The sequence below is a fragment of the Camellia sinensis genome, chromosome 5 (genome assembly GCF_055761805.1).
Source record: "Camellia sinensis isolate YWXY chromosome 5, ASM5576180v1, whole genome shotgun sequence".
NCBI lineage: Eukaryota > Viridiplantae > Streptophyta > Magnoliopsida > Ericales > Theaceae > Camellia > Camellia sinensis.
The window spans coordinates 72,227,192-72,299,280 of NC_138965.1; the positions used below are offsets into that span (position 1 = coordinate 72,227,192).

Sequence of the window (72,089 nt, forward strand, 5' to 3'; positions counted from 1 at the left end):
CGGGAACACACCTCGGCAAGGAGGTGTGGAACCTCGGCCTAGACCTGGTTGGTGCCCAGCATGTTTTCCGAAAACATTTGTGTACATGAGAGACTTGTTTGAAAGCGCATTCAATAGGCTTTGCCATGTGTTGTAGGACTTGGGCTTGTCTCGACCCCGACGTGTGAAGAAACGATGTGAGTGGTATTTCTAATAAAGCTATGTTACACTTGTTTTGATAAATCTTGTTTTGCCTTGTCTTGAAAAGTATTTGATTTAGCATGAATGACTATCCCTACTTGAATATTAAACACTATCTTGCTTTGATGACATGTCTTGACAGTCCTTAGTGCTAGAGGACTCTAAACTTTCGCAGCACAGCTTGTCTTGACAGTCCTTAGTGCTAGAGGACTCTAAACTTTCGCAGCACAGCTTGTCTTGACAGTCCTTAGTGCTAGAGGACTCTAAACTTTCGCAGCACAGCTTGTCTTGACAGTCCTTAGTGCTAGAGGACTATAAACTTTCGCAGCACAGCTTGTCTTGAAAGTCCTTAGTTGCAGGGGACTATAATGCAACTGCACTCTTGTCTTGGGAATGTCATCACCCTCTTGTATTAAGTAGATGTAATGACATCCAAAGAACTTGAAAGGCCGGCAATGAACTTGATTTCCCTCTTGATTGTAAAGTATGCTATGTATTGTTTTGAAAGAAATCTTGGATATCAATCATGCAAAACCTTTATTTCTAATATCATTCACTGAGTATCCAAGCTCACCCTCTCTATATATATGTAGGTGATGAACAAGAAGGCATTGAGGCCTAGACGTGATTGCCGATGTGTTTTGGGCGCATAGCCGACATGTTTTGGATTTGTGTTTTGCATCGTCTTGAAGATTATGCTTCTCGGCTTATGTTTTCTTTGTTTGTTTTGGCATATGTCGGCTTGAGAAGCCTTTTGGTCAAGATGTGTTTTGTATTTCATTTCATTCTTGTATCTAAGTTGTGAGACTTGTAAAGATGTTTGATGTATGACATTCTACTGGACTTACGCACGGCTCTCATGGACTATTTAGATTTTGTATATGTATATATATTGCTTCCGCACTTGTAAGCCCCATATTTTATACTCTGATTGTGTGTGATTTTTGTAAGACGGCCTTCGGTAACCTCGGGTTACTGGCCATCACGGCACCAAACTACTAGGGGCGGTTTGGGGGCGTGACATTGGCAATTTCAAGGCATTTACTTTTTCTTGAATTGCATTTTGAAGTCCACCCTCAAACTTTCTCGCCTTTATATAATTAGTGTCAACCATATACAGTGCAAACCATGCTAACTCAATGAATCGTGCCTTATATTCAACTACCTTTTGATTGCCTTGCTTCAATCCTTTAAATTCAGATACTTTTCGGTCTCTAATGCATCGAGGAAAGTACTTCTCGTAAAATATTTCGAGAAATTTTGCCCAACTAACCCCTTGATTTTCATCTCTCACCAATATCACCATCTACGAGCCTCGCTTTCCAGAGTAAATGCCGCCAACTAAACTTTTTGTGCATCAGTGCACGGGAATACTTCAAACAACTTCTCTACACCAAGGACCCACGCCTTGGCTTTCAGAGGATCTACTCCACCCCAGAACAATGTGGCTTCATCTTCTTAAATTCTTTAGTCAAAACGATTGTACAATCGTCTGCTTAATACTTTTGCATAAGCGATACTAGCATTGGTAAAGGTGGGGGTGGTTGTTGTTATTGTTGCCTTAATACTTCAGATATATCATGGATCATTCTTTCCATTCTATCCAGTCAGGCCGTATTCGACTCTTATAGCTCATCAGCCCTTGTTCTCATCATTATCTATATAAACTTGAATTATGATATACATAGAAATTGCACATATACACGTATACACATATAGGCACAACAGTTCATATTCCATATATTCACATATTCTCAATGCACACGAACAAATACTTATCAGATAAATGCATCTTAAGTCTTTTCTAGACACCTTATTGCTCAATTGGACCAGTGTGCGAGTCATTAACTTGTACTTTGATACCACTCTATCATGACCCAAACCCATCCCTAGAGGTTAGGATCATAACCGACCAATAATCATGAGATTACCTATAGCCTTAGATAGAATACAAACATATTTAATAATAAGGGGGCCAGATACTGAAGCAGCCTAACAAATTTCGTCCAATGAGCTGTGCATATATGGCATATCAAAGACATTTCATCTATATAAATAACTCACACTCACTCATACTTAAGAAATTTCATATAACCAAGATCATAAATATGTCATTAACACACAAATACCAAACTTATATATAGATACAGTCAAGCATGACCAATAAAAGAAAAGAAAAAATCAAAAGTCAAAATTCTTATGCATGAGGTATTCTTAGCTAACTCGACAAAAACATGGTATTCCGTCACAGGTTCACTAAGGTTGGGGCTGGACATCCCGTTGCTTACCTACATACATATACATAAATGGAGTGAGCGAAAACCTAGTGAATAACATCAAAGTAAAGAGGTTATATGAATGAGTTCTAATACTTGAATAAAATCATTCACACATTAATTTCGTATCGTAGCGCAACGACCTTGGGTCCAATACGTGACAGAACGACCTTGGGTCCAACATAAATAGAGATTCAAAACATAAAGACATCTTACTTATCGGAACGACCACGGGTCCAATCAATTACAGTTGTATAATGACCATTGGGTGAACAGATAATAGATATTTACACTTATTAGATAATCAGAATGACCTTGGGCCCATCTTGTCAAATATAAAGAACGACCTTGGGTCAATTTCAGATGCATAGAACGACCTTGGGTCCATCATACATATTCGTGTCGCATCAATCACCTTTATAAGTGTCATCTTGATCAGATAGATAGAAACTCATTCATACTTGCAAAATCATAAGTTTGGAAAACTTACCACATTGGGATATTCAGAAAATAAAGTAAATGAAAAAATATCCTTACTAAGATATTGCTCATAGTGATTCGGTTGTTGAATCGTTCTCGTGGATGATCTTCCACAATTCATAAACATACACACATTGAATTACATTACTTAACCTGATTGTTCTTTAACTTATTCAATTCTCTTTAGGCTCATTTTAGCTCTTTAATTCGTTTAGGATGTTTAATTCATGCTTAAGAATGCTCAGAAAGGAATGAGAATGCCAAAAAGTAAAACATGGCTTTCCAAAATATGCTGAAACAAGACAGTTCGCTCGAGCGCAACATTGGTCACTTGAAAGGTCCACATGGTCTGCAAAAGTATTAGATGGTCCAAATCTAGGCTCAATGTTCGCTCGAGCTAAGGTGCAAAATAAAAAAGTGATCACTCGAGCGGTGACTTGGTCGCTCAAGACAACTGCAAATGTCTGCAAAAATACTGGATGCGTGAAATATGTGCTCGAGTGACAACTTGTTCGCTCGAGCAAAGAGGCAGAATTATGGAATTTCCAGAAGATAGTTGAACTTGGACTCATAATTTCAAATCATAGTTTTGTATGGCTCATTCACAACTTCTCAAACACAAAACTATTCTATAAACATGGATTCAAGACCAATTCTCAAGCCTCACGCCCAATCTTCATGAATTCAACTCAAATGATCATACATGTATGATTAAACTTCAAATTCCTTTCCAAAGTTTACAAAAACATAAAATCTAACTTCAAACTCTTATGAATCATGAGTGCATGTACAAGATAGCTATAAAACTCAACATAAATGACATGAATCATGCCCAAACTTATGAAACTCTACCAAATTATACATGCATGTATGAATTAACTCCAATTCTTCATCCTAAGCTTAATTCCTACATTTAATCACATTTATCTCCCTGAATTCACATATTTGATGGCTTAAACTCTTGAATTATTGTTCAAACTCTTACCTAAGGCCTTCAAATATACCAATTCTAGCAAAACTTGAGTTGTCTTCCTTAATTCTTCAATTCCTAAGCAAAATTCTTCAAGTTTGAGCCTCTTGCTCTCTAAATGAACTCTCTCTCTCTCTCTAGAATGTATCTCGGCAAAGTTTAAGCTTAAAAGATGAGTTAAGCTCATCACTTATCATACATATACTTGTGATTAGCTTAGCCTAATTAAGCAATCTTAAGATTAACTAATCCTATTTAATTCTAATTAATTTAATCTAAATCAAATTTTAATTCTACTTTCTAATAGGCTTTAAACATTATGTCATTTACAACAAACTATTCCATTTTGGTTTTTGACGCCATTAAGGCCCAAGTTTTTCAGATTATAACGAAAATCATAACAAATATTCCTACGATTAATAGATAAGAAGTCAAAAACCACATTAATCACATAATTAACATTCAAATTCACACCTAGCACATAAGCACATGTATAATTAAAGAATTAAAAGCATAATACGTGATGGGGTTGTCACAAATCTCACACAAATTAAATAAATGTAACTATGTTACGAGGTGGGGTTATCACAGTGGCAACAAGTTTTTCATCACTTTTGTTGATGATTGCACTAAATTTTGTTGTGTATTTGCCTAAAAGCAAAGATGAGGTGATTGATAAATTTATTCTTTTTAAGAATGAAGTTGAGAATCAAGTAAGCCGAATGATCAAGGCGTTGCGAAGTGATTATGGTGGAGAATATGAATCACCATTTATTGAGATTTGTGCTCAATCTAGAATTATTTACCAAACTACAGAGCTCTATTCCCCTCAGTCAAATGGTGTTGTTGAAAGGAAAAATTAGACATTAAAAGAAATGATGAATGCAATGTTGATTAGTTCTGGGTTGTCACAGAACTTGTGTGGGGAATCAATTCTCTCTGCGAATTACATTCTAAATAGAATACCTCGGAAGAAAGTAGACAAGACTTCGTATGAATTATGGAAAGGTTACAAGCCTTCTTATAATTTCTTACGCATGTAGGGGTATCTTGTAAAAGTGGTGGAACCTACACCCATGGGGGTTATGATAGGCCCAAAAATAATGAATCGCATATTCATTGGTTATGCATAGAATAGTAGTGCATATAGATTTGCATAAGTCTGACATTTTAGATATACACAAGAATACCATTACGAAGTTGAGGAATGCGTCTTTCTTTGAGGACGTGTTTCCTTGCCGAACTTGAGGAGGTGATCAAAATTCTAAGAAGGAATTTGAAGATGATGCTAGTGATAGTGATCAAGATGAGGAGGTAGATGAGCCAAGAAGGAGTAAGAGGACTAGGACTTCCAAGTCTTTTTTGTCTAGACTTCTTGACTTATATGGTAGAGGAAGAGCCTCAAACTTTCTATGAAGTTGTGACTTCACCAGAAAGTTCTTCATGGAAAGAAGCAATTAAAAGTGAAATTGACTCCATCTTACAGAACCACACCTAGAAGTTGATTGATTTACCCTTAGGCATAAAGGCTTTGGCGAGTAAGTAGATCTTTAGAAGAAAGATGAAAGTTGATAGATCAATTGATAAGTATAAAGCTAGGCTAGTTATCAAAGGATACATGCAGCGAGAATGCTTGGATTATTTTAATACGTATTCACCTATGACAAGGATTACATCCATTCGCATGGTAATTGCGATAGCAGCTTTACTTGGGCTAAAGATACATCAAATGGATATAAAGACAACTTTTTTAAATGGAGATTTAGATGAAGAAATCTATAGAGGAACCCAAGGGATTTTCAGCTCCAAGGCAAGGTAAGAAAGTCAATAAGTTTGTTAAATCGTTGTATGGTTTGAAGCAAGCCTCTAAGCAATAGAATGAGAAGTTTGACAATGCTATGTTGTCAAATGGAATCAATAAGTGTTACAAATGTGCATATGTCAAAGATACTGACAGAGGTTATGTCATTTTGTGTCTATACGTTGATGACATACTCATTGTTGGTAGTAATGATGAGATGACTAAAACTACCAAGAAGTTGTTAAACTCTAAGTTTGATATGAAAGATATGAGGCTTACAGATGTAATTCTAGGTATTAAGATTACCAGAATATCTGGTGGTATTGTACTTTTTCAGTCTCATTATGTTAAAAAAATACTTGAGAAATTTGGTAAATCAGATGCAAGTGTATCAAGAACACCAGTAGACTTGAGTCTACTTTTGACCAAGAATAATGGTGAGAGTGTCTCTCAACTAGAATATTCTCAGGTAATTGGGAGTTTGATGTATTTGATAAGTTGTACAAGGCCGGATATAGCCTACTCAGTTAATAGGCTTAGTAGATACACAAATAATCCTAATGCTACTTATTAGAAAGGCATTATGCGAGTGTTAGGTTATCTACGCTACACCCGAGCTTATGGGCTACATTACACCAGATATCCAGCGATACTAGAAGGGTATAGTGACGTGAATTGGATATCTGATATAAAATACTTCAAATCCACTAGTGGTTATGTTTTTACCCTTAGAGGGGTAACCGTGTCTTGGAAATCTTCTAAGTAGACGTGTATATCGAGATCAATGATATAATCTAAGTTTATTGTTTTGGATAAAGCAACAAAAAAAGTTGAATCGCTACACCAATTCGTTGAGGATATTCCACGTTGGCCGAATCATGTGCCTGCTATCTATATTCATTGTGATAGCCAGTCGGCGATCAGACGGGCACGAAGTAATATGTATAATAGAAAGTCTAGATATATCCATCGTAGGCGTAATTCCATATAACAACTACTCTCTAATAGAGTTGTCTCTCCAGAATATGTAAAGTTGAAAGACAACATTGTGGATCCACTAACCAAAGGGTTAAATTGAGAGTTATTGGAAACGTCGTCTAAAGGAATAGGGTTAAGGCCTTTAGCAAGTGTTACTGAAATGGAGAACCCAACCTAGTTGACTAGAGATCTCGAGATCTAGGTTCAAAGGGACAACATAACTGCGTGTAACAGGTGAGTCACTGAAGAGGTAAACCCCTTTTCCTATTCGTTTATACAGTGACATCCAGTGGGGTGAAAGGTTAAGTTGATATTTTTAATGACCTAAGTGATATGGATAATCAACTGTGGTATATAGTGAGATACCTTATTTAGGTCACCTATGTGAGTGTGATGTGGGGCCATTTCTTTAAGAATTGACAAGGTCGAATTCTTTAAAAATACTCACTGAAGTAAGCAAGTGTTCTAGGGCCAAATCGGACACACCAGTGAGAACTAGAACATTGGATGGAGCAACTCTTGTGTGAGGTCTATTGTCTCAGTTTACACAAACGACAGAATAGTTTAAGACATCACGTTCACCGATCAACCAATAAATCCGATAGACTATCAGTACGAAAGGTTCAAGGCCAACAACTGCATTTTTTAATGCAAGGTTAGTCTATGTGCTCTCTCTCTCTCTGAGTCTTTGTTGTTAAATGTTGTCCATTTTTATTTATTTGGTCAATTTTTATTCATGTGAGAGATTGTTGGAAAAAATAATTTTATGGTGACTTTGATGTGAAATTAAATGGGTCCCAACCACCGATTGAGGTGGGATCAAGTGGGTCTAGATTCTTTGTAATAAGATCTTTACACCACCAAAAAAAAAAATTTAAAATGGAATGAGAAATTGTCTTATAAAATTGGCCTCATGAATGAGGTATTGAGAATGGTGTGTAATTACCTATCCCATATTGATTGTAGAGGAAAACATTGATGGGTATTTAAATTCCAAGTTTTTGATAAGGATGTGAGCCATTTGGGCATCTAAATTTTTCGAAGGAAGGGAGTTATGGATAATGCTTCAAGGATGGACTTCAGCCAACTTGGTTATGCAAAAAATGCCACATGCGTGCGTGTCACCCACTCGCCTGGACCGAACCAGGCCAGGCTAAGTCCAGGTCGGTAGTTCGTGGTCTGTGATCCATGGATCTTGGATCTTAGGCTTGGGCTTGAGGCTTGCTGGACTGGATAAGATTTGGGTTAGGCCAGGTTAGTGGCCCACCAACCTAATCCTTTTTTGGACTAGGTCAGATTGGTGGCTACTGATATAGATATACACACATGTGTATATAGGGTGTAACCTCTACACTTAAGATGGGTTTTATTCCATTAGTTTGGCAGGAGTTATTTCTGCATTGGTTGAGTAGTTTTGAGTGCATTTGCTTTTCTCTTTGTGTATATATAGAGACTACTCTCTTTGGTTTGGATCACAAAATTTTTTACTTCTTTACTATACTCAAATAGTTTGCATATAATGTATTCTTCCTGTGTGAGAGAATGCTGTCATTGTCAGTTCGTCGAAACTATACAGAACGTGCTTTTGACTTAGCTGGTTCCGATCGTCGTATTTTGGCAGAAAGATGCCAACATATCTCTAGCACCTATGGTGAAGTGACAAATTTGTTTTAAGAAAACTGTAGTTTCACAGGCTTTGGTTTGTTTTCTATTTCTTATTTTTGTTTGATGTGTTTAGAATATATTTGTTTTATTTTTCTGTATGTCAAGTTGTAATCTCCTGTTTAAATTAGTTCTATCATTTCTTATTTGAATTTGTTTAAATATGAATCTGTCTATTTTTATTTAAATATACATTTTGTACAACAAAGATCACACTGTTGAACAAAAAATACGTATCTAATAACCTAAACTGAACAAAAAACATTTGTTCAGTAACCTACTGCCGAACAAAAAATATATGTCCGGTAACTCACTGCTAAACATTTTTAGTTTCATTTTTCTAACATTTTTGTTTTTAATTTTTATTTTTATTTTTTGCTTTGAATGATTATGCTTCTATTCATTATAAGAAGGCTAGTAGTGTATTGTTAATAAAGTACAATCATGAATTCATTACAGACAAGGTTTGTTAGATTTATTTGCTTCTTTGTCATCCAGTACCTCCAAAAGCAAGTAATTGGATTTGTTTCCATCACCTGTGTGGTAATGGATGGGAGAAAGCATATATTACTCATATTGATCAATTTTGTACGCTTGTCAGCCTTGATATAGTAATTACTAAAACTATCAATATAGATGGATTGCGATAATTAGTGTGTTTTTATAGATATTTGTATTGATAAATTTAAAGATATTTGGATTGATAAATTTTATGAATGTTTTATGGATGTTTGTACACTTCATTTTTTATGGATGGTTGATATTTTAAGGAAAGTGAATCTATCAACGTACGACAATAGATGGCTGGACAAATTTAATTTATTCGATAACATGATACTAGCATAATTCAAATTGTTGAATAATGTATAAACTTAACGGTCCATCATAAATTTTGAAAAAAAAAAAATAAGGAGAGGAAAGTGAATGTGTAAACATATGGCAAAAGATAGTTGGATATATATAATGTATTCAGTAACATATTACCGGAGTAATTTAAAAGAAATAGGTGTAATGAGAAAATTTATAAAAGTTTGAAAAACGTTTAATTTAGGATTAATTTTGGCATTATAAAGGGCGTAATGAGAATTTCAATTATTTTTTAAAAATGTAATGAGAAAATAGGTATAAAGACGTAAGATTGTGGTGTAAGTAGAATTTTCCATTTAATAGTTAAATGGTGTGTACTATGAGTATTCAGAGTGTAAATAGAATCTCCCATTTCTTAATGGTAAAATGAGAAAATAGGTGTAAAGAGATAAATTTGTGTAAGTTTTCCTAAAAAAAAAGGGAGAGTTATCAATAAATCTTATATATTAGAATTATATTTCAGTTAGTTCCATAATTTTTTTTTGTGATTCATTTAGTTCTTTTGAATATGTAATAACTTATTTGCCATTATAATATCTTTAATTGTTGCTATTTGTTAGAGATATTTGGAAAAAGTACACAAAATAGTTTTTTTATGTTATATTGAAGTGTTACATAATATTTAGAAAAAATACATTAACAAGTTTTTTTCAAATTTTACGTTTGACTGTTAAATAAAATTGTATTATATTTGAGTATTATATTAGAATGTTATATTTAAATATTATATTAGATTGACAAAAACGAGATTAAAAAATTAGATCAAACTTTTCTAATATGGCGTCTCCCTATGTAAAAGGATAAAAATATCTACCAAATTATACTGAAATTTAAAATAAAATATCACAATAAAATTATCAAAACAAATATAAACTATGAGTGTATTCGCAAATTCATAAGCCTGATTAGAACTTTCACATAATTTTTTCAAAGGAAGTTTTTTAAAATATTTTTTGCACATTATTTTATGAAAAATCATAAGCCTGATTAGAACTTTCACATAATAAAAAATCATAAGCCTGATTAGAACTTTCACATAATTTTTTCAAAAGAAGTTTTGTAAAATATTTTTTGCACATTATTTTATGAAAAATGAAAAAAAACACAAGAAAAAAAAAGAAAGAAAATATAGGTGTTTTGAGAAATTAGTACTTTTTTATATTAAAAATATTGACTTTTTTTTGTGACCTTTTTATGTAAAAAAAAAAGCTAAGTCCGGATTTGACTATCATTTTGGAATTAAAAAAGCAAAAAATAACAAAATAAACTAAGACCTCGTTTGAGAACAGATTTTTTAAATAATTTTTGATTTTTTTACTAAAATATGATGTAAAAAAATTAGTATGTTTGGAATGACTTTTTTATTTTTTACAAAAATATCTGCAAAAAATAGAGAGAAAATGAAATCTTTGACTTTTTAGTATAGATTGTTATTTTTTGGTTTTTTATTGACTTTTTAGTTAAAATTACCACTTGCTAAACGAGACTTAAATAAATTAATAAGACAAAATATCACATCTAATTTATGATTATTATACATTTTCTCTTACAAAAATAAAAAAATAAAAAAATCCAAACCAAATGAAACTAAAAAAGTCAGGCTAAAAGAATTTTAATATAAAAGAAATAACTATATTAATCAATGCCAAACAAAACTTAGCCTCCGTTTGGGAAGTGGGTTGGCTTTTTGATTTTTTTGGCTATTTTAACCTGGGTTAAAAAGCTTGTTTTGTGAAGGGCTTTTGGATTTTTTGGTTTTTTTGACTTTTTTGTGAGAGAAGAGTGTAATGATTATGGGTTAGATGTGATATTTTGTTTGTTATGGGTAAAATAGTCTATTTTGTCTTTTATGACTATTTTAGCCACAAACCAACTTGCCAAACAAAACCTAGGCGGTGTTTGTGAAAGATTTTTTTTTGATTTTTTCACTAAAAGACAAATTAGTTACAAAGCTAAAAATAATAAATCTAAACAAAATATCACATCAAACCTCATAATCATTTCATTTTTTTCTCTCACAAACGTCATATTCAATCACAAAAAAATCTAACTATCTTTTAAAACACAAAAAAAAATTTCTCCAATAATATTTTACAACCAAATTTTTTTAAAAAAAATCTCCTTTTCAAGTCCCCACTTAACTTTTTGGCTTTTTAGCTTTTTTGGCTATTTTAGCCTGGGCTAAAAAGCTTGGTTTGGGAAAGGCTTTTTGGTTTTTTGACTTTTTTTGTGAGAGAAGAGTGTAATGATTATGGGTTGAATGTGATGTTTTGTTTGTTATGGCTAAAATAATCTATTTTGTTTTTTGTGGCTAAAATAGCCAAAAAAGCCCAACCAATTTCTTCCCAAACGGTGCCTTAAAAAGCTAAAAATCCCAAATTGCCCGCAGAGAACCATCAGCGGTTGCAAGTTGCAACCTCGCCCTGCCACCTTTTGGCGGGAAAGGAGAGGCGTATGAAGGAAGCTTCTCTCCCATTTCCCAAAACACACAGCCCCAAACCAAACCCAACCCAACCCAACCCAACCCAACCCAACCCATTCGCCGCCCATTGCAGTGAACTTCTCTCTCTCTCTCTCTCCCCGCATATATATATATATATATATAGTAGTATAGATATATACATCGCCGACAGACTGAGACAGCCGGTTGTGTATAACAATCAGAGCGTGGAGCAATGACGGTGTTGAGGTCTCGAGAGATAGTCCCGATGGTCAAATCTCAAAGTCCACTGAAAACCCTAAAAAGAGGAGGAACGATTGAATCGTCGAAAACCCTAGAGCCCTCAAACCTGGCCGCTTCTACCCCTACGGCGCTAGGGTTTTGTTCCGATTCGCCGGTCTCTCTTTCTGGGAATGTTCGTAGACGTAGCCTCCGTCTCGCTTCTATTCAAAGCGGCGTTCATGAAATCACCACCCCAACCCCTGCTGTTACTGTTACTAGTATTATCAATCAGGATGCAGAGAAGGGGACAGGGAAGCGCAAATTGGCTTCCGAAGGATCGCTCAGTTTGCGATCTGGAAAGAAAATTTGTAAGAGGACATCTTCGATTGAAGGAAGCACTTGTGATGATGATGATAAGTCGGTTCATCATGTGAACAACCAAAGGGGAGTAGAGATGTCAGTTGTTTCAAATACTGTCAATTTGCTGGAACATGTAGTGGGGTTGAATGAATTGGACAAAGACCCAACCAGTGATGAAGCTTGTACTGCTGGTATTAAGGCTACAAGGCGACTCAGCAGGGTAGAGAAAGGGAAGGGCAAAGCTGTTAATGATGATTTGTTATCAAATGATAACACTGTTTTAGATACTGCTGCTCATTTGCCCGAAAATGTAGGTCTGAAAGAATTGGAGAAAGACCCAATTGCTGATGGAAATTGTAATGGTAAGCCTAGAAAGAGGCTTACTAGGGAAGGAAAGGGGAAGAGGAAAGTGGTTGAGGAGGGTTTGTTGTCAAATGGTATTGAGGCTTTGGAATTGAACCTGGAAACTCAAGCCGGAGATTCAGAAAAAAATGCAGTTTCTGGTACGCGCTCTTTGGCTGATGGTCAAGATGGAAGTCCGGTTGTGGAGACTAATATGGTTAATTTTCCAAGAGCTAGGGATTACAAGGAACGGTTCCGAGATATAGCCAGACAAAATGCGTCACGATTTGCTCATTTCTCTTCCGAAGAGGTAGAGGAAAACCGTGTCACTAATGAGGCTGAAGGGGAAATGCCAGGAAGGGAGGGGGACGGGGAAATTGAAGACTGGCCTGGTCCTTTTTCGACCGCTATGAAGATTATTAAGGACCGAGAAATGAATGCGAATGTGTCGCAACAGAATTCCTGTTTGGATAAAAGTAAACCTGCACCAATAATGTGGGCTCCCAAAAAGGATCAGCACAGTGACCGCTCAAAGCTGTTGATCCCCCCACTTCAAGACTTATGTATAGCAATTCTTGCCAAAAATGCAGATGCAATCACTTCACTTGAAAGTGTGCCTGATGTACTGAAGCACAAGCTCAGTCAGTTGCTTTGCGATTCTCGGCGAATGAACAGTCATTTCCTTGATCTCCTTGTACGTGGATCTCCTACAGAAATACGCATACGTGATTGTTCATGGTTAACTGAGGAACAATTATCGAGTGCTTTCGAAGGGTGTGAAATCAATAACTTGACGGTATAATTTCTTATCGAACCAATTGTCGCGGCTTTAAATATGATGCTTGGACCCTTTTTAAATAATAAATATTTGTTATATTTTGACCTTTGTGAATCATCTGCTGTGATGACCTTTCTGATCATTACAATAGAAATTGGTCTCACTAAATCTTTAACAATTTGCTGTAATATTGTAATAATTGTCTCCTGCTTGACTTGAAGGTGCAATAAAGCATACAACTAACCGATTATTAGCATGTATTTGGAAATATTTTGCTTGATTGGTGCTTGTAGTGTCATGCTGGTGTTTTGGCATCTTAATGGAAATGCTAAATGATTTATGGAGCTTGGAAACTATAATGGTGGTATGGCTTTGCATGATTTTTGCAATTTTTTGGGGTGATTTGATTGGAAAGAAATGCAAGGATCTTTGAAGATAAATTTGGGTATTTTGGATCACTTGTGGGATAAAGTCTGTCTCTCGACATCTTTTTGGGTTTCAGTTGCTTCGCCCTTTAAAGGTGTTCCGCTTTTTTTGATTTCTAGGTAGTGGAGGTCAGCATATGATGTATAGTTTTTTGTTTTCTTTTGAGGACTCCTTAACCTCGTTTGTAATGTATTTGTTTTACAATAAAATTTGTTTTGTTGCTCCTCCCTCCCCACCCCCAAAAAAAAAAAAAAAAAAAATGTATTGAAAAACTGTCAGAATATCTTGCCGGTCTATGCAAGCCCTTCATTAGTTTGAAGCATTATTCTCTTGCTCAAGGCGAAGATCACTGTTCTTGAACTAATTGTGAATTTCTTTTATTTGCATGGGAGTAATAGCTTCTTATTTGTTGGTAATTTTGATAATTAATTTAAGCTGAATATTTTGGTTTTATGGAAGTAGGTGCTGCAGCTTGATCAATGTGGACGCTGTATGCCAGATTATGTTCTAGTTGCTATCTTAGCTCGCATGTCAAACATCCTTCCTGCATTAACTACTATATCCTTGAAGGGTGCATGCCGTCTTTCAGATGTTGGGTTAAGTGCACTAGTCGGTTCTGCGCCTGCTTTAAGATCTATAAATCTCAGCCAGTGCTCTCTGCTCACCTCTGATGGAATCAATACTTTAGCTGATTCATTGGGATATGTTCTGAGAGAATTGTATATAGATGATTGCCAAAACATAGATACAATGCTTATTCTGCCTGCGTTGTCAAAGTTAGAGCATTTGGAAGTGTTGTCACTAGCTGGGATTCAAACTGTTTGTGATGATTTTGTCATCAAATTCATAGAAGTGCATGGTCACAATATCAAGGAGCTTGTTTTGACAGATTGTGGGTATGTATCCGTACACAAATTTCTGAATGGAAATTTAGGCTTTGTTTTCAACTATACATTTTAGCCAAAAAGCCAAAAGGTCATTATAAGTTGTCACATCACTCTCTCTACTTTTTTGCACATCTTTTCATAAAATGTCATAAAATTATTAAAATAGCATGTGTCCAAATGAGGTCTTAATTTAAATCTAAACTATCCTGATTACCCCGTATCATTCCTATACAGGGGATCAGATTGTTATCAAGCTTTGGTGAAATGTCTAGTCATTCCATTATTTGCGTGTTTTGAATTTGTTGCAGGAAATTGACTGATTCTTCCATGAAAGTCATCGCAGACACTTGTAGTGGATTATGTGTTCTTGACCTTGGTAACTTGTGCAGATTGACGGATTCCGCAATGGGATATCTTGCAAATGGTTGTCGAGCAATTCAAACCTTAAAACTCTGCCGGAATTCATTCAGGTTCTGCCTTAATATTTTGAACTACTTTTACTTGTGAGAAAAAAAGATCAATAATTTTTTGTCCATTCATGGGAGAATTTAATACAATATTATGGCTAGCTCAAGGTTTTGAAAAGCGGTTGCGGTGGCGTGGTTACGGTTGTGGGGTGTAAAGTTCGTAATGTGACGTTGCGATAATCGGAACCGTGATTTTTTTTTTATGTTTCGCACAATTTGAAAAAAATTTACCGATACGCATACTTTTTTTTCTTCTTTAGAATCATATTTATTAGAGTTTAAAATTGATTTTGATCAATTTTTGTTAGTTTTTAAATATGATTTAATATATTTCATATTTTTAAATAATTATAAAAGGAGTTTTTTACATTTTATTTTAACAGTTAATGACTTTTAAGAATAATTAATTTTGAATGTCTACAAGTTATTTTTGACTAATATCTGAACTAACTGAATAAAAAATATTCACAATTATTAAATGAAATGATTATAAAAATAAAAATTGTGCTATAAATAAAATTATTTACAATTAAATATTAAATGAAATGATTGTAAAAATAAAAAGTGCCATAAATAAAAATTATTTTTGACCTATTGATTTTATTTATTTTTCTAAGGACATTTTTTAGACAACATATTACAGGAACAAAATAAAAAATATTCGCAATTAAATATTAAATAAAATGATTATAAAAATAAATACAGCTGTTGTATATATATTTTTTATTTTATATGCTAATGTAATGAAATAAAAATTAAAAAAAATTTACAAAAAAAAAAAAATCATATAAGATTTTTTCTTTGGGCTTAGATCACTTGAGTATTTGTTATTTTTTGTAAGTTTTCTTTGGGCTTAGATCACTTCGATCACTTGAGTATTTTTTTTTTACTGTAAAAAAAAAAAAGAGCTTACGAAAAAAGTACAAATATTCAAGTGATCCAAACGCAAAGAAATTTTTTTATATGAATTTGTTTTCTTTATAAAATATTTTTTAATTTTTATTTCATTACACTAGCATGTAAAATAAAAAAGATATAAACAGTACTTGTATTTATTTTTATAATCATTTTATTTAATATTTAATTGTAAATATTTTTTTATTTTGTTACTGTAATATTTTGTTACCGTTACGGTAGTTTGTCTTTTTCTGTTCTTCCCTTTTTTTGGGGTCTGAGTTGCGTCCATGAGTGTTTCTGCTTGCCCATTTAAATATCATTTACACAGGCCTATTATTGCAGTAAATGCATTTTGGTTTGCTTAATTCACAATTAGACAATCATAATATTTTTTTAATAGAAGCTTGAAATTTTATTAAGATAGACAGAAGTGTTAACATATAACAAACCAGAGTAAAAAAACCCGAGTTTCAAAAGTGTGGTCAAGGTTATTACCTCTTTCCCATCTAGGGAATAATTGCGACCAGGATTACTTAATGTCCTTTTCTTGGCCTGGGAAGGCTAAACTGCAATATTGCTTGAAGAAAATTTTGCAAATTATACTGACAAGTTGGACCCTTGTTTATTTCCGTTTGAAGGGTGTTCCTTGGGTTCTTAGGGCCACTGGAAACTAACTCTGGTAGGAACTTTATTTGGTGAAACATCTGTTCTCCAAGTGTGGTGTTAGGCTGAGCCAAAGATTCTCATACTGGAAACACTGACATTTCTAAGGTGATGTATCCTTGTCATGTCCGTGTTGGATACCCGACACTCTTTGGACACTCTTAGGACACATGTCCAACACTCTTCAAAGCGTGTCCTGTTTTTTAAATTTTTTTAAAGACTCGGACACTCTTTGAACACTTGGAAGACACACGTGTCAATCGGTTAAACAAACGTATCTATCGATTAGACACACGTGCAACTAATTATAAGTTTGAACAAAACAACTTAAGATATAAAAAAAAATCCATATAAATTTATAGAAATTAGTGTCATATAGCATTTTTTATTATCTTTGAATGATATATATAACATTTAATAAATATATAAAATTATGTATTTCATGCGTATCCCCCACGTGTCGGGTTCTGCATTTTTTGAAAATTAACGTGTCGGCGTGTCTGTGTTGTCATGTGTATGTGTCTATGCTTCTTAGCTGCAAAGCAAGTACTGGCTTTGACTCTGTTGCAACAGTCCCTTACCTATGCTTGTTTTTTATGTAGCTTGCAATGGTCTTCCCAAAGTATTCACATTAGTCTTACATGCAAAGTGTTGAGTGTTCACATCTCAAAAGCTAACTGTAGAAGCTTCTTTGTTTTACACATGACAGTGATGAAGCTGTTGCTGCATACCTTGAAGCATCTGGGGAGTCTCTGAAAGAATTGTCTCTCAACAATGTTAACAAGGTACCGACTACCATGGATTAGATTATTGCATAGCAGTTCATGTGTGTGTGGGTGTATGAATGTACGAACACTTCATTTGTCTCTAAAGTGATGATTTCCTTATTGCTTATTGGGGGTTATGTGATTTCGAGCAGGTTAGTAACAACACAGCTATATCACTTGCCCGACGTTCGAGAAAGCTGTTTACTTTGGATTTGTCGTGGTGTCGCAATCTGACCAATGAGGCTGTAGGTTTGATTGTGGATAGTTGTTTGTCACTGAAAGTGCTCAAATTGTTTGGATGTACTCAGGTATGCATCCCATGCCACACTGGTCTCAAACCTATGCTTTTGTGCAAAATTTTCTTGGTTTGCTCAAAATATCTATGATGGTAGTTGGATATGAATTTCATTTCATAGTGTAGAGATATGACTGTTTCTGTATGATTAAACCTGTTGGGGAACAGGGCATGCTGCATAATTAATGCCAAATTGGTTATGCAGAACATGCGCATGAGATTTTCTTTCTTATCTTCTAATCTTATGTCATCAATATTTATTTATTTATTCTCTTTTCAATTATAGTTAATATTCTCACGATTTGTTTCCTTTTAGTACATTTTTTACTGATCAAGAATCTTTAATTCGGATTCTCAAGATTTGTTTGCTTTTAGTATGTTTCTTAGTCATCAAGATTTGTTTCCTTTTAGTATGTTTCTTAGTCATCAAGAATTTTAGTTTCCTTATTATTTTTAGAGTTTCTTTTAACCTATAAATAAAGGTTTTGACATTGGAACTGGGAGGAGTTGATTAATGAATTTTAGTTGAGAAAAGTTGTGGTTTTTGTGTGTAGGGTTGTGGCCCGTGTTCTTCTTCTCTTGAAAATTCTTTTTTTCTTGAATCCTGGTTCTTTTATTTCTGAACCATTCTTTATATTTTCTGGTTTTGAATCAATTGGAAACCCTGTGTATTTCCTAATAGTTGTTCTACATCATTTGGTATCATATCAGAGCCTAGCTTCGATGTGTTTGTCTTTGTTTGAACGTGGTTGCCTTCTTGATATGATTTCATTGCTTTGAACCAGCAGCATTATCATTTGAATCAAATCAGCGTTGTTGCCTCCTTCATACAGCTTCGACCATTTGATTAAAAAAAAAAAAAAAAAAATTGGAACCATGGTAACCAATTAGAGGCATGTTCACACTTGGATGACTTCATCAAGACCTAAAAGAAATGAGGGTTTTCCTGGCAGTAACGAAATCAATTTTGAGTAAGGTGGTCTTTGTTTTAGGAGATATTTTAGTCATTCCTCAAAGTGCTTGTGATGATTATGTGGAAATTCTTGACCGAGCTGTTCTTATTGCCCAGCGAAAGTAAAATTATTTTGGAAGAAGATTCTGAAGTCCAAGATGAGAAAGTGGACTTTGTTGATCAAGTTGGTCCAATGTCCAAGGCAAATGACGTTATTTTGGAGGAAAATTCATGAACCTTAAAATTCCAATAAGTCGGTGCAGTGTGAGTGACTAGCCCACACCACATGATTTTATCAAAGGAGGAGCTTCCAATTGACGTGCCATCATCCGATTCATCTTTGATCAAGTTGGACATACTTGCTTTTATTGGTATTTCAGTTTTTTTTTTTTTTTTTTTTAATTTTTTGTTTTTTATTTACGTTTTCAATCCATGTTTGGTGAACTTGTCAACAGTCTAACCACAAAAATTAAGTGGAACGAGACAATGATCAAGCAACTAGCAACTTAGAAAATATGAGGAAGAAGAACTACGAAAATATGAGGAAGAAGGAATATATTTCTGTTATATTTAAAACTTCTTATCTTACAAGACCAAATGACACTCCTTATATAGGAGATATTACAAACATCATTATAACCCATTATATGCCACTTACATATTATATATTACCACTATCTACCACTATCATATTATATACATGCCACTATCTACCACCAACACCACTATCATATTCTATACATGCCACTATCCTTCACCAATACCACTATCATATTATATACATGCCACTATCTTATTATATACATTAACACAAATTTTTAGCACTCCCCCTCAAGCTGGTTTGAAGATATCTTCCATAGCCAGCTTGCTAAGTCAGCTTATCAAATTGCTTCTTGTGTAGTCCCTTTGTTAGCACATCAGCTAATTGTTCACCTGTTGGAAGGTAGGTCATACAGATTATGCCAGCATTGATTTTCTCCTTGATGAAATGTTTATCCACTTCTATATGTTTTGTGCGATCATGTAGAACTGGATTATGAGCTATAGATATAGCTGCTTTGTTGTCACAATAGACCTTCATAGGTGTCGGGTGAGAAAGCTTTAATTCTTCAAGAATTCTTTTAATCCACATTACTTCACAGATTCCATGGGCAACAGCTCTGAACTCTGCTTCTGCATTACTTCTAGCTACCACATTCTGTTTTTTACTCCGCCATGTAACTAGGTTCCCACCTACAAAGGAGCAGTATCCGGATGTTGATCTCCTGTCTGTAACACTTCCTGCCCAGTCTGCATCTGTGTATACTTCAACTTGAAGATGTCCATGTTTCTTGAACAGTAAGCCTCTCCCTGGAGTTCCTTTCAAATATCTTAAGATCTTATAAACGGCCTCAAAGTGCTCTGCCCCTGGTGAGTGCATGAACTGACTTACCATACTGACTGCAAAGGCAATATCAGGCCGCGTATGAGACAAGTAAATCAATTTCCCTACAAGTCGCTGATATTGTTCCCTCTCTTTGACTTCTTCAGCCTTAGCAGGTTGTAACTTCAAGTTAGGTTCGATCGGAGTCTCCACCATCTTACAACCAAGCATACCTGTTTCTCCAAGGAGATCAAGAACATATTTTCTCTGATTAACGAATATACCTTCCTTGGATCATGCAAATTCCATTCCGAGGAAATACTTGAGGGCTCCCAGATCCTTAATGTGAAATTCTTTTGCGAGTTTCTCTTTGAGGGCTGCTAACTCTGCTTCATCATTACCAGTTAAAATGATGTCATCAACATAAACAATCAAAATTGTAATTTTACTGTTTTTTGAATGTTTATAAAATATTGTGTGATCTGCTTGACTCTGCGAGAAGCCACAACTGATAACTGCCTTCCCAAAGCGTTCAAACCACGCTCTTGGTGATTGTTTGAGTCCGTATAATGACTTGTTCAATCTGCATACTCTGTCGCTTCCAAGTCTCTGCTCAAATCCCGGCGGTAGGCTCATGAACACCTCCTCTTCAAGATCACCATTGAGAAATGCATTTTTAATGTCAAGTTGATGTAGAGGCCAATCTGAATTTACTGCAAGAGATAACAGTACTCTGATGGAATTTATTTTAGCAACAGGAGCAAACGTCTCCTGATAGTCGATCCCATAAGTTTGAGTGAAGCCTTTAGCCACCAGTCTCGCCTTGTATCTCTCAACGTTTCTATCTGCGTTACATTTTATCGTAAATACCCATTTACACCCAACTGTTTTCTTGTCTGTGTAGATCAACTATCTCCCAAGTACCACTTCTCCTTAAAGCATTCATCTCCTCCATGACTGCTAATTTCCAATTCGGATCATCCAATGCTTCCTGTATATTCCTTGGAACAAACCAGTGTGAAATCCTAGATGTGAAAGCTCTATGATTTTTAGACAGTCTTTGATAGGAGAGGTAATTTGCAATAGGATGTTTAATGCAATTTCGGACACCTTTCCTAATTGCTATAGGAACATCAAGGTCGGAAATAGAAGGAATAAACCAAACCAAACCAAACGAAGCCTTAAGTCCCATCAAATGGGCCGGAAATAGAAGGAATAGGATTACCTAAAATTTCGATGCCAGAACTCGGGTGGACATTCGGGTCATTAGGATGGACATTCGGGTCATTATTCCTCAGATGAAATCGCTTCCTAGTATAAACCTGAAGCTCAGGATTTAGATCATTTTGTAGTATTTCTCCCCCTAAACAAGAATCTTCTTGACTAGGCACCATAGAACTTGGTTCTCCTAAGTGATCATTATCAGACAGATGTGGTTTTTGTGTAGGATAAATGACATTGGGGAGCGGGATAGAAATATCCCAAAAACGGTCTTCTACTCCACTTGTCTCCCCCTGAAGAGAAGTGTTGGGGAAATAGGATTTTGTTTCCACAAATGACACATCCATACTCACATGAAATTTCTTGGTTTGAGGATCGAAACACTTATACCCCTTTTTGTTTGAGGAATAACCCAAAAAAACACATTTTATAGCACGGGGGTCAAGTTTTGAACGAAATTGACTGGGAACATGAACATAGGCAGTACATCCGAAAACTTTGGCGGGTAAATTAGAAAACAACCTCGTGTCAGGAAAAAAAGTTTTGAGACAATCAAAAGGTGTTTTGTATGTTAACACCTTTGTAGGCATCCTGTTTATCAAATAAGAGCCTGCTTATCAAATAAGAGCCTGTTAAAATTGCTTCACCCCATAAATATTTAGGAACATGCATGTAAAACATTATAGCACGTGCTACTTCAAGTAGATGTTTATTTTTTCGTTCTGCAATGCCATTTTGTTGAGGGGTATCCCGATATGTAGATTGATGAAAAATCCCCTTTTTTTTCCAAAAACTCACCTAACTGCTCATTGAAATATTCTGTTCCATTATCAGAATGTAAAATACGAATTTTGGTTTGAAATTGGTTTTCAATCATATTGTAAAAATTTGTGAATAAATTTTTCACGTCAGATTTTTTATTCATCAAATAAATCCAACATAAGCGGGTATAGTCATCAATAAATGTAACAAACCATTTTTTACCAGAAAGAGTAGTGATTTTAGAAGGGCCCCAAACATCACTATGAATCAAATAAAAAGGTTTGGAAGCCTGGTAAGGTTTTGGCAAATAAGTAGAGTGATGAAATTTTGCAAAAATGCAACTTTCACAATGAAAAGAAGAACAATCAATCCGTTTAAATAATTCTGGAAATAAATGTTTCAGATAAAGAAAACTAGGATGTCCTAGCCTATAGTGCCATAGCATTATTTTTTCTCGAACAGAGATTGAACTAGTACTATTAAAGCTCTGAGCTTTTTTATTACTAACAGGTACTTCATCAAAGTAGTAAAGGTCTTCAAGCTTCCAAGCACGCCCAATCATCATCCCCGAGTTCTGGTCCTGAAATTCACAATGGGATTCAAAAAATGTAACACGACAATTAGAATCCTTAGATAGTTTACTGACAGACAAAAGGTTACAGGCTAAGTTGGAGACGTGAAGAACAACATTGAGATTAATTTTCTCAGTTAGTTTAATAAATCCTTTTTCTGCAATAGGTGAAAAACTACCATCGGCTATTCTGATTTTGTCATGATCAGAACAAGGGCAATAGGTACTAAATAAATGGGAAAAACTAGTCATGTGATTGGAGGCACCGGAATCTATGATCCACGGAGTGAAGTTTAGGCAAGAGAAGGCTTTAGGATTTCTACCTGTTTGTGCCAACAAAACACTAGGAGTACCGGATGAGGAGTTGGATTTTATCAGCTTTAAGAGTTGATCAATCTGCTCTTTGTTGAAGGGACCTGAATCGGCTTCATTAGCGGTAGGAAAGCCACGATTCTTCTCTCCTTGTTTGCTGCTTTTCCAGTTGACAGGTTTGCTATGGATCTTCCAACACGTTTCGCGTGTATGGCGAGGCTTGTTGCAAAAATCACACCAGACCCGTGGCTTATCATCAAACCTGCGCTGGTAATTTGCAGACTTGTTGGCCGCAGCATCGCTAATTAAAGCAGAAATTTCAATTGATTCACCAGTACCTTTTTTCTTAAGCATGACGCTCCTTCGGCTCTCTTCCTTTCTGACTTCGGCAAATACTTCGCCAATGGATGGGAGAGGAGGTCTGCCAATAATTCTTCCTCGCACTTCATCGAACTCAATGTTGAGGCCGGCAAGAAACTTGTAAATACGGCTGTCTTCCACAGTTTTCTTGTGGTGGTTGCAGTCGTCAACCGATTTTCATTCGTATGTGTTGAAGATGTCAAGATCCTGCCATAACCTTTTCAACGAATTGAAATATTTGGTTACGGAATCATCTCCTTGACGAATCTCTCCCAACTTCAAAGTTAATTCGAAAACTTGAGATTGATTTCCTAGGTCAGAATACATCTGACTAACATTATCCCACAATTCTTGTGCAGTAGTATAGCACATGTAATTAGAGCTTATATCCTCTTCCATGGAATTGACCAACCATGTCATAACCATGGAGTTTTCAGCGTCCCAACTGTCGAACAGCGGATCATTAACAGCAGGAGCCTTCTTGTCACCAGTGATGTAACCGATCTTTCCTTGCCCACGGATATACATCCGGACAGATTGTCACCAGCGGAGAAAATTATCACCATTTAGGCGGATGGTGGTGATTTGGACAGAGTGAGAGTTGGATGTTTTCACCGGAATGGCAGCGGCAGGGGTTGAAGTGGTTTCGGACGTGACTTCCGACATGGCTATGACGGTTTTAGGGCTGTTGTGTTTTTTGTTGCTCTAATACCAACTTAGAAAATATGAGGAAGAAGAACTCCGAAAATATGAGGAAGAAGGAATATATTTCTGTTATATTCAAAACTTCTTATCTTACAAGACCAAATGACACTCCTTATATAGGAGATATTACAAATATCATTATAACCCATTATATGCCCCTTACATATTATATACATGCCACTATCTACCACCAACACCACTATCATATTATATACATTAACACAAATTTCCAGCAGCTTACATGGCTTGCTTTTTTTTTACTCCAATTTTTTGAAATTGTTATTTTTCTAGGAGTCTCAATGACAGGGAAGCTGCATAGTTGACGTCTTTGTTGTCTAGACTTGATCACTTTTTTTTTTTCTTGTGGTAGAAGATGAGAGGGTTTGGTCTCTTCATTCATCGGATATCTTTTCTTACAATTCTTTTTTCAACAAAATTATTAATTATCCTTCTATCCCACAATTTCCTTTTTGTAAAAGAATTTGGAAAGCTTTTGTTCTTATTAAAGTGAAGGTGTTTATGTGGTCCTTGGTTCATGGAGGCATCTTGACAAATGATACATTGCAAAAGAGGAGACCCAACCGTTTTCTAAATCCTCAATGGTGCATTATGTATTGTAAGAATGGTGGGTCCTTGGATAATTTATTTTTACATTGTCCAATTGTTTTGATCTTGTTTCTATTGAAGAATGTTGAGTGGGTGGCTTCAAAAGGTTGTGCACAAATGCTTCTAATTGACTTTTGCGGTTTGGGAGAATCAAAAAGGGACTAGGTGCTATGGTTTTGTGCCATCTTTGCAACTTTTTTGGGTTTTGTGGTTGGAAAGGAATGCACGGATTTTTGAAGATAAATTTTGGGATGTGGATTTTCTATGACATAAAGTTTGTCATTTATCTTTTTTTTTTTAGGGCTTCGGTGAATTCTCATTTTAAAGGAATTCCAATGTTTTTGTTAGCTAGGGATTTGCTGTCGGTTTGTGCCACATAGGGGTTCGGTGGAAGTAGTCTTTGCTTTTGGTGATCTATTTTCTTTTTCTTTGTCTTCTTACTTGCGGATAGATAATGCCTCATCCTTGTCTCTTTGTGATCTATTCAATAAAAGTTCTTAATTGTTGCTGATCGAAAAAAAAAAAAAAAAAAAACCCTCTATTTATCAAATAGGGGTATCTTCAAAAGGAATTAATATAGCCATTAAACAAAAATGGATAAGAAAAGAAAGGCAGTATAATGAGGCCTTACCTTGCAAAGGAACCACAGCTGCAAAACCCTAATTGCCGCTGCACTCCCTTTTTTTCTCAGCCTCAGTCTAAACTTTTAAAGGATCTTTCTAACTCTATGAACTCACAATTGCCCACATTCTACAAAGCCTATGCTTATGGCAACTATATTTATCAGAATCTCGATCTAGATCTTACAATTGTATGATCCATTTGGACACAATTGAGTTGAATCGTGTAGAGAATCTCTTATAGGTAGCATCTTTTGATCCTAACAACAGAATTTATAGGATCGTAGAATCCCAATTCAGATATGATGGTTCTTATAGGCTATTTTATTGTAAATTTTATGTTAGTTTCTTAAATTCTAATTTTACATGGTTCAAATGAATATAAATAAACCATATTTAGAAAAACAATCTAGGAAAATATATTGCAACAATTTAAGAAAACTAACCAGTCGAAAGAACAAGCTCTGCTTTAGCTTGGTGTTGAGAGGACAAGATGTACGCATTTTTATTGCCATTTCTATGCCACCAAGGATGCTAACGACAAACCTTATAGTTGAGTCAAGCTTCTTCTTTTGAGTTTAAATCTAGGGTTATTTACTTGGAGACTTCCTAAACTATTAAGAAGTATCACTGACCCTAAGCTATAAAAGCATACAAAGGACCTCCTCAACTATTGACGTATTTTACTTTGACCTCATCAACTATAAAAACATACAAATAGACCCCGTAAATTGTTGGCGTGTTTCACTTTGACCCCTTCTGTTACTGCACCGTGAGTTAAATCAAACTTGACATTTTTGAGACAAAAATACCCTTCAACATTCTATATAATCTATTTACAATTCCATTGTTATTGTTTTTAAATTTTTTAAATATAAGCATTCATCTATTATTATTGTTTTTGAAATATCTGTAAATTTATTTTTGCAGAAAGAATATTTAAAAAAAAAAAAAAAACTCAGAATATAAATATATATATATATATATATGTATATAAATTAGTTAGTTTGATAAATGCTTACCTTGAAGTTCATGCATCCCAAAAATCTCCTTCCAAGATTGTTCTCTATGAATGTAGTTCTCAAAGGGGCTCTCATGCCACAGTAGCAGCACATATCACCCAAAGTTTTGTAGTTGTTGGCTACTAGATGTGATTTCTTTTTTGTTTGAGCTTGTGTTGCCACTGGATGCTATTTTTTTTAGTGTTTGGTTAATTATTAGGGAGAGGGACTAGAGGAAAATTGAGAGGAACTGCTAGAGTAGGTGTGTTATAGAGTGCTGAAGAGTATTTCGTCTCAAAAATGTCAAAAGTTTGGTTTAACTCAGTGAAATAATGGAAGGGGTCAAAGTGAAACATGCCAATAGTTTAGGTGGTCCATTTGTATGTTATTTTCGATTCTGATTTTCTTACATATTTTTCTTTTGTTTCTATTCATTTATTGCAGAGTGCAAACTGTTTTGTTATAAAACTCTTTATTTTTTATTTTATTATTTATGAAACGCAATTTTTTTTCTTTCTATTTTTTAATGTTTTACATGAAGCATTATATTTTTCACAATATCTCTTCTTCTTTTTGGTATAATTTAAGCTTATTTTGTATGTAATTTTTAAGAAATGTTTATTCAAATTAAATTGTTTTGTATTTTTTTATTTTTAGGTAGGATCATAAGATCCTCAATCCGATTCTGTAAATTCCTCCAACAATCCAATGTAGGATCTCGATTTTGATGACCTGGATGGAAACCCACAAACCTATAGCCCCTTGTTTCTCGAGGCTAGGGAATTGAATTTGTTTTGACTGACATATAGTATAACATTAGTATTTATCTCATTCAATATAAATGGCATACCACCCAAAGTGGGTCTCTTCGAAAATAATGCACTCTTGTTCTCCATTAATTTTAAAATTAATATATTTCCAAATACTCTTACTTTTGATTAATTCCACACGAGTTTTAAGGCTCTGCTTAACAAAACAAATCAGAGAATTTTTTCATTAATTTTATTATTACCAAATTATGATAGAATGGAAATATTCCCTTAAATGAGATAAATCCAAAATTAAATTTATCATGAAAGTTGGGTCAAGATTTACAAGGCCGCCATATTGCAAGTCTCCATACATAGTATCTCCTGACCTTTCCGTAATTCATAATTGTATTCGTCATTGGCTGGCCATTCTACACTAGTTGGATAAGGTAATTGGAGAGGATAGAAGGGCTCCACTTTCTCTTGTACAGACCATGAGGAGTTGGATGTCTTGAAATGATGTGTCCTATGGGTGACTTAATGGGAGGATCAATTTAATTTTAGAGGACATTCAAATATTCCCCTAGACTGCTTGCATCATAATCAGGTAGTTTGTAAAATTCAGTTTTGAATCCTTCAGAGCACAGGTATCTGATAAAAATGCATTAAGTACATCTCTGTGGTCCGTTGTACATGGCTGGCTGATGCTTTTTAGAATTCATGTTCAACATTAACAATTTGTATGCTGCTGCTGTTTTTCTTTTTTGTTCTACGGTTTTTTTTTTGGTTTCCTTTCAAAATACTATTTCAATTTGGAATGCAAAATGTTGTAGAAATCATGTGTATTTGATGTGCGTCATTCTTTGCAGATTACAAATGTATTTTTGGATGGCCACTCAAATCCGGAGGTGCAAATCATTGGATTGAAGATGACTCCAATATTAGAACATCTTAAGGTGCCTGATCCTGTAGGACTATTGCGTTATTCTTCTGTGCCTTCCTGAATGTGATACCAATTTGGACCAATGACATATGTAGCCTCATCCATAGTGTCCTGCATGTGATCTTTATCAAAGCGGAAATTCCCCCATTTTTGCGAAGCACCTATTTCTACTTTTTCTTGTTGGAATAGTAAAATGTAAAGTTGTAGAATATGCAAAATGATACTTTTTGTATGTTTAGTACGGCTGGGCATTTTTCTGTATCTGTTTTTGTTATGGATGAAGACTGGAACTTATGGCAACTGACTTTAACCTTCCCCCCTTTGCATAATTGAGCATAATTGATACTTGCAAATGGCATATCGAGTTTTTGCTAATTTGTTGATTTTTTTATTATGTAATCTTATTCAATAGGAATCAGCCCATTGAAACAAAGCACTTGCTTGTTAGTTATTCAAGTTTGATTGTACCATAAGTTGTGCACAAGAGGATTGTTGTACACCATAGTTAGGTCGTACGCTTGAGACTTTCTTCATCTGTTACCCAACAAAACCGGTGATTGTGGCCACCTTTTTCTCTATTTGTTTCAGTAGGCTTCTCTGTTTGTGTGAAGGCAGGTAACAGAAGGGGAAGTTCCTGTCAGGCTTGTATGCCCCTTCTATGGTCCCAGGAAATTCAAAGATCAAAATGGATTATCCGGTCTTCCAGAATTTCGTGTTCCTTGTATGTCTATCCAATAAAGCTTATATAGTTTGAAAAATAGTGATACAACGAAAAATCATTTATGAGGCACAAGGTTACCTTGAGTTTTGGATGTTATATGCTAAGGGTTAATTGCACTTTATACTGTTAAATTATTGTCAAATTATTTACTTATGAACTATTAATTGAGTTCAGGAAGTCCTAAAAGTATATAAATTGATATCTACTTAGTTTTTGAACTATCAATTGAATTTATTGAGTTTTTAAAATTTGAACTTATTTAGTCTGTAAAAAGGTTACAGAAGTAAAATATAAGCCAATAAGTATTAAATATTAGTAAAAGATCATACCCAATTAAAATTTTATTTCAAATAAATATTAAATTTTAATTTTGTTTATGGTTTTTTAGGTAAAGTTAAGGAATTTTTTTATAAAAAAAATCTCTGATATTTTATTTCAAATAAATATTAAATTTTAATTTTGTTTATGGTTTTTTAGGTAAAGTTAAGGAATTTTTTTATAAAAAAAATCTCTGATATTAAGATTTTATAAGATAAAAGACATAATGTATTTTCATAGTAGTTGAGGTCTCAATATTTTTAGAGATAAATCAATTTAGAGAAATTTTGTCCGACTCAGAGAAATTTGGTCTTGATTTTGAGAAATTTTAATTTTCACAGAGGAATTTTACAAAGAAATTCAAGATTTCACATTTTTTTATGAAAATTGAAATTTCTATGAGTTGAGCGAAATTTTTCTGAGTTGAATTTTCTTTATGAAAATGTTGTGGGACCTTTTAGCTAATAATAAATAATAAAAAAAAACATCTTGGATATTTTTTACTACACAAACTTAGAGAGGAATATTTCACTAATTTTTTTTAAAAATTAAATCGAAAGGTTCCCCAAATAAATTTTCTTTATAAGGATAAGTATTGATAGTTATCTAGATTTTCTTATTTCTCTTTTGTAATTGCTATTTGCTTTACCTTTGTCCAGTATTATATGTTGAACTTCATTGTTATTTTTTAAGGAAAATTTTTCGATGTGTAATGCACAATGTATGCGACCCTATTATAAAATTACGGAAGTTTTCACCAACTTACATAAGTGATCTCATACAGATGCGTAAATTGAATACAAATTTGCATAAGTCTTTAAGTTTTTATGAACTTACGTAAATTTGTGTTTAACTTGCACATTTTTGTGAAATCAATTATGTAAGTTAATGAAAACTTATGTAATTTTGTGATAAGGTTGTATATGGTATGCATTGAACACCGGAGTATTTCCCATTTTTTTAATTGATTATCCTTAAGATTTTTGTTAAGTTCATTTAATAACTTGATTAAAGTATTATTTTGCTTGATTTTTATTTGTAAATCAACGCATTTATTTAAATTATCTAATTTTACTTTTTCAACATATCTTTACTTATATAATTTTAAGGCAAATTACATATACCCCCTCAAGGTTTAGTTAAATTACAGATACCCCCCTGAGGTTTCGAAAATTACAAATACCCCCTGAGGTTTATATTTTCATAACAAATTGCCCTCTGAGATTGATATTTTCATAACAATTTGTCCCTAATTTGTTATGCAAATATAACCTTCAGAGGGATATCTGTAATTTCTCAAATCTCAGGGGGTATCTGTAATTTTACTAAACCTCGAGGGGGATGTATGTAATTTGCCCATAATTTTTTATTAGTAAGACTTAAAAATTACATTCTGGTACCAATTAAAACACACACACACACACAAAACTTTTTAAAGACAATAAAAATTTAGTTTGTCAACATATCTTTACTCATATAATTTTATTAGCAAGACTCGAAAATTAGACTTTGGTACCAATTAAAACACACACACACACACACACAAAAAAAATTAAAACTTAAAAATTAAAGACAATAAAAATTTAAGCTTTTTTGAAATAAAATTTTAACTAGGGCATTTTACATTTATTTTATATTTTATTTGGGCACCCAATGCATAAATCCAAATTTAAATTTTGTTTGTCTAGTAGTCTACACTTTAAAATATTTTGTTCATAAGGACATGCTGGTGCAAAATGTCCAAACTACCCATATATACATATATACCTATTTAGGGTTCTCTCTCTCTCTCTATCTCTCTCTCTCTCTCTCTCTCTCGCCTCCCATGATCCGCCCCCGCACTCTCTCTCTCTCTTCGATGGTATATATTGTTGTTTCCTCTTATTCCTCTCCAGCGTCTACTCTGGTCGACTCATCTCTGACGGCATCTATGATGATGGCTTTCTTGCTTTGCCGCTCCTGCTTTGCCTCAACAACCCCTTCCGATCATCTCACTCCTGTGACTAGACCTACGACTTCTTGCTTTGCACCACCATCGTAATCGACAACCTCTTTTTTATCATTGTCTACAACTATCTCATGTTCTTCGCCGCAATGAATCTCTCCAATGGCAGTGACTATCTCATGTTTTGTGTGTACTTACCTTTATCTAAACTTGTCAGTTTCTCTCTTTTTTGTTACACCTCTCTGCTTCTTTACTTTACTTTCTCTCTCTAAAACTGTGGTGCCCCAAATTCTATTCTAAGTGTTAAAGTTGAGGAAACATCACTAATGAGTCATTTGGTTAATAACCAAATAAAATCTCAAGAAAGATCGGATGAGTCAATGTAGCCTCCTTTCTAAGTCTAATCTCCTTAGATAGCAAACTACCTTTTTGACAAATTTTAACAAAGTATTAGCATAAGAACTACATAAGTTGACGGGGAACAAGAAAAGGTTTACACAAAAGGTATATAGGTATATAAGCAAAATAATTATTATAAGCTCATATCTTAAATAGCACAAGAGTTTTTATATTACAATCCCAAAACAAGATTACAAAAGGGATTTAACAAAATTAGTTTTTAATTTCTTATAGGGTAGCCATATGTCTTCAAACACTTCAGTTTCACCTTCGACAGGTTAATAGTCTTCAATATGAAACGCCATGAGCTTGAACTGCCTAGTAAACGCACACACACCCCGTCCCTTTTTCCTAATCCAATACACAATTACAATTATAATAAGTAATGAAGCATGATATTCAAGTCAATAAATAAAGGGATCATAAAGTTATGTGTTAGTAAATTAGAAATCTCTCAAAGAGACTTCATCCTCTCAGCTACAAGAATTAGACTCGGATCATTTGGTACCCTCTCTTTTGCTGTTTCGCAGACCTTATCCCAGATACCTACAACAGTTATATACTACTTAGCGTCAATCGATGACCTCGAAAGAGACAGTAAAATAAGGGTCAAGACCCAAGACCTCCTCCAACCTTATCCACCATTTACACTTAGGGTCCAAATACATTCAATCCCATTCAAGGGTTCCGAAACAACCACTTGAGCAAATCTTAACCTTCAATTAGGGAATGCATCCCTCAATCCTTGCTTGAAATTAACATATCATTATCTCATAAAATTCAATTATGTGATCAAAAACCTAATACCACACGCCTCTATTAAGTTTCCTGTTGTGTTAAGTGTTTTAAGCCAATGTTAGAACACGTAATTGAAATAGCAATTTCAACACAAGTATAAACATTTCAAGGCATAAATTTAAGGTAATACAAACAAACATGTAGATGTCATACTAAAGCTTGAACAAACAATAAGAAGCATATTCAATCAACTAAGAACATGGAACTATTAATAAGAACAAATTTTCAAATTCAGTTTACTTTAAAGATAACTTTCAAAGTGGCATTTTTAGAATTTTTCTAAGCTCAGCCTCATTAGGGTTTGTGGATAATTTTGTCTTGTTTCAAAATTAATTTACGAAAGTGGGATACCTTTTCTAGATTTTTAGTTATTAATGAAATATTTCAGCTCTGTCCAGATTCGTCGATTATTACAAAAATTGATTTTTCTCTCAAGCCACTCACTCATTTTCAATAAAAGCAAATTTTCTTGAAATTTAACACTTTCAGGAAGATTTTGATTTAAAATTGAGCTCAAGAGGATTTTTCTTCATTTTCAAAATTTTTTGGAAGTTAACTAAAAATACCGGTTATTGGTGCACAAAACTTGAAATAGTAAGAGTTGTAAGAAAAGGGGGCAAACCATGGATAATTTTACACTTTCTTATGATGAAAACATACCAAATAATATACTAATAACTCAAAATTTTAGTTTGGAGGTGTGCCTTTAAAAATAATGTAAGATATAGATAGAGATTGATGACTTTACTTTAACAAAGAGAGAATACAAGCAATGTAGCAATCAAAGCTCAACTTCTTTTGTTCAAACACAAAAACCCTATACATTAACAGATGAAAAAAATAATATAAGCATATAATGTCATGTATTTAGTAGAGCAAAGAGAAGGATAGGTTGTTTTGTGGTTTACTTGTTTGCCTAGAAAAGTTGTTGTGCAAGATTGCTCTCTTTTTCTTCCTCCTCCTCCCAGGGCTCACTCTTGCTCTTCTCCCTCTCCCTCCTTGTTGAAGTTATATGTGTGTGTATGTGTTTGAGTGTGTAAAAGTGTTGAGGGAGGTAGTCTATTTATAAGAAAATTGTGGTGAATTGTCTAAAGTGCCCTTGGTTCCAATGGAATGGAATAGTTTTGGATTTAGTTGAAAGGCAATAGAATGGAGGTTGATTAGGATATCTAATTATGTTTTAAAACATGATTTAATTATAGGTTAGTCAATATAGAACTAGATTGTGACACCCCTGTTCTGTATTATGCTAATTGGTCCCAAATACGAATGTGATTATATGTTTTGATATGATTTTGTGTGCCATTATGCGAATATATGTGATTTTGAAGTTTTATCCGTTCACCGTAGGAATATCTGTTTGAATAATCTGCTTTGGAAATTAAATTGAGGGCCTTATCGGCCACAGAACCTGGAATCGATTACGCCATTGTGATTGGCATAATTTTTAGAGCCTACGGTGAAATTTAATTGAAAAATTGATTCGGACCAGATTAAGTTAATTAAATTGGTAAATTGGTGCCCAATTATTTATTATTATTATTATGAGTTAGTGGAAATTGTTGGGTAAGGGCATTACACTTCCCATTCTCTCCTATGTATTCATTTTGGCTGATCAAACTTTGAGAAAGGGGAGAGAGAGCCGGCTGTTAAAGAAAGAGAGGGAGAGAATTGTGTAATTTGTGACTCAAGCTTGGAGATTTGGAGTCTAGTTCAAGAATTAGCCATAGATTGGGCTTATAGGTAAGTATTGATTCTTGAATTCATGAAATTAATGTGTGATCTTGTGTGTCCAAGGGTTGTTTGTGACCAAGAGCATGAGTTAAGTTGGTTTTGTTGGAATTAAAGCTTGATATACGCATACATGTAAGAAATTGTTTTGAAATAGCATGTATGTAACAACCCTCATTCATGCCTTAGTCATGCTTGCATGCATTTATATGTTTTTCCATGTTAAGTTACATTGCCAATCTTGCCTTGTTTTGCTTAAGTGTGTTGCATGCTTTGTTCCTTCTTTGCTGACCCTAAGCTTAAGTCATGCCAAGCCTAAGTCGTGTTAAGCCTAGGATAATCCAAGCCGAGGTCACCTTAAGCCTAGAACCATCTTGGAACCACTTTGGTTGACCTCCACCTTCACCGAGGCATCTTGGCCGAGATGTCATCATCCAGGCCGAGGTGTTTATCACCAAGGCCGGGATGTGTATTATCTAGGCCGAGATGTTATCCTTGCACCCAAGTGATCTTGTTCCTGGATTGGTACAACCTAGACCGAGGTGTGGCACATCTAGGCCGAGGTGTGGCACAACTAGGCCAAGTGTTGTCCTTCCTAGCCGAGATCATTGTTCCCTTACTTGCCGATGCCTTGTCCTTAGCCGAGATCATTACTTGCCGGAGTGCCTTGCCGCCTAGCTTGTTGAATACACTTTGCCATAGTCTTGTCTTTTCACTCAGTCAGCTTTTTGAGGAGAACCAACCCGGTAATGCCACGTGTCCTAGCCGAGTGTTAAGTCAGCCAGCAGACCTAGAAATGTATCCTTTGCTATATGTCTTTGTTCTTGAGGAGAGAGAAGCTCTAGGAAGAGAGGAAGAAGAATTCTTGAGTGAGAGCAGATTCCAAGCTTGATCTTCACGCCTTGAGCCGTTAGATCCGTGTTTTGAGGTTAGATTCTTGATCTGCTCTTGCTGTTCTTATCGTCCATCTAGTTGCATTGCATGATCTAGCATGTTTTGAAAGCCATGCATTGCTTTGAAGGCCATGCATTGCTTTGAAGTTCGGTTTTAGAAGGAGAATATGATATTCATGTGTTCTTGAGGAAAAGTCATGATTTGATCCGAAAGCTTGCATTAAGATCCATGTTTTTGTGTTTGTTTTCCCAATATCTTCAAGTATGGGTGCCCAAGTCCATGTTTTCGAACTCATAGCATGAAATCCCAGATTTTGTATAAACAAGTTATGATTTTAGCATCCATGTTCTTGATGTTCTTCATGTTCATCAAGAGGGAAACCCAGATTTTCCCGACTTCATTTCCATGAATATGACCACCGGGACCACACCTCGGCGAGGAGGTATGGGACCTCGGCAAAGACCTAGTTGGTACCCAGCATGTCTTTCCGACATATAAAACAGTGTTTCACTTCAGCATGTTTTGCCTTGTCTTGACTTAGTTTGAAGGACCGCCAAGGTCATTTGCATGCATGTAAGACTTGTTTTGAAAATTACATTCAGTAGACTTTGCCATGTGTTTGTAGGACTTGGACCTTTGCTTTGATTCCGACGTCTCAAGAACTATGTGAGTAGTATTTTTAATAAAGCTATGTTACAATGTTTTGATAAGCTTTGCTTTGCTTTGTTTTGAAAAGTATTTGTTAAGTATGAATGATTACTCCTGTTTTGTGTATCAAGCATAAGTTTTGCGTATCAAGTATAAGTTTTGTTTTGGGTGACATTCTCGGAAAGTCCGTACGTGCCAGGGGACTTTAAGCATTTGTGGCACTAGTCCGTATGTGCTAGGAGACTATAAGCATTTGTAGCACACATGTGAAGTCCGTATGTGCCAGGAGACTATAAGCATTTGTGGCACTAGTCCTCCCGTGCTAGGGGACTCTAAGCCCATGTAGCACCGTCCTTTCCGTGCTAGGAGACGTTAAGCCCAAGTCGCACCGTCCTTTCCGAGCTAGGGGACGTTAAGCCCAAGTTGCACCGTCCTTTTCGTGCTAGGGGACGTTAAGCCTAAGTAGCATCCTTGTTAAGTTATCTTTGCCACCGACGGACTTTGAACGGGTGGATTGTTTTGCCGAAATGTCATCACCCCAAGTATATGTTGATGTTTTAACATCCAAGAAGCTTTGAAAGTTTTGATTGATAAACTTGCTTCATCCCATGTTTTGATACAAGTTATGCCAAGTACATGTTTTGAATAATCTATGATATATGTATTGTTTTGACAAGATCTCGGGAATCGTTCATTTAACCCCTTTATTACTTATACCATTCACTGAGTATTCAAGCTCACCCTCTCCTTATATATATGTAGGTATCAGTATGAAGGCAGTGACGCCGAGATGTGTTATTTGCAAGATGATGTTTGATGCATGTTATGTCGGCAATCTTGAGGACTTATGTATTTTGAACATGTCGGCTCGAGAAGCCTTTTATCAAGATGTAATATGTATTCTATTTTGTTGTATTCAAGTTGTAAAGCTTTGTAAAGATGTATGCCATTCCATTTGACTTATGCACAGCTCTTATGGACTAATTAGATTTTTATATATTGCTTCTGCACATGTAGGCCCCATATGTATACTCTGATTGTTGTGTGAATTTTCGTAAGTTGGCCTTTGGTAATCTCGGATTACTAGCCATCACGGCACCATTCTACTAGGGGCAGAATGGGGTCGTGACAATGTATAAGCTTGAAATACATGATTCATGTAGAGTTTTGGTTGAAACTCATGTTTTGATCACCATTTGTGTTGTCTAAGTTGAGAATGTGGCTAATTCATCACATGCATGTACAATTTATGAAGATATGAGCTTGAATGTATGAAATTGTTATGTTGGAGTTGAGTTTAGTGCCAATTTGGGACATGCATGTGGTTAATTCTTGAAATTGAGCTCTATGATGATGTGTTTTGGTATTTATATCATGTTAGTACAAATATAGGTGAAGTTGGAGCCATGTTATGCAAGAAATGTGGTTGGAATGATTGAAGGGAGCTCAAGAACACAATCTGGAATTTCCAGAATTTTGGTGTCCGCTCGAGCGGGGAAACCGCCGCTCGAGCGTAAATTTCGTGCTCCCAGCACTTTTTGCAGAGTTGGATGTTCGCTCGAGCGGGATATTTCACGCTCGAGCAGGGAGCTTTTGTAGACAGGCCTTCCGCTCGAGCGCCCTAACTCACGCTTGAGCGTAATTTTGAGGTAACCAGTACGTTTGCAGGCCTCTTGGGTCTGTTCGAGCGGGGAAGCCCATGCTCGAGCGGGGACCCTATTTTCTGAAATTTTGTATGTTTGTTCTGTGTTTCGTTTTCCGTTCTCTTTCACTTGTAAGCACTCGTAGGCATATGTTAAGCATTATAAATGAGTTAAAGAGATAAGAGTAAAGCCTAAAGAGGAATATGTGAATTAAAGAACGGATTGAACTCTTAGTGACCCTTTTGTGTTCATGAAATGTGTAGGGTCAAGCTCCAGGGCAAATCCACAAGCCGATCACTGTGAGTAATATCGATATTTGAAAGCTTGTCAATGTCCAATTGTTTATTCCCTTATAAGCTTTACGAGTTGCTAATTGGGATTGTGGACACAAGTCTGACATGATATAAATAAATGGACCGAAGGTCGTTTTGACACAAATGAACGAACCAAAAGTCGTTTTGACAGAAATGTATGGGCCAAAGGCCATTTTGACACGAATGAGTGGGCCGAAGGCCGTTTTGACACGAATGTATGGACCGAAGGCCATTTTGACAGAAATATATGGGCCGAAGGCCGTTTTGACATAAATGAATGGGCCGAAGGCCGTTTTGACATAAATGGAAATCTGAATGGGCCAAAGGCCGTTTTGACATGAATGGAAATCTGAATGGGCCAAAGGCCAGCATGTTGGGAACTACAGTCGCTGGATCAAAATTGTGTATAAGTGTATATATGTTAAGTAGAAATATGAATTGGGCCCAAGGCCGTTTGAAGCATGTTGTTCTACATATTGTTTATGCAACTTCTGTATTTGATATTATTCACTAGGCTATCGCTCACGCTCATTCATGTGTTTGTAGGTGAGCCAAGGAAGGTCCAAACCCAGCCCCAGTGAAGTCCGTCAGGAACAACAAAGGTTTTGGAGAGTCAGACCTTGTGTCTCACGCATGAGACCCAACCTTGCCATTTTGTTATGTATTGTATTTTGTCACGTTGGCAAGGGCTTTGTGTATATTTGTATATAGTCTGTTATGGGTTGACTTAGTTTGGATGATCCTGTCTGTAAAGAATTTTATGGCACTGTACTTTTGATGTGGGTTATTAACGTATATGAGTATGGTTTGTTTTGATGTGCATATAAGCACGGCTCTATGGACAAAGTTTTAAATTTTGCTTCCGTTTGGTCCCTTTACTCTGATGAGTTATGTCTGTTTTGGTTTGAGGTCGTAGGTAATCTCAGGATTACTGGCCGGTTATGTCCTTAACCCATAGGGGCGGGTTCGGGTCGTGACAGAGTGGTATCTGACCACGAGTTAATAACTCACACACTTGTCCAAAAAGAGCAATAAGCGTCTAGATAAGATCTAGGATGCATTTATGTGATAAATATGAATTTGGAAGCATTGATTACATGCTTAAATGTTTGGATATGAACAATTATATGTTATTAATTGCGAACTACTTGCATTGTAAGTTATCTGAATGTACGTGCTTCTTAGTATGTGCATACTTTTGTACCTTTTGTATAAAATATAATACAAGTTTAATCAGATGGTGAGAACCAGAGGTGATGAGATAGAGGAGTCCTCTACTGCCAGAATAGACAGAATGGAAAGACTGATCTAAGAAATGACAGAAGCTTTGAGACAGCAACAGGAGTGGCAACAACAGTGGCAGCAACCACACCCGCCACCTCCACCTCCAGCACCACCCGTGCCAAATAATCAGAATGATGACCGGATTATAGCTCTCACCAAGGAATTCAAGAAAATGAAACCACCACAGTTGCACGGGGGATTAGATTCGTTGAAAGCCGAAGCATGGGTCCTCGGCATTGAGAAACTATTTGAAGTGTTCCCCTGTTCAGAGACTCAGAAAGTGCTTCTAGCCACTTTTATGCTAGAAGACGAAGCAAGAAGATGGTAGATGTTGATGCGAGAAAATCATAAGGATGTTGACTGGGTAAAGTTTCTAGAAATATTCTATGACAAGTACTTTCCACAATGCGTCCGGGATAGAAAAGTGGCGGAATTCATGGAACTCAAGCAAGATAGCATGACAGTGGCTGAGTATGAGGCCAAGTTCACTGAATTGGTCAGGTTTGCACCACATGTAACTGACACAGACTATAAGAAGGCAAGACATTTTGAAGGTGGACTTCGCAGTGACATCCTAGAGAGGGTGAATGTCCTCAAGCTGGAGACCTACATTGGGGTGCTAGACAGGGCCATCATATCAGAGGCTAACATAGCTAGACAAGCTAAGCCAGTAACAGAATGGAAAGGCAACAAAAGGCAAGGCTTCTTTTCGAAGAAGAAATTTCTGAAAAAGCAAAACACGGGCTCCTCAACTACTTCAAATTCTTCTCGAGACACAGCTCCCATGTGTAATATCTGTAGCAAAAGGTACCGTGGAGTCTGTTACCGTGCATCAGGAGCCTATTTCAAATGTGGGAAGCAAGGGCACATAGCCCGAGAATGTAATCAGAACAGTAGGAAAGTAACAGCTAGTTCAACTGCATCAGTTCCAAAGCCGGGAAATACTTTGAGACCCGCTACTATCAGGGATACCGTGAGATAGGGGAGAGTTTTTACGCTTGTTCCGGGCGATACACGGAATGCCAATGCAGTTGTCTCAAGTACTATTTCAATATGTAATTAGGATGCCTTTGTATTAATTGATTCTGGATCAACACACTCATTTGTGACATGTACATTTGCATCTAGACTGAATAGACCCCTAGAGTTATTGCCATATTTGTTATGTGTGTCTGCTCCCTCGGGGGAATCTGTGTTATGTGAATCCATATATCGGTTTTGTGACATGCATATTGAAGACGCTACCCTATATGTAGATTTGTTGCCTTTGAACTTTAGGCATTTCGATGTGATTTTAGGCATGGATTGGTTGACCAAATATTGTGCCACCATAGACTGTGTGATGAAAAGGGTTGTGTTTAAACCACCAGAATAGAAAGAGATTGTGTTTGTGGGTAATGGGGTAGTGACTCCACCTTATTTGATATCTGCAATGAAAGCATGTAAACTGATCAAGAAGGGGTGCTAGGGTTATCTGTGCTATGTGCTGACTGAACAATCTGTGAGTGTTGAATTGAATGATATTCCCATTGTTAGAGAATTCTCAGATGTGTTTCCAAATGAATTACCAGGGGAATTCGTAGACAGGGAGATAGAGTTTACTATCGAAACTGTGCCAAGCACCCAGCCCATTTCTAAAACTCCCTACAGAATGGCTACCGCCGAGATGAAAGAATTGAAGGAACAGTTGCAAGACCTCCTTGACAAGGGGTTTATCCGACCTAGCACTTCACCTTGGGGTGCACCGGTACTATTTGTGAAAAAGAAGGATGGAACTTTGCACTTGTGCATTGATTACCGGGAATTGAACAAGGTAACAATAAAGAACAAGTATCCCTTACCCCGTATTGATGATTTATTTGACCAGTTGTAGGGATCACAGGTGTTTTCTAAGATTGATTTGAGGTCCGGTTATCATCAATTGAAAGTAAAGGCAGAAGATATTGAGAAAACAGTGTTTAGAACAAGGTATGGTCATTTTGAGTTTCTTGTTATGCCATTTGGAGTAACTAATGCTCCGGCAGCATTTATGGACTTAATGAATAGAATTTTTAAAACCTACCTTGATGAGTTTGTTGTAGTCTTCATCGATGATATTTTGATATACTCAAAAGATAGACTTGAACATGAACCTCACTTGAGAACTGTTTACAAATCCTTCGAAAAAGGAAATTATTTGCTAAACTAAAGAAGTGTGAGTTTTGGCTGGAAGAAGTTGTTTTCTTAGGGCAAGTGATCAACAAGGAAGGAATTTCAGTGGACCCGTAGAAAATAGAGGCAATTGTGAATTGGCCTACACCGACTAATGTGACAGAGGTTCGCAGTTTCATAGGCTTGGCTGGGTACTACAGGAGGTTCGTAAAGGATTTTTCGAAATTAGCAGTGCCTCTTACCCAATTGACACGTAAAGGGCAACCATTTGAGTGGAATAGTGAAAGAGAATCAGCCTTTCATGAATTGAAAACAAGATTGACCACTGCACCAATTTTGACGCTACCTTCAGGTACGGGAAATTTCGTGATTTTCAGTGATGCACCTTATAAAGGTTTGGATTGTGTTTTAATGCAGAACAGAAAGGTTATTGCCTATGTCTCCCGACAGTTGAGGCCATATGAGAAGAATTATCCAACACATGACCTAGAATTGGCCGCAGTTGTTTTTGCTTTGAAAATCTGGTGGCATTATTTGTATGGGGCAAAGTGTGAAGTCTACACGGATCATAAGAGCCTGAAATACTTCTTCACGCAGAAAGAGTTGAATATGCGTCAGAGAAGATGGCTGGAACTGATAAAAGACTACGATCTAGAGATTCAGTATCACCCCGGGAAAGCTAATCAGTGGCTGATGCCTTGAGTAGAAAATCAACAGGGAATATGGCTTGTTTGCTTACTGAACAAAGGGAGATTTTGCAAGACTTTGAGAAGTCTGAAATTGAAGTGGTAGTATGTGAACAGGGCGGAATGATAGCCGCTATTACAGCCGAGCCGACAATTATTGAGGAAATCAAGCAGAAATAGAAAGAGGATGAGTTCCTCAGAAAGGTAATGGATGAATTTGAGACAAGTCCAAAAGCAGAATTTAGCATTGAGAATGATATGTTGAAATTCTAGAACCGAATATGTGTCCCTGATATCCCGAAACTAAAGAAGAGGGTCTTAGATGAAGCCCACAGATCTGTGTTTGCTATGCATCCGGGTAACAATAAAATGTATCGGGATTTGAAACAAACCTATTGGTGGCCTAAAATGAAGAAAGAGATTCCAGAATATGTGTCCAAGTGCCTTCAGTGTCAGCAAGTTAAGGCTGAACATCAGAAACCAGGCGGTCTACTTCAACCTCTCCCTATTCCTGAATGGAAGTGGGAACATGTGACTATGGATTTCGTTGTTGGCCTACCTCAGACTTCTCGAGGTATGGATTCTGTTTGGGTTGTAGTTGATAGATTAATCAAATCTGCACATTTTATGCCTGTCAAAACTACATTTACTGCTCATAGATTGGCTACCATTTACGTTGATGAGATTGTCCATTTACACGGAATTCTAGTATCCATTGTATCGGATAGAGATCCGAAATTTGTATCTAGATTGTGGAAGAGTTTGCAGGATGCTATGGAAACAGAACTGAGGTTCAGTACTGCATTTCACCCACAGACAGACGGGCAATCAGAACGAACGATACAGACTTCGGAAGATATGCTTCGCATGTGTGCCTTGGATTTTCAGGGGAGTTGGGAGGGTTATTTGCCACTTGCAGAATTTGCTTATAATAACAGCTTCCACTCCAGCATCGGTATGGCACCATACGAGGCTTTGTATGGTAGGAGGTGTAGATCACCTATCTGTTGGACAGAGGTCGGGGATAGAGCTTTGCTTGGGCCAGAAATTGTGCAAGACACTTCTAAGAAAATCAAAACTATTTGTCAAAGGCTCAAAACAGCTCAGGACTGACAAAAAAATTATGTAGACGTTCGGAGAAGACCTCTTGAGTATGAGGTTGGTGACCATGTGTTCATCCGTGTTTCTCCGATGAAAGGCCAATTCAGATTTGGAAAAAAGGACAAGTTGTCGCCCCGTTATATTGGGCCGTTTCAGATTTTGGAGAAGCTCGGTCCAGTTGCCTACAGAGTTGCTTTGCCACCGGGATTCGAGCAAATCCATAATGTGTTCCATGTGTCGATGTTGAGGGGTTACCTCCGAGACCCGTTTCATGTGATTGATTATCACCGGGTTGCTATTGATGAAAATATGGAATATGCTGAATGGCCGAAACGAATTGTTGATTGGCAAGTGAAACAATTGAGAAGCAAGTCCATCCTAATGGTGAAAATGGAATGGAAAGAACACTATGGAACGGATGCTACATGGGAAAAAGAGGAGGAAATGCGACTACGCTATCCACATTTGTTTCTTGATAAAGGTAAATTAAGTTTGGAGGACCAAACTTCCTAAAGGGGGGGGGGGGGAAGACTGTGACACCGCTGTTCTGTATTATGCTAATTGGTCCCAAATACGAATGTGATTATATGTTTTGATATGATTTTGTGTGCCATTATGCGAATATATGTGATTTTGAAGTTTTATCCGTTCACCGTAGGAATATCTGTTTGAATAATCTGCTTTGGAAATTAAATTGAGGGCCTTATCGGCCACAGAACCCGGAATCGATTACGCCATTGTGATTGGCATAATTTTTAGAGCCTACGGTGAAATTTAATTGAAAAATTGATTCGGACCAGATTAAGTTGATTAAATTGGTAAATTGGTGCCCAATTATTTATTATTATTATTATGAGTTAGTGGAAATTGTTGGGTAAGGGCACTACACTTCCCATTCTCTCCTATGTATTCATTTTGGCTGATCAAACTTTGAGAAAGGGGAGAGAGAGCCGGCTGTTAAAGAGAGAGAGGGAGAGAATTGTGTAATTTGTGACTTAAGCTTGGAGATTTGGAGTCTAGTTCAAGAATTAGCCATAGATCGGGCTTATAGGTAAGTATTGATTCTTGAATTCATGAAATTAATGTGTGATCTTGTGTGTCCAAGGGTTGTTTGTGACCAAGAGCATGAGTTAAGTTGGTTTTGTTGGAATTAAAGCTTGATATATGCATGCATGTAAGAAATTGTTTTGAAATAGCATGTATAAGCTTGAAATACATGATTCATGTAGAGTTTTGGTTGAAACTCATGTTTTGATCACCATTTGTGTTGTCTAAGTTGAGAATGTGGCTAATTCATCACATGCATGTACAATTTATGAAGATATGAGCTTGAATGTATGAAATTGTTATGTTGGAGTTGAGTTTAGTGCCAATTTGGGACATGCATGTGGTTAATTCTTGAAATTGAGCTCTATGATGATGTGTTTTGGTATTTATATCATGTTAGTACAAATATAGGTGAAGTTGGAGCCATGTTATGCAAAAAATGTGGTTGGAATGTTTGAAGGGAGCTCAAGAACACAATCTGGAATTTCTAGAATTTTGGTGTCCGCTCGAGCGGGGAAACCGCCGCTCGAGTGTAAATTTTGTGCTCCCAGCACTTTTTGCAGAGTTGGATGTTCGCTTGAGCAGGATATTTCACGCTCGAGCAGGGAGCTTTTGTAGACAGGCCTTCCGCTCGAGCGCCCTAACTCACGCTCGAGCGTAATTTTGAGGTAACCAGTACATTTGCAGGCCTCTTAGGTCCGCTCAAGCGGGGACCCTGCTTTCTGAAATTTTGTATGTTTGTTCTGTGTTTCGTTTTCCGTTCTCTTTCACTTGTAAGCACTCTTAGGCATATGTTAAGCATTATAAATGAGTTAAAGAGATAAGAGTAAAGCCTAAAGAGGAATATGTGAATTAAAGAACGGATTGAACTGTTAGTGACCCTTTTGTGTTCATGAAATGTGTAGGGTCAAGCTCCAGGGCAAATCCACAAGTCGATCACTGTAAGTAATATCAATATTTGAAAGCTTGTCAATGTCCAATTGTTTATTCCCTTATAAGCTTTATGAGTTGCTAATTGGGATTGTGGACACAAGTCTGACATGATATAAATAAATGGACCAAAGGTCGTTTTGACACAAATGTATGGGCTGAAGACCATTTTGACACGAATGAGTGGGCCGAAGGCCGTTTTGACACGAATGTATGGGCCGAAGGCCGTTTTGACAGAAATGTATGGGCCGAAGGCCATTTTGACATAAATGAGTGGGCCAAAGGACATTTTGACAGAAATGAATGGGCCGAAGGCCGTTTTGACATAAATGGAAATCTGAATGGACCGATGGCCGTTTTGACATGAATGGAAATCTGAATGGGCCAAAGGCCAGCATGTTGGGAACTACAGTCACTTGATCAAAATTGTGTATAACTGTATATATGTTAAGTAGAAATATGAATTGGGCCCAAGGCCGTTTGGAGCATGTTGTTTTACATATTGTTTATGCAACTTCTGTATTTGATATTATTCACTAGGCTATCGCTCACGCTCATTCATGTGTTGGTAGGTGAGCCAAGGGAGGTCCAAACCCAGCCCCAGTGAAGTCCGTCAGGAACAACAAAGGTTTTGGAGAGTCAGCCCTTGTGTCTCACGCATGAGACCCAACCTTGCCATTTTGTTATGTATTGTATTTTGTCACGTTGGCAAGGGCTTTGTGTATATTTGTATATAGTCTGTTATGGGTTGACTTAGTTTGGATGATCCTGTCTGTAAAGAATTTTATGACACTATACTTTTGATGTGGGTTATTAACGTATATGAGTATGGTTTGCTTTGATGTGCATATCAGCACGGCTCTATGGACAAAGTTTTAAATTTTGCTTCCGTTTGGCCCCTTTACTCTAATGAGTTATGTCTGTTTTGGTTTGAGGCCGTAGGTAATCTCAGGATTACTGGCCGGTTATGTCCTTAACCCATAGGGGCGGGTTCGGGTCATGACATAGATTGAAGGCAAGTACACAACAAGTTTCTATGATTTTTGGGTACTAAGTTAAAATTCTTCCTTATTTCAAGCTAGTTGTTCCCAAAAGTACATTGCATATATATATATATATATACTAGGTGGCTGGCATGTGCTCTAGATTTTGAGGGCTTTTCATTTTCTTTTTGTGTACAAATTCATCTTAAAATAGTGTAGATATTTATGGAAAAAGATTATTATAATGAGGTATACTTTTATTTATATAAAGTAATGAATTTGAGGTAAATGTGCAATTTTAATAAAGTGTAAGAGCATGGGCTAATTTTATGAATTAAAATATCTATTTCAAGTATAGAATTAATTAAAATAGTGTTAGGGAAAATAATTCGCTTTGAGTTAATTCGCTTTGAATTAAAAGGTGAATAATCGAATGAAAACGATAAAACTAGAAACTAGGGTTTTGAGCTATTAATCCTATAATTAGGGAGTTCAATAATTAATATTAGAGTGTTAGAAATGATTTCTAAGCTACCAAGATCGATTAGGGTTTGTATAGGTTCGCTTGGGATGCGTTTTCGGTTCTAGGATTAATTTCGTGAACAAATGGGGAACTGAGGGCTATTACAATAATTTGAAAGTGAGAGCCTTACTATGATTTACAAAAGTTAGGGGTCTCACAAGAAGCCCCCTTTTCTCTTCTCTCCAACCCTAGCTTTGTTTATCTCTCTTCTCTAACAATCATATTCATGTATATATATATATATATACATGCGTGTATAATGTAGTGATTGTTTGTGTATGTGTGAGTTCAATTTCAAAGTGTAATTGAAACGAGTACAAACAACGAATCCAATTCGACTAAAGCCCTACATGTCATGACCCGAAGCCGCCCCTATGGATTAAGGTCATAACCAGCCAACAATCATGAGATTACCTACGGCCTCAAACCTGATCAAACATGTTTTCAATAGAATAAGGGGCTAAAACGGAAGCAGACTTAAAAATTTTGTCCAACGAGCTGTGCTTATATAGTAAAACAAACATTCCATAATAACTCACATGTATAAACAAAGTTAACATTTCATGTGTCCAGTACCTTTCAAACATGTAGTCAGCCTAACAAAAAGCTTATGGACATGGTGATCCAACATATTGATCAAATAACAAAAGGAAAATCAAAGGCAAAAGAAACAACGCAAAGACTCATGCATGAGACGGTCGGGCTGACTCCACAAAACTTGACTCCTCTCATGTCTTTCACTGGGGCTGGGTTTGGACATCTCTTTGCTCACCTACACACACAGAAATGAGAGTGAGCGATAGCTCAGTGAATAATATCAAAATAAAGGAGTACATGACTGAAATTTGTAGTAGTCATATCATACGGCCTTAGGCCTATTCATAATTCGATCTAATATATCAAACGGCCTCAGGCCCAAACATATCAAATAGCCTTACGCCCATTTCGTTCTTATCAAATGACCTTTGGCCCATTCATTCATATTAACGACCTTTGGTCTAATCATTCATATCAAATGGCCTCTGGCCCAATCATTCATGTCGAACGGCCTCTGGCCCAATCATTTATGTCAAACGGCCTTTGGCTCAATCATTCATATGAAACAGCCTCTGGCCCATCCATTCATATCAAACGGCCTCTGGCCCTATCATTCATGTCAAACAGCCTCTGGCACAATCATTCATGTCAAACGACTTTTGGCCCAATCATTCTTTTCCATACTCGTATCTGTGTGTGTGTCATACTCATAATTGTTATCACATTCGTATTCAATTAGTCTTGTGTAAAAGACTATCATTCAAACTATTCATCCATAATTCAAATTACAAACCCATAAGGCTCACATAGAAGTAACGTTGTGAAAAATAACGCACTTGAACATATCTTTATTAAGACATTATTCACAGTGATCTGTCGGATGATTTGCTCTTGTGCTTGACCCTAAACATTACATAAACATAATGGGTCATAAGCGATTCAATCCGTTCTTAATTCATATATCCTTCTTAGGCTTCTTCTTATCTTTTTAGCTCATTTATAATGTTCAATGCATGCCTAAGACTGCATAGAAATGAAAGAGAACGGAATACAAATCATAAAACACCTTTTTAAAGTTTCTGAAACAGGGCTCTCCGCTCGAGCGCAGATTTGGCAGCTCGAGTGGACCCCTTTAGTCTGCAAAAGTACTGGTTGCCCCATTTTTGCGCTCGAGCATGATTTGGACGCTCGAGCTAAAAGTCAAAACATGAGTTTGGGGGCTCTAGCGCAACTCCTCACGCTCGATCTGGCATCCATGTCTGCAAAACTTATGGGAGCTAACATTTCACGTTCGAGTGGCGAATTTGTCACGACCCCAAACCGCCCTTAGCAGGATGGTACCGTGATGGCCAGTAATCTGAGATTACCGAAGGCCAACTTTCAAAATTCACACACAATCAGAGTATAAATATATGGGGCTCACAAGTGCGGAAGTAATATATACAAATCTAATTAGTCCATAAGAGCTGTGCATAAGTCAAATGGAATGGCATACAACTTTACATAGCTTTACAACTTAAATACAAATAAAATGAAGTACAAAAATACATATTACATCTTGATAAAAGGCTTCTCGAGCCGACATGTTCAAAATACATAAGCTTCAAGATTGCTGACATCCTCACTGCCGACACAGCATGCACACAAAACACACATCTCGGCGTAGCCGAATTCTTGCTCGTTACCTACATATATACATAGGGAGGGTGAGCTTGGATACTCAGTGAATGGTACAAGTAATAAAGGGGTTAAATGAATGATACCCGAGATCTTTTCAAAACTATACATAGTATATCTTTATCAAAACCATACATAACATAGCTTAGCTTGGCTTGAAATAAAACATCAATCGAACCTTGGTCTTTCAAAACTTACTTAACATACGTCAACTTAAAACATGGGGTGATGACATTCCGGGCAAAACAAAAGCATAACCTCGGCATCGAGCACACCCGTTCATAGCCCGTTGGTGGCCGATATCTTAACAAGGGTGCTACTTAGGTTTAACGTCCCCTAGCACGAAAGGACGGTGCTACCTAGGCTTAAAGTCCCCTAGCACGGAAGGACTATGCTACATAGGCTTAAAGTCCCCTAGCACGGAAGGACTATGCTACATAGGCTTAAAGTCCCCTAGCACGGAAGGACTATGCTACATAGGCTTAAAGTCCCCTAGCACGGAAGGACTTGTGCCACAAATGCTTAAAGTCCCTTGGCACGTACGGACTATGTTACCTAGGCTTAATGTCCCCTAACACAAAAGGACGGTGTTACTTAGGCTTAACGTCCCCTAATACGAAAGGACGGTTCCAAGAATGTCATCCAAAACAAAACTTATACTTGATACATAAAATAGGGATATCATTCATGCTTAACAAATACTTTTATCAAAACAAGGCAAAGCTTCATCAAAACCTTATAACATAGCTTTATTAAAAATACCACTCACATAATTCTTGGGACGTCGGGATCAAGGCAAGGGTCCAAGTCCTACAAACACATGGCAAAGTCTACTGAATGCACTACACAAAACAAGTCTTACATGCATGCAGATGATCTTGGGAAACATGCTGGAAGTCAAAACACTGTTTTACATGTCAGGAAGACATGCTGGGTACCAACCAAGTCTTTGCCGAGGTCCCACACCTCCTAGCCGAGGAGTGGCTACCTAGGCTTTGGCGTGCGGCTGCATGCCGAGGTGCCCACAAGACAAACTAAAGGTGTAAGTGATCATGCAAGGTGGGCCAAGGTGAGATACGATGCTTGGCCTAAGTGTGAGGTCTAGGTAAGAATGATCTCGGCGACTACACTTAGGGAAGTGAGGTCTGGAGATCTGGGTTTCCACCCGTGAAGAACATGAACATGAAGAACATAAGGAACATGAATGCTAAAATCTTAACTTCTTTATTACAAAATCTGGGATGTCATGCTATGAGTTCGAAAACATGGACCTGGGTACCCATACTTGAAGATCATATGAAAACAAACACAAAAACATGGATTTGGCATGAACTTTCGGATCAAAACATGACTTTTCTTCAAGAACACGTGAATACTATTTTCTCTTTCTAAAACTGAACTTCAAAGCAATGCATGGCTTACAAATCATATTCAATCATACAATGCAATAACATGAACATAAAGAACAACATGAGCAGATCAAGAATCTAACCTTAAAACATGGATCCAACGGTTCGATCTCTAGAGATCAAGCTTGGAAATCTACCTCCTCTCAAGAACTCCTCTCCCTCTTCTAGAGCTTCTCTCTCCTCTTCAAAACAAGTATAGAAATGATAGGTTTCTCCCTCTGCCGACTGACTTAACACTCAGCTCGGACACGTGGCAACGGCTGGTTGGTCCTCTTCAAAAAGGTGATAGATTGACAAGACAAGACTATGACAAAGTGTATCTAACAAGCTAACCGGTAAGGCACTCCGGCAAGCGATGACATCGGCTAAGGACAAAGCTTCGGCAACTCAGGTGACAATGACCTCGGCTAAGAAGGACAACACTTGACTAAGCTATGCCACACCTTGGCCTAGATGTGCCACACCTCGGTCTAGGTCATACCACTTCCAGGACAAGATCACTTAGGTGCAAAGGTAACATCTCGGCCTAGATAATACACATATCGGCCTTGGTGACGAACACCTCGGCCTAGATAATGACATCTCGGCCAATATGTCAGGGCGAAGGTGGAGGTCAAACAAAGTGGTTCCAAGACAATTCTAGACTGAAGATGACCTCGGCTTGGAATGATCTAGGCTTGACATAACTTAGACTCGAGACACCAAGGAAGGAACAAAGCATGTACACAACACTTGGCAAATCACATAAACACAAAACAGGACATGGACCTTACTTAGGCAAAACAAGTCATAAACATACAAATGCAAGCTTAACGAGTCATAATCATACAAATGCTCATGAACATAATCAAGACATAAGTGTGGGTTGTTACAGAATTCCTCACTCGAACGGACAAGTCAAATTTTGGGTTTTCCAGAACTCAGTTTGAAGCTCAAAACTCATATTCTTGGTACAAAAACATGGAAAGCATTATACAACATGGGAACATAGGCAAATTGAGTCTAATTTGTCCAAAACCAAAGATTCAACTCCCAAATTATTTCACATTCTTCTTGGTATGTTCAAGGTTCATGCAACCAAGCTTCATAACTACATGAATTATGCATGCATGTGTAACATAGACTTCATTTTCAACTAAAATAGTACAAATAATGATCAACTTCATGAAGCTCAACATATTCATGCTTGCATGTGCCAAATAGCCTTCAATTCTTCATAAAATTCATGTTTATACTCAAATATGCAAACTCATGATAGTTCTTCACATGCATGTACATACATACTTCAAATTCATCAAATTTAACTCAATTCATGCTTTTGATTACCATTTAACTGTAAATTCACAAAATTACAAGCTCAAACTCCTAAATTTATGCTCAATTACTCATCTAGGAGTTCCAATCTCCCAAATTCTAGCTAATTCCTTGAGTGTAGCTTCCAAATTCACAAACTTTGAGCCAAAATGCACAATTTGTGCCTCTTCTCTCTCTAGAACCGTGCACTCTCTCTCTCTAGAATGTATAACCAAATTTTGAGGTCAAAAAGAGGGAGCTAAATGTGTTTGGCCCCCCTTATACACACCCTTAATCAAATTTCATTAACATTAGTTAATTGTGCTTAATTAAATCAATTTAATCTAATTAATTCGGTCTGAATAAATTTTTAATCAAACTTCACCGTAGCCTCTAAAAATTACGCTAATCATAATGACGTAGTCAATTTCAGTTTCTATGGTCGATAAGGCCTTCAATTTTCAATTCATAACAGTAAGTTGAACAGGTTTTTCTACGGTGAACAGATATAAGGTCAAAATCACACTTAATCATGCAATTAACACCCAACTTCAAATTAATCACATAATCACAACATAATCATGATTAATTAACTTAACACAAGACATGGTTATCACACTACAAATCAAAGATGGGTTGTGCTCAATCAAAGATTTGAATAACTCTGAATAGATCGCGTTTGGGAAGTTTAAACATTTGTTTTGTGCATTTGGAAAACAAATCTGAACGTATTGCAATTGAACAAATAAAAAAGAGAGAGATCTAAACAAATAAGAAAATATTTCAATAAATAAGTTAAAAAAATTCAACTAATAAGAAAAAATAAGTTAGAAAAGTTCAACAAATAAGAAAATATTTGAACAAATAGTTGAAAAAATTAAACAGATAAAAAAATATTTGAACAGACAATCAAAAAAATTAAACAGATAAAAAAATTCAATAGAATGTCCAAAAAAAATAAAATGTACTTCTCACCATAATATTTCACAAAGAGTGTACTTCTCATCAAGAAAAAATACTCATGTGGCCTAATGCGTTGTACCCTCCATAGATTGGACTTTTCAATAATTTTCTCAAGTTATTTTTGTAATACTTTCAAAGAATAATTAGGTTTGAACAAAATACATAGGAACTTAATAGATTTAATTGATAGTTTAGAGATTAAGTAGATTTTGATTTATATACATCAGGAACTTGGTAGACTCAATTAATAATTTAGGAACTAAGTTGATAATTTAACAATAGTTTGAAAGCATAAAGTGAGATAAATCAATATGCTAAAGAGTGTTCAACCAAGGATATTTTTTATTTTTTGGTGAAGGAAAAAAGTTTCGGTACTTGTTTGTTTATTTATTTATTTTTTTTGTTTGGTTTGAGGGTAATAGTCTTTCGCCTTTACCTGGAGAGTCCTTAATTCGAATGAAAGAGTACTGTTTTTTAGAAAGTGGATGTCAGAGTACTTGATAACAGGTTTTCAGTAACCATAATCAATTGAGTTTTACCAAGCAAGTTGTGATTTTATGATAAAAATTTAAACTTGTCAATGATTAAAGGGTTAATTATATTTTAGGACGAATGACACTAAGGGTTCGTTTGGCAAGAGAAGTTTGAGGTTTTTTTGGTTATTTTAGTCACAAAAGACAAAATAGGCTATTTTAGTCACAAAAAATAAAACATCACATCCAACACATAATCATTACACTCTTCTCTCACAAAAAAAGTCAAAAAAGCCAAAAAGCCCTTCCCAAACCAAGCTTTTTAGCCCAGGTTAAAATAGCCAAAAAAGCCAAAAAACCAAAAAGCCAACCCACTTTCCAAACGGAGGCTAACAGTCTCTATAATTTAAATTTTGTGTCATTTTGATCCGTAAGTTTTCAATTGTGACACATTTGACTCTAAATTTTAAATCTTATTTCAAATAAGGATAATTGAAAATACCATCGCTCAATTTCAAGGACAAAATTGTCAATTCGATAAAATATAAACTAATTTGACAAAAATAAATGTCACAAAAATATTTTTGAATTTTTAAAAATTATTTTTACATACTTTTTACACTTTTTTTTTTTACCAAATTAATTTTATTATGTGTTTGGATGATGATCATGTAATGGGTAGTTGTTATGTTTTTAATGTGTAATCGATATATTTAATATATGAAATATTTTTAGTTTTGGATTTTTTCATTTAATGGATTGGTTTAATAATGATATTAAAGTTGTTGCCATATTTGACTTTTGAAAAAATAGAACTAATTTAATGAAAATAAAAACAACCACCCATTACATGATCATCATCCAAACACATAATAAAAATTAATTTGGTAAAAAAAATATATAAAAGATTTATCAATTTTACATAATTTTATCTTTGGTAGGTAGAAATAATTTTTTAAAATTTAAAAATATTTTTTGACATTTATTTTTATCAAATTAGTTTATATTTTATCAAATTAACGACTTTATCCTTGAAATTGAGCAATGATATATTCAATTATCGTAATTTAAAATAAGATTCAAAATTTAATATCAAATATATTATAATTAAAAAATCAAAAATTAAAATGATACAAATTTCAAACTATAAAGAGCTTTAATGTAATTCGTCCTATATTTTACATCTTTATAATTTAGCTCAAAAACACATTATTATCCTCTTTAAGTTTAAAATTCTACACATAACCTCGTGTTTGCAAACTTCAACTGCTAATGATTTTGACAAGAAGTCAATTTTACCCTTTTTTTTTTTTTTCTTTATTTTTCGTATAAATGCCATTTTACTACCATAACTTTCTCTCTCTTAAATTGGGCTGCCCAACCATTCCCAATGGCATATCTTCTTAACACAGCCACTATGAGGGAACATCTTCTCCACACAACCTCTCCAACCCAAGGCATATTTACTCCATGGCTGCCCAAAACAACCATTACCACCTTCATGCATACACCCTTGAACAGTGAAGATCGTGAATTTGCTTCACAAGGCAATGCAAATTTTGAAGAAGTTTATTCACCTAAAACATTTTTTGAGGAAGACAAGAAGCCCATTGTTGTGTTACATATACAAAAGCCTTGATCCAAGAACACATTACTCTTTTTGTTTCTTTATTGCACCACGTATTCATCAATATCTTTGTAGGTCAATGGTAGACAAATTCTCCTTTTTCAACCTTTATCAATGACAGACAAATTCTCATCATCTCATTGACTATCAACGACACAACCGACTGTGCTTCCTCTCCCATCACCACCATCTATTGATCAAAACCTTCCTCCACCCCTATCTCCCTCCCTCCCTCTGTGTGTGTATGTGTGTGTGTATATATATATGAAATCTGCCTCAATCACACAACCACTCACTGAACATCGCACCCACCTCTACAAATCGCACCTACCTCCAATTGCATCCTATCCTTTCGCCCCTGCAATTTAAGCACCACTAAATCTCTTTCTCACATCAGTGCAGCTGGGTGTAGAAGGTGTTGGTTTTGGGAGTAATGAAATTACTATCGGTGGCAGCAATTTTTATAACAACGGCTGGTAGTTGTAAATTCCAATGATAGGTAAAGCTCTAATTTGGAAAGTGGTGTTCTACTTTTCAACTTGAAAGGAGGAAATGAGCTTGATGAAGAAGGATTTTGTTGCAGAGACGTGAGATGAGATATAGGAAAGAGAAGGATATATACATATGTTGTATATTTAAAGCCATCACTACAAGAATTCACACATTTGCCGACCACTTTTGCCGACCAAAAAAATTTTGATCGCAAAAAAATGACATTTGGCGACCAAATATTAATTAGTCGCGCATGATCATTATTTTTGGCGACCAAATATTATTGGTCGCGGAAGGTTATATTTTGGCGACCAAAAAATGAGTTGGTCGTAGAAAGTGGTATGCTTTTGCCGACCAACTACAAATTTGGTCGCAGAAGGTCACATATTTTTTGGCGACCAAAAATTTGGTCGCCAAAAACTTATTTTCAGCAACCAAAAAAAATTAGTCGCAAAATTTGTACTTTTAGCGACTAATATTTTAGTCGCCGTTGATTGAGATTTAGTGACTAAAAAAATTTGTCGGCGAAGATACCTTTTCTGCGACTAATATGGTTTTTTGGTCGCCAAAAGTTTGGGAGGGAAATTTGATTTTTATAGAGGCGGGAATTGAATTTTTTTTGCGATAAAAAAATTTGGTCGCCATTTTTAAAATGACGTCGTTTTGTACCAGGAAAATAGGAAAAAAAAAAGAAAAAAGAAAAAAAAGCCCTAATCTCTTCTGTCTCTAGTCCGCTCTCTGTGTCTATGTTGGTTTGCCCTCTCCCTCTCTCTGTGTTCTCTCTCTCAATCGGTGCCCTCAATCGGTGCCCACTCTCTCTAGCTCACCGAAGTCCCTCACCAACGTTGCTCACATCCGTCGCACATCGCCACCGCCGCAAATCGCCATCGTCCTCTGTCTTTCTCTCACACAGAGGAAGCGATTGCTGGGTATTCGCTGCTGTGGTTGTTGCTGGGTATTCGCCAAAAGCAAACGTATGCATACGGTACCGTGATTTTTGCACTCTCTATCGTCGGTTGAAGACATTGTTTACTAGGCAAGGCTGGATTCTTCCTTCTACCTGGTCCTCTGTCGAACAGGTATCCAGAAAGATTTTTGGGAATGTCTCTCCTGATGTTGTTGCAGAGAGAAGTGCCCTAATTCAAGAGTGTTTATGATCCATTCTGCACTCCAGGTTTTCATCCAGTCTTCCAAGTGCTCTAATTTGGTTCTTGTCGCCACAAACTTTTCTTCCTAGTTCTCTTGCATTTAATAAATCCAACCCTCAGTCTCCCTTTTCTGCCAGAAGCACAGACACAGACAATGTATTGACATTTGGGAAGACCATTTAAATGTTTGGCCCAAAAGAAACCTGTTTTCTATTCCCTATCCTTATATGTTGTTTCATAATTTCTAAATGCCTGTAATTTGGTTACTTTCAATAACCTAAATAGTGTGTGGAAAATTTTATGGTGATGTGCTATGTTTAGAAATCAGGTACTACTGTAACTGCCATTTAGTGGGGATGAGCCATATGCTCATTAGCTCATTTGATTCACATTTCAATCAATTTAGATGCTAGTATATGAATGATAACCTTATATACCTGACATGCAAATTGGCTCACACTTTCTTTTGGATTCAGTAGTTATGTCTTCTTCTGGGAGAAAGGAAGAAGAAAATCACAAGTGTGGCTCTAGTCTAGTGTGTGGAAAATCATATTTTGGGAGAAAGATCTTTAATTCAGCACATCTACCATTTTTTGAACTGCTTTAAATTTTCCCTTGTTCTACAAGATGGAAACTCTATTTAAACATCATAATTCTTGTCAATAGGCATCTTTTGTAAAATCTCAAGAATCTCCTATTGTAGTGGACAATGGATCGCAGGCGCCCAGTACCAGACAATTGGAAATGCAAGCTCTTGGTGAAGGTTAGTATCTCCTACTGTTTAAATGTTTTATTTATTATGATTATTATTATTCTATGCTTTGAGCATATGCATAAATATCGGGTGTTTGTAAGGGTGATGGTGAGTCACTCCTAATCTTTTCCATGGTCAAAAACATTATTAAATAATTTTCATGTTCACTTCTTAATATATTCCATACATGTAGCAAGAATCAAAGAGAGTTGGATTGCTTCTGGTAGAGCAGGAGTAATAATGTTCTTTTCAATATCATTTTAACATCAACTTACATTGGATTGCTTCTAGTAGAGCAGGAGTAATAATGTTCTTTTCAATATCATTTTAACATCAATGTTATTTTCATGTAGCAAGAATCAAATGGAGTTGGATTGCTTCTGCTAGCAGTCTGAATTTGTTGTAAACAGTAGACTAGGAAGGCTAATCAAGATTTGCATTGTGGATAGGAAAGAAGGAATTGACAATGATTGGTGGCAATGAAGATAATGATTGTTAATTTGTTATGATGACATTTGAATTATAAGTCTATTTTCTTTTTGATCACCTCTTAGCCAAGTCTTTATTCATGTGTGCATTCTCTTTGCTTCTCTTCTTGGAATACTCTTTATAGGTTGTAGTTATGTCATTGGATAGCATAGAAAGTATTGAATGTTGTCATCCAATTTTGATTTTGTCAATGGCTTCTCTACAATCAAAATGTGCATTTAAATGAATAATGCTCAGCAACTGTTGAGCAGGGGAGTGTATTCTAGAGACCAATTTTTAGAGATAAATTCAGTTAATGATATTTTGGCTCATACTCCAATGAGGCCACATTCTAAATGCTATATATATGTACTAAGATAGGCATGCATATTAAATGGACTCATGTTCACACCTTGAAGTCCTCTCTTGATGAGCAAACTCTGGAATTGCAAGTTAAATATCAATTGGAGCTGAGGTCATCTCTCATGTTCAGTTATTTTATGGTATAGTTTGATATGTCAATTGTTTCATCTATATATTACCCTTTTGGTACTAACTTAAGTTCATATGGATGCTGAGCATTGGCATTGTTTAGTTCATTTTATATGGGTGCTACACATGATTGCAATCCTTTATTTTTATTTTGGTTTTGTTTTGTCCTCTCCAGCATGACATATATATATATATATATATATATATAAGAGACCTGAAGACATTTTTTTTATCTATGCTATTTCAGGGAAAAGTTCGGGCTTCCAGATATCCTAAAATCCAAACATGAGGAAAATGAAGCCTACATATCTGAATTAGAGGTTAGGTTCTTGATCTGATAATTATTAATTATTACATCAAGGTTATTATTTGTACCACCATTGCTCACTGTTTATTTAAGTTCCCAAACTGCTTTTACTTGCTTTCATATAGCATGCATTTGAGACCTCCTTGATTTTGTAGGTGATTATTTATTTGTTTATATAGAAGTTAGCGATTTTATGGAAGTTTGATTAAATCGACTATTTGTTTAGTGTTGGTAACTTAATTCTCATTTGTTCCCCTCTTATGTGTCTATATACACACATATATGTATGAATATTAACATTTTTGAGTTCTATGTTGATGTGTAATAATAATGCAACCTTTGAAGTGCTGATGCTTATGATGGGTTCTCACTAGAGGACTTTGTTCAAATATGTTTACTGTATGTGTTTCATTTTCAAAGATCAAAGATAATGGGTACAAAGTTCTACCCATCAACTATAAATATAGAGTAGTTGCACTCCAATTCAACTCCTAAGTTATCACTCAATATCAAAGTAGTTAAGTCTTTCCTATAGGCTAGGCCTAGGATAAGATTTGGGTGAAAACAATTAATAGACTTTCAATGAGCAGAATGTATACGATGGGAACCTTTTTTATGTACAGAAATTAATGTGATATGTCATGCCATAATTGAGATTAATTAAATTGAGGACATTAATTAAGACCTTTTACATACTTTTTTATGTATACGATGGGAACCTTTCAAATAAATATTTCCTTTACAAAATTTTCCATTGATAATTTGATAGTATTGCAAAATGTTATATTTCTTTCCTCAAATTATTTAGGCCATATGTATTATTTGGGCTTCCTATAAAATCCTAATATTTGCACCTTTCAAGCACAAATGCTCCCACACCCTCTGACTTCTCCGGGTGAACATACTTACTCCCTCTTCATGCTTTCAAAAGATGAGAAAAAATTGAGCGTGGAACCATTTTTTGGTCATTTAAATCTTGCATCAGAAACTTCAATCTTTTAATTCATATCATCATGTTTCCATTCCAGAAAATTTCTGCTGAACTGTGCATGTACTGAATCTTCTAGTATGGCTTACCTTCTATTGTGCATTTGCATGCTTTGGCCTATATTTCAATTATTTCATTATGTATGAATATTTCAATTATTTCAATTCAAATATGTCTCTGATACATGTGTGAGTTCCTTTGAACCAGCTATTTATTCGTGAGTCTCTGGTATGCACTTGAATGACAGAACAACAGGTTATGCATTTATGCAGTTTGCTTACCCGTATGGCAAGTATAAGCAACAAGCTTTCATGGTGACAAATAGAACAACATTTGTTATGAGAATAATATTTTAAATATGCGTTTGAATGAATTCATATATAATGACAAGTCCCACTCAATTTTGCCTTTTAACTGTTGACAGAATGGGTGTCTTCTTTTTTTAATTTTATAATATGATGAGGAATGTTGGACTGAATTTCTGGGCAGCCCCGTTTCTCTCAATCTGAGCCCTAATTTCAATGTCATCTTGTGAATTAATTTGAGCAGGGTTTTTAATAACAATGAACTCAGTGGCAAGATTCGTTCAACCAAAAGGACTACTGCAGACTTTGGAGATATTGGGAGTATCTCTATCACATAGCCAATTAAAATCATAATAAGATGCTAGCTGTGAATACCCATTAAATTTTTTGAATTGAGTATACAATGTTGGCAATGGATATTCCTGGATATGTACGAATGTATTTCTATTTACCCACTTGCTAGCTGCTTCATTTTTGCAATATTTTCAGCCATTGATTCAGCTGTTTCTTGAGATGCTCAAAGTTTGATAAATGGATTATCCACCTTTTCTGGCATTCTTTAAGTTTTTTTATCAGTTTGTGATTCTTAGTACCATTGTACTTGGTAGCTGCTAGAAATTGTTCTTATTTGTATTTTATTTGAGCATTTGTTTAATTTTTTTTAAAGTCTATGTTCTTTATTGATCGTTTCATGGCAAAAGCATTACAATGTATGTATGAGTCTATTTCCTGTTACCCTCTTGCTATCAGTTTCATTTTTGTAATATTTTTCAACCATAGATTTACTTATTTGTTTTTATTCCTTGAAATGCTCAAATTTTGATAAATGAGATATCTATCTTTTTCTGGCATTCTTAAAGATTAGTTTTAGTTGATGATTGTTGCATTGCTTTTCAATCAACATTTTACTTGGTTGAAATTGCCCTTTTTTTTTCCAGCATAAATGGACTTTTCATGTGTGGGGAATTTCGTACAGCATTCATCTGTGTAGTAGTTTCAATTTTGAAGGTAACCACTGCCAGATATTTGGGTTTATGTTTCTTTCTTCTTCTCAATAGTATTTTCTTTTTCTTTTTTTTTCAAGTAAATGACATTTCAAAACATATGTTACAATAAAGTGATTTGCCTCTCAGTATTAAGATTATTATTATTGTTCTGAAGAAGAAGTCATGACTATTGCTGAAACAAGTGGATCTCCAACTAGGCTTCAGGTTTGTGGGTCGAACTTTGTTAATTTCAATGGTTTACACTTCCAAGAGTTACATTTATTATAATTCAGAACATTGATTTTTGTTCTTATTTATGATATTTCAGGGGAAGTATGGTTGTGACAACCCTCACCCTGCTCTTGCCATATTTGCGTACATTCTCGCATGGTCTTGCCGCTTATGTTAATTTAAAGGTTTTATCTTGGCTTGATTTGCTTAAGTTGCTTGCATGATTTTGTTCCTTGCTTAGTGTGTGTGTGTAGCCGAGATCATCCTGAGCTTAGTCCGCCTTTGACCCTTTGTACTTAGAACCATCTTGAGATCTTGTTCAACCCCATCTTCACCTCGGGCATTCATTGCCGAGATGTTTTGCACTTGAACCTTGTCCGCAGGCAGGTATGGCCTAGGCCGAGATGTGGCGCACCCCGGCCAAGGTGTGGCACAGCTTAGTCAAGCGTCGTCCTCCCTAGCCGATGTTTTTCCATCCCGTTGTTGGATCCTTGTTTTGAGCCGATGTCATCTTGTTGCCGATGTGTCTTACCCGAGCTTGCTGCATAAGCTTTGTCAGAGGCTTGTCTTGTCCATCAATCACCTTTTTGGAGCTGAACCAACCCGGTAATGCCACGTGTCCGAGCTGTTTGTTAAGGCAGCCGACAGACCTTGAAACAAATCATTTCTTGTCTCAAATCTTTGTTTTAGAGAGAGAAGCTCTAGAGAGGAGGAAGAAGAGTTCTTGAGTGAGAGTAGTCTTCCAAGCTTGATCTTTGTGGCTTGAACCGTTAGATCCGAGTTTTGAGGTTAGAATCTTGATCTCCTTTGGTTGTTCTTGCTGAATATCTAGCTGCATTGCATGATCGGATCTGTTTTGCATGTCATGCATCGTTTTGAAGTTGGTTTTAGAAAGAGAAAATGGTTTTTCATGTGTTCTTGAACAAAGTCCCATTTTGATCGAAGAGTTTGGAACGAAAACCATGTTTTTGTGGTTGTTCTTGCATGACTTTCTTGAACGGGTACCCAGGTCCCTATTTTGAACTCTTGGCATGAAACTCAGATTTTTGTAACAAGTTGTGAGCTTGCATCCATCTTTCAATGATCATGTTCTTCATATTCTTCAAAGGAAACCCGGGTTTTTCCTGACTTTGTTTAACGGGACCTCGGCTTAATCCTGGTCAGTACCCGGTGTGTTTTATGAGCGGGAGCAGTGATTAAACTCCCAGCTTGTTTTGCTTTGTCTTTGACTTGGATCTGGCAAGAATGCCGAGATCATTTGCATGTATTTGGAGCTTGCTTTGAGAATGTGACTTGCCATGTGATTGTAGGTCCTTGATATTTGCTTCGAGTCTACACCTGAAGAACTAGGTGAGTGGTATTATTGATAAAGCTATGTTATACTCGTTTTGATAAATCTTGCTTGCTTGTTTGACGAAAGTATTTGATAGCATGAATAAATAGCTCTTGTTTGATGAGTCAAGTATACTCCTTGTTTTGATGCCATCTTTGGAAAGGATACGGTCCTTGTTAAATCGGGCTACGGGCCTAAGTAACACAAGTCCCTTGTGCTGGAGGACTCTAAACTTTCGCAGTACTATGTGTAAAGGATACGGTCCTTGTTAAATCGGGCTACGGGCCTAAGTAACACAAGTCCCTTGTACTGGAGGACTCTAAACTTTCGCGGTACCAAGTGCACAAGTCCCTTGTATTGGAGGACTCTAAACTTTCGCAATACTTTTGACCAAGCGATTACGGATCGTACAGCTTTTGTTATTTGATGATGAATACGGTTCATCCCTTGTCTCGCCGATGTTACGATATTTGATGATGAATACGGTTCATCCCTTGTCTCGCCGATGTTACGATATTTGATGATGAATACGGTTCATCCCTTGTCTCGCCGATGTTACGATATTTGATGATGAATACGGTTCATCCCTTGTCTCGCCGATGTTACGATATTTGATGATGAATACGGTTCATCCCTTGTCTCGCCGATGTTACGATATTTAACGATGAATACGGTTCATCACTTGCCTTGCTAAAGTTTTGGTGTGTTTCGTTTTGAAGGACCTCGGCTTTATTCATGTAAAACCTTTATTTTTAGTACCATTCACTGAGTTTTGTACTCACCCCTCTATATATATGTAGGTGATGAGCAGGACGGCGGCGACGCCTAGTTCGTTGGGATACTTGTTTTGGATTCGTGTATTTGTCGGCCTTACTTTGTATTTACGTCGGCGATGCCCTGTTTTGCATGTCGGCGAATTCTTGAAAATCATGCTTCTTGACTTGTATTAGCTGTATTTTGTATATGTCGGCTCGAGAAGCCTTTTGATCAAGATGTAACATGTATTTTGTACCTTGTTGTATTTAAATTGTGAAGTTAATTGGAAATGTTTGGCACTGCTTTAATCTACGCACAGCTCTCATGGACCGCTTGTAATTGATTTATCGCTTCCGCATTTGTGAGCCCCCTATATTCGTACTCTGATTGTGTTAAGTTTTGAAAGGTTGGCCTTCGGTAATTACGGATTACTGGCCATCACGGCACCAAACTACTAGGGGCGGTTTGGGGTCGTGACAGAGTGGTATCAGAGCACAAGTTCCTCGGTATACGTTATTCACACACTTTGAGTCCTGAAGAGCATAGGATTTCCCTTAGAAAGATGTTAGAGTTGCATCATGGTATTTGTTATTTGAACGAAATGTGCATTGTCTTGATGTGTTTATTTGTTGCTTGCCTATGTGGTTATTTGCTTAATTGTTTTAAAGTCATACCTTGCATACTCATAGTATCATGAGGAGAGGTAGACCACCACTTGGCCGAGATCAGCCCGAAGATAGAATGGACAGATTGGAAAGATTAGTTGAAGGTTTGGCCCGCGAGTTGAGGCAAACCAGACAGCAGTTCGCTAGTGCTACGTCGACTCAGGCCGAGCAGACCAACGGCCGAAATGTAGCTCCACCTCCACCTCCTCCCGTGCCGCAGATTCCCCCGCAACCAGCCTTGTATGGGGATGGGACGATAGCTTTGATCAGGGAGTTCAAGAAGATGAGACCACCGAGATTCTCTGGGGGTATAGAGCCGATGAAGGCTGAGGCATGGGTTTTGGAGATAGAAAAGTTGTTCGAGATCTTCCCTAGCACCGACGCTCAGAAAGTGACGTTGGCAGCATTCACATTAGATGATGACGCCCGCAGGTGGTGGATGATGGTTAGAGGGAGCAATCCAGATTTGACCTGGATCCGATTCTTAGAATTGTTTTACAAGAAACATTTTCCCCTAAGTGTTCGAAACCGCAAGGCTACCGAATTTCATACTCTGACGCAAGGCAACAGAACAGTGGCGGAATATGACCGCGCTTTTACTGAACTGGTAAGGTTTGTACCTCACATGACCAACGACGAATATATGAAGGCCAGGAAGTTCGAGTGTGGGCTTCGTGGACCGATTCAAGACAGGGTGAGTTTACTCGATATGCCGACTTATGCCGAGGTATTGGACAAAGCCATTCATGCCGAAGCTAATTTGAACCGATACCAGAGCTCGGGAGAAAACCAGCGAAAGAGACAGAACTACGACAATCGCCGAGGACAGCTGAACACCAAGAAGAGAACGAACATGGACAGTACTGGTAACCTAAGGCAGGAAGGGAGTGTTAAACCGACGTGTTCGGATTGTGGGAAACAGCATTTCGGGATCTGCCGACGAACGTCTGGAGCCTGTTATGAATGTGGCGAGATGGGCCATTATGTGAGGGATTGCCCCAAAACAAAGACTGATAACAACAAGAAAGGAGAAAATACCTCGGGTTCCGTTCAGAAAGGAAATGCTGGGAGAGTACAGATGAGACAGGGCAGAGTGTTTGCATTAGTACCAGGAGACACTCAGAATGCTGAGGCAGTGGTGTCAGGTATTTTACTAATTTGCTCCCAAGATGCTTATGTGTTAATTGATTCGGGTTCTACTCATTCGTTTATATCTACCAAGTTTGCTGAGAAAATTAATAGAGAACTAGAGCCCCTTGATTATGTGTTGTCTGTGTCTACTCCATCTGGGAGATCTATGTTTGTTGCATCCATTTACAGAGCATGTGTTGTTGTGATTGAGAATGTTGAATTGCTAGTAGATCTGATGCCTCTAGACCTAGCTCATTTTGATATTATACTGGGAATGGACTGGTTAGTTGCAAACAATGCATCTATTAATTGTGTTTCGAAAGGTGTCACCTTGAGACCCCCAAACCTAACCGAGGTTACTTTCCAGGGTAAAGGGGTAGTGCCCCCACCATACTTGATTTCGTCCATTAAGGCCTGTAAGTTGATTCAGAAAGGGTGTCGAGGTTACTTGTGTAGTATACTGAGTGATCAGAATGGAAATGTTAACTTAGCCGACATCCCGATTGTTAGTGATTTCCCCGACGTCTTTCCGGATGAATTGCCTGGCCACTTGACCGATAGAGAAATAGAGTTTACGGTCGATATTATATCGGGAACGCAGCCGATCTCCAAACCACCTTATAGAATGGCCCCCGCTGAACTTAGAGAATTGAAACTGCAATTGCAAGAGTTGTTAGATAAGGGATTTATTAGGCCGAGCACTTCACCATGGGGAGCACCTGTTCTATTTGTTAAAAAGAAGGATGGCACACTCCGTTTGTGTATCGACTATAGAGAACTTAATAAGGTCACCATTAAGAACAAGTACCCGTTACCTAGAATTGATGATCTGCTTGACCAATTACAAGGAGCGCGAGTCTTTTCTAAGATCGACCTTAGGTCTGGTTACCATCAGCTTAAGGTTAAAGCCGAAGATGTCGAGAAGACTGCCTTTCGAACAAGATATGGCCACTACGAGTTTTTAGTAATGCCTTTTGGAGTGACTAATGCCCCTGCTGCATTTATGGATTTGATGAACAGAGTCTTCAAGCCGTATTTAGATGAGTTTGTAGTTGTCTTCATTGACGATATCTTGATCTATTCCAAGAGTAAGACTGAACACGAAAATCACTTGAGACTTGCCTTGCAGATTTTGAGAGAACGGAGATTGTATGCTAAGTTTAACAAGTGTGAGTTTTGGCTTCCTACTATCTCATTCTTAGGTCATGTGATTAGTGAAGAGGGTATCTCAGTTGATCCTAGCAAAATCGAAGCCGTAGTGAATTGGCCGAGACCGACTAATGTGTCCGAGATTCGTAGTTTTCTGGGTTTGGCAGGTTATTACAGAAAGTTTGTGAAAGATTTCTCCAGGATTGCAATTCCATTGACGCAACTGACTCAGAAGGGAACACTGTATGAATGGACTAAAGATCGGGAGTCAGCCTTCCAGGAACTGAAGACGAGGTTAGTTACAGCGCCAGTGCTCGTACTCCCAACAGGTAACGAAGAGTTTCATGTCTATAGTGATGCATCGCATAAGGGTTTGGGTTGTGTATTAATGCAGAAGGGTAAAGTTATAGCTTATGCATCTCGTCAGTTGAAGCCTCATGAGAAAAACTATCCTACCCATGACTTAGAATTGGCGGCCGTGGTATTTGCTTTAAAGATTTGGCGTCACTATTTGTATGGAGCTACTTGTCAGGTTTTCACAGATCATAAGAGCTTAAAATATCTATTCACTCAGAAGGAACTGAATTTGAGGCAGAGAAGGTGGCTTGAGTTGTTAAAAGACTACGATATGCAAATTCAATATCACCCCGGTAAAGCCAACAGTGTAGCCGACGCTTTGAGCAGGAAGTCAGATGGAAATTTGGCGTGTTTAACCGTGATGTCAGCAGAACCGACTATCGTTAATGAAGTAAAGACAAGACAGATGGAGGATAACTTCCTCAGGAAAATTGCCGAGGAGATTGACACGAAGCCGAGACCAGGGTATACCATCGAAAACCAAGTACTCAAGTTTGAAGGAAGGTTATGTGTGGCCGACATTCCAGAGCTGAAGAAAAAGATTTTGCAGGAAGCTCATGGTTCCAAGTTTGTTGTCCACCCAGGGAACACCAAGATGTATCAAGATATGAAACAGACCTTCTGGTGGCCAAATATGAAGAGAGAAATAGCCGAATTTGTGTCCCAGTGTTTACATTGTCAGCAAGTGAAGGCAGAACATCAAAGACCAGCAGGACTTCTTCAACCTTTGCCGATTCCTGAGTGGAAATGGGAGCACATCTCCATGGATTTTGTGATTGGGTTGCCGAGAACACCAAAGAGTATGGATTCAATTTGGGTTGTTGTGGATAGGTTAACTAAGTCAGCACACTTTCTACCCGTTAAGGCTACCTTCAACGCCAATCAACTTGCCTTGCTATATGTGAACGAGATTATCAGACTTCATGGAGTGCCGATATCAATTGTTTCAGACCGAGATCCTAAATTTGTTTCTAGATTTTGGAAGAGTCTTCAGAGAGCTTTCGGAGCCGAGCTGAGGTTTAGTACAGCCTTTCATCCCCAGACAGATGGGCAGACAGAGAGGACAATTCAGACACTCGAAGATATGCTGAGACTTTGTGTATTGGATTTCCAAGAAAGTTGGGGAACACATTTGCCTTTAGTGGAATTCGCTTACAATAACAGTTACCAAGCTAGCATTGGCATGGCGCCGTATGAAGCCTTGTATGGAAGAAAATGTAGGTCGCCGATATGTTGGACCGAAGTCGGGGACAGAACTTTGCTTGGTCCCGAATTGATTCAAGTGACAACAGAAAAGATTAAACTTATCCAACAGAGGATTAAAACTGCCCAGAGCCGACAAAAGAGCTACGCCGATCAGAGAAGGAATGAGGTAGAGTTCGAAGCTGGGAATCATGTATTCCTGAAAGTCTCACCAATGAAAGGAGTTTCCAGATTTGGAAAGAAAGGTAAGTTAGCACCCCGCTATATTGGGCCATTTGAAATTCTTGAGAGAATTAATTCCGTTGCCTACAGACTTGCTTTGCCGCCAGATTTGAGCCAAGTCCACAATGTGTTTCATGTTTCGATGTTGAGAAAGTACATCCGAGATCCACTGCATGTAATTGATCATTCTGAAATCGCAGTTAATGAGAATCTGGGCTACGAAGAACGGCCAATGAGAATTATCGACCGACAAGTGAAGCAATTGAGGAACAGATCGATACCGATGGTAAAGGTCGAATGGAAGGAGCATTATGGCACAGAAGCCACGTGGGAAAAGGAAGAGGACATGAGAGTCCGTTATCCGGAGTTGTTCTGGGAACAAGGTAATCTAAGTTTGGGGACCAAACTTCTTTAAGGGGGGTAGGATGTGACAACCCTCACCCTGCTCTTGCCATATTTGCGTACATTCTCGCATGGTCTTGCCGCTTATGTTAATTTAAAGGTTTTATCTTGGCTTGATTTGCTTAAGTTGCTTGCATGATTTTGTTCCTTGCTTAGTGTGTGTGTGTAGCCGAGATCATCCTGAGCTTAGTCCGCCTTTGACCCTTTGTACTTAGAACCATCTTGAGATCTTGTTCAACCCCATCTTCACCTCGGGCATTCATTGCCGAGATGTTTTGCACTTGAACCTTGTCCGCAGGCAGGTATGGCCTAGGCCGAGATGTGGCGCACCCCGGCCAAGGTGTGGCACAGCTTAGTCAAGCGTCGTCCTCCCTAGCCGATGTTTTTCCATCCCGTTGTTGGATCCTTGTTTTGAGCCGATGTCATCTTGTTGCCGATGTGTCTTACCCGAGCTTGCTGCATAAGCTTTGTCAGAGGCTTGTCTTGTCCATCAATCACCTTTTTGGAGCTGAACCAACCCGGTAATGCCACGTGTCCGAGCTGTTTGTTAAGGCAGCCGACAGACCTTGAAACAAATCATTTCTTGTCTCAAATCTTTGTTTTAGAGAGAGAAGCTCTAGAGAGGAGGAAGAAGAGTTCTTGAGTGAGAGTAGTCTTCCAAGCTTGATCTTTGTGGCTTGAACCGTTAGATCCGAGTTTTGAGGTTAGAATCTTGATCTCCTTTGGTTGTTCTTGCTGAATATCTAGCTGCATTGCATGATCGGATCTGTTTTGCATGTCATGCATCGTTTTGAAGTTGGTTTTAGAAAGAGAAAATGGTTTTTCATGTGTTCTTGAACAAAGTCCCATTTTGATCGAAGAGTTTGGAACGAAAACCATGTTTTTGTGGTTATTCTTGCATGACTTTCTTGAACGGGTACCCAGGTCCCTATTTTGAACTCTTGGCATGAAACTCAGATTTTTGTAACAAGTTGTGAGCTTGCATCCATCTTTCAATGATCATGTTCTTCATATTCTTCAAAGGAAACCCGGGTTTTTCCTGACTTTGTTTAACGGGACCTCGGCTTAATCCTGGTCAGTACCCGGTGTGTTTTATGAGCGGGAGCAGTGATTAAACTCCCAGCTTGTTTTGCTTTGTCTTTGACTTGGATCTGGCAAGAATGCCGAGATCATTTGCATGTATTTGGAGCTTGCTTTGAGAATGTGACTTGCCATGTGATTGTAGGTCCTTGATATTTGCTTCGAGTCTACACCTGAAGAACTAGGTGAGTGGTATTATTGATAAAGCTATGTTATACTCGTTTTGATAAATCTTGCTTGCTTGTTTGACGAAAGTATTTGATAGCATGAATAAATAGCTCTTGTTTGATGAGTCAAGTATACTCCTTGTTTTGATGCCATCTTTGGAAAGGATACGGTCCTTGTTAAATCGGGCTACGGGCCTAAGTAACACAAGTCCCTTGTGCTGGAGGACTCTAAACTTTCGCAGTACTATGTGTAAAGGATACGGTCCTTGTTAAATCGGGCTACGGGCCTAAGTAACACAAGTCCCTTGTACTGGAGGACTCTAAACTTTCGCGGTACCAAGTGCACAAGTCCCTTGTATTGGAGGACTCTAAACTTTCGCAATACTTTTGACCAAGCGATTACGGATCGTACAGCTTTTGTTATTTGATGATGAATACGGTTCATCCCTTGTCTCGCCGATGTTACGATATTTGATGATGAATACGGTTCATCCCTTGTCTCGCCGATGTTACGATATTTGATGATGAATACGGTTCATCCCTTGTCTCGCCGATGTTACGATATTTGATGATGAATACGGTTCATCCCTTGTCTCGCCGATGTTACGATATTTGATGATGAATACGGTTCATCCCTTGTCTCGCCGATGTTACGATATTTAACGATGAATACGGTTCATCACTTGCCTTGCTAAAGTTTTGGTGTGTTTCGTTTTGAAGGACCTCGGCTTTATTCATGTAAAACCTTTATTTTTAGTACCATTCACTGAGTTTTGTACTCACCCCTCTATATATATGTAGGTGATGAGCAGGACGGCGGCGACGCCTAGTTCGTTGGGATACTTGTTTTGGATTCGTGTATTTGTCGGCCTTACTTTGTATTTACGTCGGCGATGCCCTGTTTTGCATGTCGGCGAATTCTTGAAAATCATGCTTCTTGACTTGTATTAGCTGTATTTTGTATATGTCGGCTCGAGAAGCCTTTTGATCAAGATGTAACATGTATTTTGTACCTTGTTGTATTTAAATTGTGAAGTTAATTGGAAATGTTTGGCACTGCTTTAATCTACGCACAGCTCTCATGGACCGCTTGTAATTGATTTATCACTTCCGCATTTGTGAGCCCCCTATATTCGTACTCTGATTGTGTTAAGTTTTGAAAGGTTGGCCTTCGGTAATTACGGATTACTGGCCATCACGGCACCAAACTACTAGGGGCGGTTTGGGGTCGTGACAATGGTGCAATGGTAGTATGTTGGATTCTAGGACTTGGGTCTCTTGTCTCTTGGAACAGCATGTTGACAATAGGAGATTACTACTATAACCTGTTCCCGGTAAGTAACCCCTTGTTAATATCCAAATTTCCACCCTTTTTCCATTATTAAACATCACTTTTATGATTGCTAATTACAAAGTTACTTAGTCTGATCTTTTTGTTTCTTCAAATCCTCTCTTGAGATCCTATGTTAATTTACTACTTGAGCTGATTAGGAGCAAGGTTTTAAAGGATTTTCTAAATTGACTTCGTTTAAGATTAAATTTCTCACCTCCCTTTTTAGAAGAAAATGCCTACTAGTAAGAATTGTGGGTTCATTCTTAGTAAAGTTTGGATTCCTCCAACTGTATGCAGATAAAGTTGATTGATTGGAGTCTGTAACAATTGTACATATCTATTCCCATATATCTTTTTAGTAAAGTTTTCAGGTTATTTACAATTTAACTCTTTTGATTTGTAGTTCTTGAAGAATTCTTCCACGTAAGACTTGAATTCTATGAGAAGAGAAAGGCAAGTTGTCTAATGTTGTGTTTTTCTTTTCTTCCCATTTTGAGCCCTTTCAGCTCATTGGTTTTCAAACAGAAAGTCTGCACCTCATTATAATCATCTTACTTCATTTTATTTTACAGCACTTCGCTGCTGTCATTATCTGTCACAAGGAGGTTATTTAGTGGATGACTTTATGGAATGCATTCAAGGATGAATTTGAGAATGAAAAGAACATGCTTAGTGGTTCTTTAGGACGATCAAGCACAAGGCTGATGCTTGGTGAAAAGAACATGCCTGGTGAAAAGAACGATCAAGCACAAGGTTGATGCTTCAAAACCATATATATTCCTTCCTGTTTTAGAATTTTTTTTGGATTCTTTCATTGATTTTCCTTTTAATTTTTGTTCAATTACTTATTGGTTTTCAATGGGTGGATGTTTAAAACTTGTCTCAATTAATGTTTTGAATGGAATGATTGTAAAGTTTGGGATTGAGCAGGAAAATATGATGAATTTTAATGTTATATTTGGGTTGGGTTGAATGAATTTTGTTCAATATTGGATTGAATGTTTATAAACAAAAATTGATTGTAAAAAAAAAAAAAAAGATTTGGCGACTAACTAATTAGTCGTTGATTGTTTAATGTCTTTTGGCGACTAAATAATTGGTCGCCAAATTCTACACTTTTGCGGCTAAATCATTGGTCGGCAATTCCTTACCTTTTGGCGACTAAATTTTTAGTTGGCGATTCCTCAACTTTTGGTGACGAAAACAGTTGGTCGCCGATTTTTTGCTTTTGACGACAAACATGTTTGGTCGGGAAAATATTACTTTTCGCGACCAAAGTGTTTTAGCGACTAAATGAATTAGTCGCGGTAATGATATATTTAGCGACCAAAAATTTAGTCGGCAAATCCAACTTTTCCCGACTAACCAAAATTTTGGTCGCAAATTATTTTTGCCGACCCTCAATTGGCGACCAAAGTAGCGACCAAAGAAATTGGTCGCAGATAACTTTTGCCGACCAAAAATGGGCTTTTAGCGACCAATTTTTTGGTCGGCAAAAGTGTTAATTCTTGTAGTGCATGTTTGATTGTAATCTTTAGAGCGAGAAATATAGGTATAGAATGCTAAGAGATTGGAAGAGCAAATTGGTCAATTCAAGCCCTAATTTTGGCGCCAATTACTTAATCCTAGTTCAAACATGCTTCTCTGACACATTTGCCCATGCGCTGTTAAGTCTAGTAGAAAATGTCATTTTTGCACATCACTCCAAATTATAGGGGGTTTATGAACACATTTATAAACCCTAGGGGTAACGTGTTACTGCGTGAAACAACAAGGGGGTAAAGTGTAATTAACCCATGATTAAATTGAAGATTCATGCAATTTTGTGATGAATTAATATGACTTTACATCTAGGCCCATGGGAATGAGTAAGAAATTCAATAAAGCTCTTCATGAGAAAATCAGAACGGTTTAACTAACTCAAGAAAAAGTCAATCAAATACAAGAGAAAAGTAGAAAAAAGATGCATGCAATCGAACTTGTGACCCTCTCAGTGAGGTGCAAGGATTCTTGACCAGGGCTGGGTAGTCTATTGATTTATTGTTATTGTTACACACAATTGAATACTGGAGTATATGCTCAAAACTCTTCTCTTTCCTTGT

At 36.8% G+C, this 72,089-nt stretch overlaps 1 protein-coding gene across 2 annotated transcripts; it reads left to right on the forward strand.

Annotated features, from left to right (window-relative positions):
- The first annotated feature begins 11,601 nt into the window (after positions 1-11,601).
- Positions 11,602-28,281, forward strand: LOC114286998 (F-box/LRR protein). 2 transcript variants are annotated; one of them, XM_028230230.2, is made up of 6 exons: positions 11,602-13,374; positions 14,245-14,678; positions 14,978-15,139; positions 17,406-17,481; positions 17,616-17,771; positions 27,850-28,281. In XM_028230230.2, the coding sequence occupies exons 1-6, from the start codon at positions 11,890-11,892 to the stop codon at positions 27,982-27,984; spliced, it is 2,448 nt and encodes an 815-aa protein (XP_028086031.2). In that variant the 5' UTR covers positions 11,602-11,889; the 3' UTR covers positions 27,985-28,281. The 2 variants fall into 2 exon arrangements, with proteins under 2 accessions (XP_028086031.2, XP_028086032.2); XM_028230231.2 differs by having other exon boundaries at positions 11,612-13,374; positions 15,059-15,139.
- The last annotated feature ends 43,808 nt before the right edge of the window (positions 28,282-72,089 follow it).

Excerpts from the sequence above, each read along its gene's own strand:
- LOC114286998 (XM_028230230.2), top strand. The coding sequence starts at position 11,890 with ATGACGGTGTTGAGGTCTCGAGAGATAGTCCCGATGGTCAAATCTCAA. Across the intron at positions 13,375-14,244 it reads GTGAAATCAATAACTTGACG|GTGCTGCAGCTTGATCAATG; the intron begins GTATAATTTCTT and ends TTATGGAAGTAG. Across the intron at positions 14,679-14,977 it reads CTTGTTTTGACAGATTGTGG|GAAATTGACTGATTCTTCCA; the intron begins GTATGTATCCGT and ends AATTTGTTGCAG.